The sequence below is a fragment of the Haliotis cracherodii genome, unplaced genomic scaffold (assembly GCF_022045235.1).
Source record: "Haliotis cracherodii isolate W230 unplaced genomic scaffold, xgHalCrac1.p SCAF_17, whole genome shotgun sequence".
Lineage (NCBI taxonomy): Eukaryota > Metazoa > Mollusca > Gastropoda > Lepetellida > Haliotidae > Haliotis > Haliotis cracherodii.
In genome coordinates, this window is record NW_027266272.1 from 16,365,338 (window position 1) to 16,437,426 (window position 72,089).

At 41.8% G+C, this 72,089-nt stretch overlaps 2 protein-coding genes across 2 annotated transcripts; one reads left to right on the forward strand and one right to left on the reverse strand.

The window, feature by feature from the left end:
* Positions 1–5,001: 5,001 nt before the first annotated feature.
* Positions 5,002–26,944, reverse strand: LOC139464919 (citrate synthase, mitochondrial-like). Its single transcript, XM_071246519.1, has 10 exons — positions 26,844–26,944; positions 23,750–23,800; positions 15,872–15,979; positions 12,935–13,153; positions 11,964–12,134; positions 10,579–10,778; positions 9,714–9,843; positions 9,044–9,145; positions 7,966–8,175; positions 5,002–7,231 (listed from the first exon to the last, which is right to left on the reverse strand). Exons 1-10 carry the CDS (start codon positions 26,889–26,891, stop codon positions 7,067–7,069), a joined length of 1,404 nt encoding a protein of 467 aa, XP_071102620.1. The 5' UTR covers positions 26,892–26,944; the 3' UTR covers positions 5,002–7,066.
* A 16,006-nt stretch (positions 26,945–42,950) lies between these two features.
* Positions 42,951–67,486, forward strand: LOC139464438 (WD repeat-containing protein 75-like). The gene is made up of 19 exons (XM_071245973.1): positions 42,951–43,060; positions 44,676–44,805; positions 45,300–45,365; positions 45,905–46,013; positions 47,655–47,767; positions 48,518–48,588; positions 50,059–50,154; positions 51,179–51,267; positions 51,413–51,568; positions 53,847–54,031; positions 55,253–55,440; positions 56,806–56,972; positions 57,398–57,584; positions 59,619–59,710; positions 61,945–62,031; positions 62,751–62,983; positions 64,980–65,117; positions 65,635–65,726; positions 67,230–67,486. Exons 1-19 carry the CDS (start codon positions 42,951–42,953, stop codon positions 67,465–67,467), a joined length of 2,547 nt encoding a protein of 848 aa, XP_071102074.1. The 3' UTR covers positions 67,468–67,486.
* Positions 67,487–72,089: the final 4,603 nt, after the last annotated feature.

Consider the following 72,089-nt stretch of genomic DNA (forward strand, 5'->3'; position numbering starts at 1 on the left):
CTTGGGGCGTCGAGTACACGTCCTGAACCCACTGGAGCATATGTGGATCCTCTTGGGGCGTCGAGTACACGTCCTGGACCCACTGGAGCATATGTGGGTCCTCCTGGGGCGTCGAGTATACGTCCTGGACCCACTGGAGCATATGTGGGTCCTCTTGGGGCGTCGAGTACACGTCCTGTACCCACTGGAGCATGTGTGGGTCCTCTTGGGGCGTCGAGTACACGTCCTGAACCCACTGGAGCATGTGTGGGTCCTTTTGGGGCGTTGAGTACACGTCCTGAACCCACTGGAGCATATGTGGATCCTCTTGGGGCGTCGAGTACACGTCCTGAACCCACTGGAGCATATGTGGGTCCTCTTGGGGCGTCGAGTACACGTCCTGAACCCAGTGGAGCCTATGTAGGTCCTTTTGGGGCGTCGAGTACACGTCCTGAACCCACAGGTGCATAAGTGGGACCTCTTGGGGCGTCGCGTACACGTCCTGTACCCACTGGAGCATATGTGGGTCCTCATGGGGCGTCGAGTACACGTCCTGAACCCACTGGAGCATATCTGGGTCCTCTTGGGGCGTCGAGTACACGTCCTGAACCCACTGGAGCCTATGTGGGTCCTTTTGGGGCGTCGAGTACACGTCCTGAACCCACTGGAGCATATGTGGGTCCTCTTGGGGCGTCGAGTACACGTCCTGAACCCACTGGAGCATATGTGGGTCCTCTTGGGGCATCGAGGACACGTCCTGGACCCACTGGAGCATATGTGGGTCCTCTTGGGCCGTCGAGGACACGTCCTGGACCCACTGGAGCATATGTGGGTCCTCTTGGGGCGTCGAGTACACGTCCTGTACCCACTGGAGCATATGTGGGTCCTCTTGGGGCGTCGAGTACACGTCCTGGACCCACTGGAGCATATGTGGGTCCTCTTGGGGCGTCGCGTACACGTCCTGTACCCACTGGAGCATATGTGGGTCCTCTTGGGGCGTCGAGTACACGTCCTGAACCCACTGGAACATATGTGGGTCCTCTTGGGGCGTCGAGTACACGTCCTGAACCCGCTGGAGCATATGTGGGTCCTCTTGGAGCGTCGAGTACACGTCCTGAACCCACTGGAGCATATGTGGGTCCTCTTGGAGCGTCGAGTACACGTCCTGAACCCACTGGAGCATATGTGGGTCCTCTTGGGCCGTCGAGGACACGTCCTGGACCCACTGGAGCATATGTGGGTCCTCTTGGGGCGTCGAGTACACGTCCTGTACCCACTGGAGCATATGTGGGTCCTCTTGGGGCGTCGAGGACACGTAAATCTCAAAATAGGATAAACTTTTTGTTTTCTTATTGTCAGAGGTGTCTTCTTGCAATCACATTCGTTTTTCCGAGGGGGCACGGGTGGCCTAGTTGTCTAAGGCGCCGCGATTCGCTGTGCAGAGTTGCGTCCCTTGGACACGCCAGAAACCTATGATTGTGGTTTCGAATCCCGGTTCGCCCCGATTATGTTTCTAGGTTTGTCAGCACCATACCCGTGCTCGTAGGCTTCACTGAAGTGGTAAACGTCTGAGACCTGCATTACTTCAGGCTTTCCTCCCACATTAAGCTGACACGCTGGGATATAACTGGAATACTGTTAAAGGCGGCGTTAAACCCAACTCACTCACACTCGTTTTTCCGAAGTTATGATAACAGGGTTTCATGCCAACGCTCGTCCAATGACAAGTCCTTGTAAAATATACAGAGGATGCTTATCTTTTCCTTTGTGTATAGTATTTATGGCGATACCGATTTTATTTGTTCATCTCCAGAGCACCTAAACATTAAAACGTCGAAACAAATATTTCAATACGTTCGCCAGCTTAAAAAAAACATCCTTGAAACTTGAAACTATTATACATAGCACTTGCAAATATCCTCCATCAATGTATGTTTCTTTGTTACGTTGAGGACTTCCTTGTGACATATGTTGTAAATTATCTCCTGTATTAAAATGTCACTATGAAGGCTCTAACAACTGACAAAAGGTAACATATCTATCAGGACAAGGAATACGTGCATAGTACCGGTGTGCCCACATGTAAAAAAACATATTCATAAATTCATAATAGGTAAATACAATGTCTGTGTGTGTCTTCTAGGACCTGTACGTTGTTAGTTGTTTTTATGAAGTGAAAGTGGAAATCACTCACAGTCTGCCTAATGTTTTCTACAGTATACCGTCTGTTGTCAGCCAGGTTGCTTGTTGTAAGCTCCTACGACAGGTCAGACCTGTCGTCAACCTAAGATATCTTAGCGCTAAGACAGCTTCATAAACTTCTTTTATACGCGTTTCATTACTCTCTTTTTTTATCCCAAACTGGCTTTCACAAGAGATCTTCCTTGAGAGAGATAAAGGGGATATTTTATATTATACTTCTGTGTGAAAGACTGAGTTTTCAGAAGTTGGGAAAAGTGATATTTTCCTTGCAGTGAACATAACGCTTAATATTTCACAGCTGTGAGCATAATACTTTGACGGAACAATTGTCATACAAGAGTTACCTCCCATCAAATTTTCTCGCTTTATCGTAAGTGCCTTTTTCAATCTCTATAAAATCAGATCTTAGTTCTCGCTACCGCTAAACAAAGATCTTTGTTTAGCGGTAGCGAGAACTAAGATCTGATTTTAATGAGATTGGTGCCTTTTTACGTTCCACATTGACAAGGCAAATGACAGATGGTCATTTATGGAGTTAATATTGCTTCATGCCGTTTGTTATTCTCTTGAAAATGTTTCGTTATAAATTGTAAATTTTGCAATGAACTCGTCAATCGAGACTCCACGTTTGTTACTTAATCAGCGTGTCTTCTTTCGCTTCCAACAGCAGTTTCGTAGATTTTAAAAATATTGTTTGTTAAAGTTGATTTTGTATATAATCATATCTATGTATGATACAGAATTCGTGACATTAAATATCCTTACTACTTTTGTTTATATTTTTCAAAGATTTTGAAAACACGAAACTACTTTTTTAGTCGCAAATACACGGTGTGGTGAACTGTCCCGCAGTGATAGGTAGGGAGAATTTACGTTTTAGGGTTTTAACAATTGTAAGGAAATAATTTCATTTTCCGGTAGACAACTACACAAAATGTATATGATAAATAGGATATTCCATGTGTCCAGTGAAATATCCTGTTTCTCTTTTTGCAGATCATTGTGACGTCACTATCAAATGACATCACTAATCACTGCCACTGAAGGTTGGTTAACTAAACATTTAAAACACAGGACACTGCTTACTTAGGAACTAAACGACGAGGGGGTGGGGTCATCATACAATAAAACGCCACAGGGAGAGACCAAGAGAGTGGCAGCCTCTTACCCCCACCTCCGAGTGGTTTATTTCCTCCACAGTTCTTTTTATTGTATGACAAATAATGACCAAGGTATTTCTTTTCTGAGATATCAACATTATTTACAGCCTCTTTAAGTGTGTTTATATAAAGTGCAAGCTTAAAATTTTTAACCGTATTTAAATGCTGACTTCCTGAATATTTGTAAAAATGTTTATGGCTACGATATATTCAGGGATTCCTTCCTGGCAACATGTTTTGAAATAATCGTACATTTCTGTGGCCAGGAGCCCACAGACTGGTGATGTCAATTTCCAGATGTCATGTATGTACCGGGACAAATGTCAGAAATCATAATGTGTCAACTTTCAGATTGTCATAATTTTTATCCTGGGAACATCTGGAGTTCGGCTTTATGCAACAAGTGTCCAAGACAAGTTTTATATGACAAGCCGTGTCAATTGTTGGCTGTAAATTGTGTGACGATTTCAGATGCAAAGTTCAACTTAAATTAGGATATAATTATTGTCATAGACAACATGTTATTTGATTGGTCACTTGTCTGTATGAACAGTTTGTATCCACAGGATACATCCTCCCAAAGCAAGGGAGTTAACTGACTATAAAGCCCAATTTCAACCCTTGCCGAACTAGGCTGCAACTATGGAGTAATAGTTTGGCTTGACTAACGAGTATATGCATAATCCAATCAAAATCACGTAACAAAATCGACAGCTTTCAAACAACTGCATGATTTGCAAAGCATACCCCTAACTCGTTAACAGACGTTACCCAAATATTTTCTAGTTTTTAATCAAGGTGCTCTACTGATTTGATGCACTTCCTGAAGTGAGACCCGTCTTATCAAAATATAGATCTTGATTATCAATCAGATCGTCTTGACTGGGCGCCGCCAATTTGTTTGAGGGAAATGTAAGTAATATAAGAAGTGGAAACTGATTGGTCTATAGGTGGGACACAGAAGGGACATAACTCGTAATAGCCACTGGTAGCGCTTCGAGCCCAGAAATTCCAGCACAGTTCGGCACGGGTGGAAACTGGACTAACATAGACAGTTAACACCCTTGCCTCACGAAGATGACATGATAGTGCATTGATGACACTTGTGATATTAACAGATCTAATAATTAAGCAAGGACCCAAGGGCCTGGACCATGGTAGAGCGTCCGCCCGGAGAGCAGAAGGTCCGGGGTTCGATCCCCGGCCGCGTCATCCCAAAAGACATTAAAAGATGGTACTTGTTGTTACCCTGTCTGGCGCTCGGCATTTAGGGGCTAAAACAAGGACTGGTCGGCTCGGAATCAGTATACTGTGTCTGAGTGGGGTATACATGTAAAACTGCGGCATGGTATCTCAGTGAGCTAGCACTATAAATCGGCATGAGTCCGGACTAGTACAAGCAGCCACAAAAACACACACACGTACATGAACGTCGCTATATAAGTGGAATAATCTTGGACGCGACGTTAACCCCCATTTCACCTCACCTCACCCAAGGGCCTGTGTATAGAGCGGACAAACTAATGTACATAATCAGAGTGATTACGAAAATGGTACATCTGAGGGAACCAACCCTGCTGTAGACCACATTCCACCTCGTTTTGGGAGCATATTAATCATTTTGGGGTTATTCAGGGAGCAAAAACAATAACGACACAAATAACACTTAACTTTGTTTTAATTCTTTCCATGACACATGTAATTGTCCAGTGATCATGAAAATGAATCTCACTGAAAACAATTACAAGTTCCAGATACATGAATTACTGACAACCGGCCACCCCAACAAGATCCTTCAAATCAAGACACCCTTTATAGGTATTCCACTACAGTAAGCATAATATTCTTGTGTATTATTGACAACAGGACAGACACAAAATAACATGTTTAAATAGATCCTATCCCCATAGTGGCCTAAATAATTGTAATAGGATTTTTTCAAGTTTATATATCTGAGCTACGGATACAATAAAGTGGCACAATAGTGGCATAAAGCTTCGTCAACAACCTTCCCAGCTGATATGTATGGGAAGAAATACAATGGAAACACTAAAATAAATTTGTTCATGAGGTACAATTAAATCAAATAACATTTGATTGTTATGTTCATAATGACACATAGTATGTACAACATCATTTTATTAATACAATTCCACGCACAGACATTGTAGGTAAAATGCAACTATCTCAAAGGTGTCTTAATCTGAATAACCAACCAGGGTCGACAGTGTTAAAACGTAGAACAATCTCATTAAAATCAAATCTTAGTTCTCACTACCGCTAAACAAAGATCTGAGGACATTCCCTTCGGTGTCACGTCAGAACGACCTTTCACCTGACCAATCAGAGCGCTGCTTACCAGATTATGAAAGTGACAGTCGGAATGTGATTTCTAATCATGCAGCCTCGAAAACTTTAAAACTGGGTATTCCGAACGATAGTTGCGGGCTTAACGACTGAATCTATTCAATCTAGACCATATAATAACTATTCGAGAAGGTTCTTTTGTTCAGGTTTTTAAATTTTTAATCGATTTGTCAAAATATGTTTCGAAGTGTAGTCGCCAATATGCAGTTAGTGCCGTAAAGTACGAGAAAGCTGCCTTCTGATTGGCTGATGTCGATTTCTTGTCAGTAATTCCATTGGTCGGTCAGAGTTTGCGAAAGGTCGGTCTGACATGACCCGTAATGGGATGTCCTCAGATCTTTGTTTATTGGCAACGAGAACTGAGATCTGATTTCAATGAGATTGCCCGTAGAATTGCCGTACAGATCAGCACCAATGCTACATAAGGTCCTCAGTGGATCTCTTGTGCAAACTCTCAGTCATCAACACATAGCACATATGATGCCTGGGTTCCTCAGTTTTGATTGTACTTGTAAATACATCCCACTGAAGAAAAACAGAATAATCACCTCTAACAATCATTCTCTCACACAAAAGCAAAAAACAAAACAAGTTTTAAAGGGAGACAACTCCATAGGCAACATTGGGCAGAAATTCTATTATTGTTAATACAATTTTCAAGATGGCTATCCACAAAATATTCTTACAGATTTCTCTGTATAAACAAAGGCAGACATTGGTGTTGAGTGAGACATCATAAGTTTATTTCAAGGGATTGTCAAAAATGTGACATTGACAGTAAAGTAGGTTTAATAAATTGCGAGTTGATCTCCATTTTTTTGAAAGTTGTCATTCAATCAGAGATTTCCCAATGACTGAAGAAAGTGCCCATCACTGAAATGGTACGACGAAAACTGTTACCATGGTAACTGTTAAACAATATATACAAATGTATCTGCATAACAACCATAATCAATGTGATGACTGAAACTTTGCACCATTGGTTTTGTTTGTTCAAAAATATCCACCGATGTATGAAGCATGTGCTATTTCTTGCTAACATTTCTCTCTGATTCTCAAATTTCCTACCAGAGTAAAATGTCAGTACCGTCAAGCATATATACAAAAATCTACCATGAATGCCTAAGGTCTAATAAGTATGCTTTGCAAAATGTCATGTGAAATTGAACTCATCCTAGGATTGTCGTACTCCTGCCTTGTGGGGTCAAACAAACCAAACCAATGTACTAATATACTTTCTTTTACTTTATTTTCGAAAAACGATTCAAACAAATGAAGAAATCAAAGATGTACAAAAGATACTCTGGGTTCCCTATAAAACGTGGCTTTTTTTAAAATTCCTATAGTAACCAAATCAATCACTTGGCTCCAACTAATTTCTTCAGGCCTGGTGTGTCAAAGGACTTTGGTCTCTCTATGGGAAGCCCCAGTGCTCGATCCCAGATGAGTGACGCCATGCATCCTAGCGCCCGTGATACCCCGAACAGCACTGTGTAGTAGTTCATCTGCGTCAGCTTGTAGTACTGAAGAGGAAGATACACAGCTCAATCAGCGATAGAATTGGCAATAGTTAGGGTATCATAAGGACCAGTAGAAATTAACCATTTGTAATGAGTAAGTATGGTTTTATGCTGCTTTTAGCAATATTCCAGCAATAACAAAGTGGGGGAACGCCAGAAATGGGCTTCACATATTGTATCCATGTGGGGAATCGATCCCAGGCCTTCGGTGTGACGATACACAACTCAATCAGTGATAGAACTGGCAGTAGTTAAGGTATCATAAGGACCAGTAGAAATTTACCATTTGTAATGAGTAAGTATGGTTTTACTCAGCCTATAGCAATATTCCAGCAATATTATCCTTGGGACTCCAGATTTGGGCTTCACACGTTGTAGCCATGTGGGGAATCGAACCATGGTCTTCAGCGTGATGAGTGAATGCCATTTTTAAGGGTCTTGCTATATGTTATCGTCATAAGGACTAGTGTAATTTTTTTCTGCGGTAGACAACATGACTTTATTGCAAATGCTGGGTCGGTGTATGTTTTTCCACACTCGCCAAGAGACAGGTATTTTCTAATGTTTTGTTGCATTTCCCAAATTTCACTCGCAGATGCAACCAATGCACTCGCAACTTGGAGCACTGGTTCACTCAAGACTCTAATTATGATAATTTCCTGATATGACAATACTCCTTGCCAAGTTCCTCACATCTGAGTTGATGGAACACCGTAACACTGACTAACTGCTCTCACCTGTAGAAGAACACCGCTGTGGGCGTCCACGTTCGGCCAGGGGTTCTTGGCCTTGCCTTGTTCGATGAGAATGTCAGGGACAACCTTGTAGATCTGAGACACCAGTTTGAAGAGGGGGTCGTTAGGCAAGTGCTTTAGGGCAAACTCTCTCTGACAGGTGTAGCGGGGGTCCGTCTTCCTCAACACAGCATGGCCATAGCCAGGTACCACCTAGAAGGGAAGGTCTACATAAGCACAGCACTGTGGCAGGTAGTAGCAGGAATGAAATCCCCATCTCTACATGCATCTGAAGTATAGGTATTGTCTCTTTTGATCATGGACACATAAAAATATCGGGGTACAATGACCAACAATCAACAATCAAAAACAACCTGATACATTGGTTGCCTATTATGACCCGCATAGGTAGCTGGTGACCTATCCTAACTCTGAATCTCCATATGGGAATATACGGTAATTGAGAGTGACTCTCTAAGTTGGAGTGAGTTAGTGAGTGAGTGAGTGAGTGAGTATGGTTTTACGTTGCTTTTAGCAACATTCCAGCAATATCACGGCTGGGGACACCAGAAATGGGCTTCACACATTGTACCCATGTCGGGAATCGAACCTGGGTCTTCAGCATGATGAGCGAACGCTTTAACCACTAGGCTAACCCACTTCCACCTTTAAGTAGGAGGAAAACGTGTCTATAATTAGTTTTCCTGTTTATCTGAGGGATCACAATTTTTGTAAAGAGCGAAAAGAAAGGTCAATACTTTTCAATATGTGTGTCTTACTTGAAGCCTACATCAAGCGATGACAAGACAGACTTAATCATAATGTGCCTGAGTCTCATAACTCACCCATGTACAATCTCTATCACTACAATCTAGCAATTTGCAACGAAGCAATATGTTAATGGACTGATATACTTTGTATATACAGTGTATGAGGAACAGGGCTCCGTTATACAAAGCGATCTAAGAGCTATGACTTTAGTAAGCCAATGGGAGTTACAATCATCTTAGCACCAAGATCGCCTTGTGGAACAGGCCCAGGGGTTATGGTGACTGATTTTAGTTTCATTAGAATCACCAACCTGTCCTGACTTCAGCGTGTTCCAGATAAAGTTGCGGAGCTGGTCATCTGACACTTCTCCTCCAAGCTCCTCCTGTAGCTTGGTCACCCAGCCAAGCACCTCCTGCAAACACCACATACAATACAATAATTGGTCACCCAGGCAAGCACCTCCTGCAAACACCACATACAATACAATAATTGGTCACCAAACCAAGCACCTCCTGCAAACACCACGTACAATACAATAATTGGTCACCCAGTTAAGCACCTCCAGCAAACACCACATACAATACACTAACTGGTCACCCAGCAAAGCACCTCCTGCAAACACCACGTACAATACAAAACCACTCCATAATCTTGAATTGCTTGACGAGCACTACAAAGCCCTCGTCACTCACACGCCCTGCACAGCAAACTGTTTGTTTGTCTGTCTGTAGTTTAATGCCGCACTTAGCATTATTCCAGCTATATGACAGCAGTCTGTAAATAATTGATTCTGGACCAGACAATCCAGTGACTGATATCATGAGTATCAGTCTAAACATTTGGGATACGATGACATGCATCCACCAAGTCAGCTAGCCTGACCACCCGATCCTGTTCGCCGCCTTTCATGGCAAGCATGGGTTGCTGAAGACCAATACTAACCCGGGTCTTCATGGGAAAGCAACATCTGCAGTCTTTACCTGATTAGCAAGGCCATGGAGGGGCCCGGCAAGGCCATTAATTCCTGCGGCAAAACTGAGGTAGGGATCCGACAGAGCACTGCCAACAAGATGCGTTGTGTGGGCGCTGACATTACCTCCCTCGTGGTCACTGAAGGAAAGATACGATTCCTCATTGAAAACACAAGAAATACTGAACAAACAGTGCAACATGCATGCCATGCAACAGTGAGTGAGTATGGTTTTACGCCGTTTTTAGCAATATTCCAGCAATATCAGGGCGGGGGACATGCCCCATGCCATGCAAGAAGACGAGATAAATAATTAATTTTATTTACACTCAGTTTTACGCTATGTTTTATGCTCAGCAAAATTCTAGCTATTGTGTTTGCTTTGTGTGCTCATTGCCCTTGTACATTGGGGAAACTGTATTACCAGTACTAGCAATACTGACAATTATTCTTAGCATGAAAGAAGCTGTTTAATAATGTCATTTGGTTGTGTTTTGTCTCCTTTCACTCAGTGTTTCTTTACGGCATTATTCAGATGTTATCTCTGGACTCAATCTCTGGGGTTAACTTTTAACACAAATACTATGTATTCAATTGGGCTTTTAGAGATATATTGGCACAAAGCACACACAATTTTGTTATGTTTTTTTGACACTGCAATCTGCAACATTCCAGTGCATATCAGTGATTGACATCGTGAGCATCAATCCAGGCAAAAGAGATACAGTGCATCAACCAAGTCGCTGAGACTGAACACCCGATCCACTTAGACACCTCTTATGACAAAAACAGGTTCTTCAGGCCCCAGAATCTCAATGGGCACATCGAAAGTATAATGCAGTTCAGGAATCCTCAAAGTGTGACTGTAGACTGACCTGTGGATGGTGAAGTATAGTCTCATTAGCTCCACAAATGCTGGATCTTCAAAGCCAATCATTTTGACAAAGTTAGCTGTCCAGTCTTTGTTGTTGTCAATGGCTGCAGGGGTGGCACCGTCACGGTACAGGTTGTTGTAGATGATGGCTGCAACGGTCGGTAGCTTGGCGATCATGTCCATGGAATCCTCGTATGTATACTGTCAACAACAAAAACAAAAATATCAAAATGAACAGTGAAAGAATGTTTTCAAATAGCATTAGGTATGGTCATAAATAGTCCATATATCACAGCTGCCTGAAAATATCTTGATCTGGTTTGTTTGTTTGTTTGTTTCTTTCTGAAATGCATACGCCACATTACAATGACACAGAGCCCGACAGCCAATGTTTTATCCCCTTAATGCAAAGTACCAGGCCGGAAAGAGCAACTACCATCTTTCGATGATGTCTATTTGTATGATGTGGCGACTAAAGACCTTCCACTCTCCAGCCGACACTCTATCCATGTTCAAAATGACACTCATCTTCCCGATCAAAGGAGTTAACTGACTGTAAAAGGCTGGAATTTCTGGGTTCAATCAGAGTGCCACCAGTGGCTAGAACAAATTATGTCCGTTCTATGTCCCTCCTATAGACCAATCAGATTCAACCTCTCATATCACTTGCATTTGCTTCGAACAAAATGATGGTGCCGAGTCAAGACGATCTGACCAATAATCAAGATCTACAGAGAAATAAACAGGCCTTACTTTGTGAAGTGCATCAAATCACGTGAGCACCTTGATTAGAAAGATTTGGAAAATATCTGTTGAAGCCAAGTTGCCGGTGCACATGCATTGCAAACTCTGCAATCGACCGAAATCTGCATGGCAGTTTACGAATCGGATGTTGATTTTGTTACACGATTTTGATTGGACTATGCATAGTCTCGTTAGTCCAGCCAAAGTATAACAAAGTATGGGTCGGCCTTAGTCTGTCAATATTTAGGCCTTAGTCTTTGTCACACTTATCTATCACTGTGATAAATCGCACTTAAAAACCTTAGGTACATATTTTTGTGTGCTTTTAATACTTTGATTAACAAGTATATGTCATTTTGTACAAATTCAAAGCTTTTCAAGCTCTTTTGGTGATTTTCAAGGCATTTCAAGGTTGACAAAAAAAACAGGGCATTTCAAGAGGGATCTTAAAATTCAAGGCTTTTTCAAGCCTGTATGAACACTGAAGGAAATGCATTATCTTATTCATACACTATCAATACTGTTGCTTGTCTTGTATGTATTGTAGATGGGAATCAGCTTATGATTTTATGATTAGAAACAAACAAAAGTGGATGATACTGCCATGTTTGAGATAAGCGACCAACACAGGAACTATCTTACCTCCCAGTACAGCTTCTTGTTGACACCTTCTGCGTATGCCTTGGCGAACTTACTCTCGGAGTTGAGAGCGGTGATGGCGGCCGAGAACTGGGACATGGGGTGGAGGTTGCTAGGGAAGTTGTTCAACATGGTGATCACGTGGTTTGGCAGCGCTGCACGGTTGTTCCATTCCTACACAACAAACACAGGGGTCGATTTAACTCCTGGCCCATTGGCCCATGGCCAGTGAAAATTACAAAAGACTTGCTGAAACACAGTAGATGGCCCATCTGGCTAGTCAAAATTTCACCCCTTCTCTGTGTATGTTTAATTTTCTTTTAATTAAACACTGCTCGTGAATCATGCAATTTTGATGAGAAAATATTTAGGGGGGGTGAGGATGTGTGAATGGTTGGCTCAAAGATCATCTCAGTAGAATGATACAACTGACAGCCATTTCGTAATGTTCTACAACAACATCTTTATTTGCTCATAAAATCACCGCGAACTGAGGCAAATGCAAGCCAAGATCTCAGACTGAAGGAGTTAGGGGTGAGGAGTGTTTCAGGTCCCCTGAGTAACGCAGTCATGGCTTGCAACATTTAGTTTTGGTCCATTTAGTTGGGCTAAGGGCCAGTAACTTTTAAATTGAACAAGGCCAGCTGGCTACATATGAATTTGTTGTTAAATCTACATCTGACATGCATTCATGCATATAGATTGCAATGCCTAATATGTGATTCCATACCATAAATATCAAACATCACACACAGAAATGTACGATCTTGTGAGCCTTTGGCAGGCATAATACAATTTCAGGGATGAGAATGTATATATTTATTCATTGCTAACAGACAGTTAGCCAGGGGTCTGGGGGCCTATTTATAAGGCTTTTGAGTACATTGTAATGGCATGTATCACATGACCCTTGACGTGACAAAATCCGTGGAATTCTGTGGATCCCCAGAAAATTAATGTTATGCCCCACCCACCTGTGTGATTGAGTCAGCTTGAGCTTGTGTGGGCACCTGCCCTGTCACCAGCAGCCAGAACAAGCCTTCAGGCAGGGGCTCCTCCCCCTTCCCTCCTGCTGTGGGCAGGATCTTCTGGCACTCGGGGATACTGTAGCCACGGAAACGGATGCCCTCATCAGGGTCAAGGACAGAGGTTTCTGTCACAAGACCTTTGATGCCTCTCATACCACCATACATCTGGAAGAAAATGAAAAAATAATCTGAAAACTTTGTATGACCATGCCATCCTAATTAATTTTCTACATTTTTATTCGCCTCTTGTGAACTTAAATAATTGACCCAGCAGACTTTCAGCAGAGTTGGGTTTTAACACAGCTTAGAAAACTGTTTCAGTTTCTCAGCGTGTCAGCTTGAAGTGGGAGTATTTGATTTATATCACAGCGTGTCAACTTGAGGTAGGAGTAATTCAGTTATAAGACAGCGTCTCTGCTTGAAGTGGGAGTATTTGATTTATATCACAGCGTGTCAACTTGAGGTAGGAATAATTCAGTTATAAGACAGCGTCTCTGCTTGATGTGGGAGTATTTCAGTTGTATCACAGCGTGTCAACTTGAGGTAGGAGTAATTCAGTTATAAGACAGCGTCTCTGCTTGATGTGGGAGTATTTCAGTTATATCACAGCGTGTCAGCTTGAGGTAGGAGTAATTCAGTTATAAGACAGCGTCTCTGCTTGATGTGGGAGTATTTCAGTTATATCACAGCGTGTCAGCTTGAGGTAGGAGTAATTCAGTTATAAGACAGCGTCTGCTTGATGTGGGAGTATTTCAGTTATATCACAGCGTGTCAGCTTGAGGCAGGATTAATTCAGTTATAAGACAGCGTCTCTGCTTGATGTGGGAGTATTTCAGTTATATCACAGCGTGTCAGCTTGAGGTAGGAGTAATTCAGTTATAAGACAGCGTCTCTGCTTGATGTGGGAGTATTTCAGTTATATCACAGCGTATCAGCTTGAGGTAGGAGTAATTCAGTTATAAGACAGCGTCTCTGCTTGAAGTGGGAGTATTTGAGTTATATCACAGCGTGTCAACTTGAGGTAGGAATAATTCAGTTATAAGACAGCATCTCTGCTTGATGTGGGAGTATTTCAGTTATATCACAGCGTGTCAGCTTGAGGTAGGAGTAATTCAGTTATAAGACAGCGTCTCTGCTTGATGTGGGAGTATTTCAGTTGTATCACAGCTTGTCAACTTGAGGTTGGAGTAATTCAGTTATAAGACAGCATCTCTGCTTGATGTGGGAGTATTTCAGTTGTATCACAGCGTGTCAACTTGAGGTAGGAGTAATTCAGTTATAAGACAGCGTCTCTGCTTGATGTGGGCGTATTTCAGTTGTATCACAGCGTGTCAACTTGAGGTAGGAGTAATTCAGTTATAAGACAGCGTCTCTGCTTGATGTGGGAGTATTTCAGTTATATCACAGCGTGTCAGCTTGAGGTAGGAGTAATTCAGTTACAGGACAGCATCTCTGCCTGATGTGGGAGTATTTCAGTTATATCACAGCGTGTCAACTTGCGGCAGGATTAATTCAGTTATAAGACAGCATCTCTGCTTGATGTGGGAGCATTTGGGTTATATCATGGTGTCTGCTTGATGTGGGAGTATTCAGTTATATCATGGTGTCGGCTTGATGTGGGAGTATTTCAGATAATTCACCGTTTTAGAAACTGGCACTAGTCCTATAGTCCTTGCCAAACTGCTTAATAGTTCAGGTATCCTAAGGACTAGTAGAAATTTGCCATTTTTAAGGTGTTTTCAATATGTTATCATTATAAGGACTAGTAGACTAAAACAGTTTTTTCTATCGCTGTTTCATGTGTCAGCTTGATGCAGTATTTCAGATATATCACAGGGTGTCAACTAAGAATAATGCCTCATGCTTTTCATGACGATGAGAAACATCAAATGACAATTTCCTAATATACAATATACAGGCCATATGGCTTTTACAATGTAGTTAGTAATACATTAATGTAAATACATATACATTACAATTGTTTGTCCTCCATGTGATTAGCATTGAGCAGGCATATAAATAACCATGTGGGATATCTGAGTAACAAAGCAATTCCAGATCTCATGTTTTCTTGGTGGAGACAAACTTTACCGATCCAGTTCTATAGGCTGTGTATTGACCTGGATTTTGTATTGCAATATATTGCCATACTCTAACCTCACACTACTCCCACCAGAATATACTGGTGTACCGGTAATACCGCACACCCTTACAGTTCTACATCTTATAACTCTCCTAATTGTACCTGGTTGAAAGGACTATGACAACAACAGGATTCCAACAGGAACCATAGCAGATTTATTTGGTTTTTAACCGATCCTTCACTCAGCGTATTCCAGCTGTTACGATCATGATGATAGCAGCCTGTCAATAATCAAGTCAGGACCAGACTATCCAGTGATAGATATTGTGAACAATGATCCACGCCATCGGGGTACGATGAAATGAAAACCTTGCGAATCAACCAAGTCACCGAGTCTGACAACCCGATTTATACAAGTCTCACACCAAATTGCCAAGGGAAATAAACATGCCAGACAATGTCATAATGCATATGATTCTGTTTGTTTGTTTGCTGCTTAACGCCACACTCAGCAATATTCAAGCTATATGTCGGTAGTCTGTAAGTAATCGAGTCTGGACCAGACAATCAAGTGATTAATATCATGAGCATCGGTTCACGCAATTGGGATACAATGACATGCATCAACCAAGTCAGCAAGCCTGACCACCCGATCCCGATAGTTGCCTCTTACGACAAGCATAGTCGCCTTTTACGGCAAGCATAGGTTGCTGAAGACCTATTCTACCCCGGATCTTCAGGGGCCGTCATTCATATGAATAATTATTAAAATTAAACAGCTTCATTGTTGTCACACTGACCATGTTCACGTTGACCTCTCCAACTTTGGTCTCTCCATACTTTTTCCGAAATTCGACAACTTCCTTTTGTTTTTGTGGAATTTCATTAGCTAGGAAATCTCTTAAATTCTGAAATGGAAATGCACACATATTAAACATACTTAAATACTGTCAAACAAATAAATGTAGAATCAAAGGATTAGCATTAACAGTGAATGAGGGCATATTGCAGTATCTATTCCTGTTACCATCTGCCCTTTGGGTATATGTAGGGGCCTCACATTACAAAAAGCAGGGTCACCCTTAAAAATAAAGGGCGATTTTCAAAGCGAGGCAAGTAAATAAGGACAACTTTCTTGGGAACAACAGTAAGGCCAAGAGGCTAAGGTCATCATGGCCTTCCCAAGTGTGACCGACATGCCATCTTTTTCTGTAATTTGATTTGAATTTAGAAACGGGTATCTTAAACAAGTTGAACCCTAGTGCTAATTTCCATCCCTGCCCTACGCTGTTTTCAATAACCTGACATAATGATAGAGGACTTAACTAAGTTAACCCTTGTTACCCCTGCTAACTATTTGGTTTCCTTAATATCCTGGCTCAGTCTGGTTGATAGTCTGGTTCATACAGGAAGCGGAAGTACTTCCAGAAATGTATGCTAATGACTGATGGATGGAATTAGAAAAGAGAAAGCACAGAAACATTAACATTATAACAATCGATTAACAACCTCATGTGTGTCAGTTAACCCTTGTTATCCATGTGTGTCATCCTGTCAAGTGCTGCAATCAGTACATCTAGTTCAAAGCCTTGGGTAGCCTATTGGCTAAAGCGTTCGCTCGTCACGCCGAAGATCCGGGTTCAATTCCCGACATGGGTACAATGTGTGAAGCCCATTTCTGGTGTCCCCCGCCGTGATATTGCTGAAAGCGGCGTAAAACCATACTCACTCACTGAAAGCCTCCTAACAGTGACAAATCATCCCTGCATTCTATACTGTGAGGTAAATTAAGGTGTCAGGCAATGCGGTGGAGCCTAATGCATACCACGTCATATGCTCAATGATCACTCTCAAAGTAGAAATACCCAAATATAAAGCTTCTTGACAAATGTTTGGTCTGAGCCGAAAACTAGGAGTTTACCAGACCAAACTCATATTTCACCATTTTTTTAAAGTGAATTTTAGTCTCAATATGGGCTATTAATAGTATTATTATGATAAGTAGTGGTAGGATGATGCTCCGATGCATCGGTGGGTCGCGATATTTTACTTCACGATACAAGTAGCGATTACAGTCACACACAAAGTAAAAAATACTGATTCATACCTCAAATGTTTACTTTAATGACTGTCACACCAAGCACTAATTAGTAGTGAAATTTAGAAGGGAAAAAGTACATATTTTCATCCATTGCACCGTACTTGACACTGCCAACTGTAAATCGTCAGTGTGCCAGGTATTTGACTGTCCTGCCTTTGAAAAATATGGCTTAGGGACCACAGATAAGAGCACATGCAAGTATCGTGATACGTATTGGATCATGACCAAGGTATCGTTGATACATATCAGATCGCACAGTTGCTATACCGACCCAGCCCTAATGATAAGCAGTTCTTTCCATGTTTACTAAACTTTAGTTAAAACCAGGGGAAATTTCACTTGACTTGGGCTTCAGACTAATGGCTAAAGTTCAGGATTACATCTATTCAACTATTTTCAAACTAAATTTCCAAACAAGTCCATGGCAAGTGAATCAGGCAAAATGCATCATCATCATCATCATCATCATCATCATCATCATCATCTACAAAATTGGTGGTTGGAAAAGTTATTTGCTTAAAAATATCAAATACAGGTTTTTCAAATACTGCATTAATGCAAAAGAAAAAATTCTTACTTGCAAAACACTTTTTTCTATATCATCATATATCATATATACAAGTCACCTTTGAAAAGCTAAATCATTTGGAAAACATTAAATTTTGGGAAATTTTGAATTTGAATTTGGGAAATTTAACAGTGTTTTACACACATGTTGAAGACAAAGGGCTGAAATACAGCTTACATATTAAAAAAATTATAAACTTGAACATTATGTGTGTCAAAATCACCAAAATAAACATGGACCATCTGTTTGTAGAGTTGGCTAATTATTATATGGTAAATCATTCAACTCAAGTATCATGTGTGAATAATCACATCAAGAGTCTGATCATTCTATATTCTAGACGGCAAAATGTATGGCCTAACACCATCTCTAAATACTAAGTCACAATGGTAAATCTTTGTCAGCATCGAATCTCATGCATAGCAAGGGTAAGGGAGGGAGAGAATGTCAGTGAATGTCAGAAACACATTGAGACTAAATGCTGAATATTTCACAAGGGCTCCAGATAATTCTTTGAGCCACTGAGTATAAGCACTTGGAGTGTTGACAGTTTTCTCAGGATATTCAATATGATTATACTACCTTGGGTCCAGTCTTTTTGGTACATTTACATCAATGAGAAAACTTTATTTAAACAATTTTGAGTAAATGCTGTTTCTGATGACTTCTCATCATTATCTCTTCTTGTTCTTTCACAAGTGTGTAACATATTGTAAAAGTTCAAAGTGCAATACACGTCTAATTAAAGTGAGACAAAGCGCCTTTATATGCATTATCAGGGAATTGTCTTGGCCAACAAAAAGGGGTCCAGGTAACCCCAAATAAATAAATTCAAGGGTCCTTTAAATTAATATAATGGTGCAGTGTACTGTACTATTAGAATTAACAATTACTTTAATAATTAAAGCCCTTATATTTGTCGTCAGGAATTTTGTATTTTGGGGGGTCCATTCTACATGTTCTATACATTTCTACGTCCTCGATGCACATTTATTAGGGCTGGTACGATACACCAACTGTGTAATCTGACACCTATCACGATACCTTACTCACGATCCGATATGTATCATAATACTTGCATGTGCTCTTACCTGTGGTGCGTAAGCCATCTTTTTCATAGACAGGATGGCCAAATACCTGGCATACTGATGATTTACAGTTGGCAGTGTGAAGTATAGCACAACAAATGAAAATATTTATGTTTTCACTATTAACTTGCACTTCTGATTAGTGTTTCCTTTTAAATCAAACATTTAACATGTTTAAGGTCAGAATCGATATTTTTTTACTTAGTGTGTGACTGTGATAGATACTTGTATCGATTGTATCGATTCTATTATCATGATTATATCGATTTTCCTATTAAATCAAACATTTAACATGTTTAAGGTCAGAATCGATATTTTTTTACTTAGTGTGTGACTGTGATAGATACTAGTATCGATTCTATTATATCGATTTTCCTATTAAATCAAACATTTAACATGTTTAAGGTCAGAATCGATATTTTTTTACTTAGTGTGTGACTGTGATAGATACTTGTATCGATTCTATTATATCGATTTTCCTATTAAATCAAACATTTATTATGTTTAAGGTCAGAATCGATATTTTTTTACTTAGTGTGTGACTGTGATAGATACTTGTATCGAGAAGTAAAAAATTGTGATCCACCAGTGCATCGGTGTAACGTCCCACCACTAACATTTATGCAACACAGCAGTTCACATATATGTGTGCAGCCTGTAAATAGTGATCTGAAAATATATTCAAACCCTGTAACACTATACAAGTATGCCATGCAGTCCTAGTAAGTCATTCTTCACAACTGCAAGCCATTAAATAAAAATATCGTATTCGACGTCATAAGCGCCCCGCTCTGATGGCGATATTTGCTAATAAATATGCAAGTGAAAAATCCCAATAAGCACCCCTATATATTCATTAGTGTACACAAAACTTACTTATTCGAGTATAAAACTCACTCGTGTGTTATGGTTATGCGCACCATTAATTACTGGCAAATAAATTCTGGATAAATATATCTCTCCTGTATAACATGCAGGCTTTTTCTTTGGTATCATTTCAGGCGGTTGTATTACTTTCATGATCCGTCATTGGACATAGAATATCAACAAATTCGCATTGAATTACGCAAGTTAACCCCTTTCTCACACTGTTTAAGTGTTCATTGTACATCTGGACTTATGTTTGTGATCTATTTTATTAATTTTATTCATGATTTCATTCAAGAATGTTTACATAATAATTTCGGCGAAATCGTGTCCCAACGATACTTCCAACTTCTGTTCACCCCGTTCCATAGAACCTGTTTTACCACATACCGAGACACTGTCAACTCATATTTATCAATGCAACAATGATCTTATAATCTTCTGTTTTATTTTTTTAAGATTTGTCATGGCTAACTTTCAGTGTGAAAATATCTCAAAACTCAAAGAACTATTTGAGTACAATGTAGTTTTTCATTTGTATACATCACATGCTGTCATCGAAGCCATATGGAGAGGTAGCAATACGGTCACAAAACATAGTCGTGCACCTCATAGTCATAGTTTTAATAACAAATAATTACTCAAAACAATATGTAAAGAGTCAGTCTGTTCTGATGTCAGCGTTTGTTTATAGAGAGAAAAGTCCGCTCACATGATATGAAAATTAGCCTTTGGCAGTGCTGTAATGGGCAGTTATGGTACTTCTGAAAACGGTGATTAATTAAAAACTAGATGTACGCTTTTGGATATTTGTATTTATAAACTAATCTTGGGTAGGTGGTTGTGGTATTTTTATTCACTAGCTGGATATCTCAATTGTTAAACTGGTGACTTGCCATGACCAGCACCATAGCCGACACAATAACAACAATTAACATGTTTGAGAAAAAAATATTCAAGCTTATTTTACAAAAAAAAGTTGCCGAAAAAGAAGCGGTTATGAACATTAAATTCCCCCCTCCTTTTCTCATTTCTACTCATTGTTAATGTGGAGCTAAGTTATCACAAATACATAGCTATGCAAGTTAATAGATAGGTAGCATAATCTGTAAGTGACATATATCTGAAGGTGTAAAATACTGAGAGCGGTTGTTTTCTGAGTTCTCCAAATAACAAAATTTATTATTTTTCAATTCTGTATTCTTTATTATCGAAATTATACTACAATTGGTGCCCCCTATTTCTAATTTTGAGAGAGCCCCGGGGCTTATTACGTCAAATACGGTAACCATAACTACTAACCAGATAAACATACAATGCCTGTCACATAATGAGAAAATTCCAATTACACAAGGCCGAAAGCACAACTAATATTTAATCATAATATATTGTCACATGGATAAACATATTACATTTTCTGGATCTGATATTAAAAATACTTTTTGTATATGTAGCCATTACATGGATAACATTAACCATCAACACTTCAGATTTATACTACCGGGTATAGTCATTATTCAAGAAAGAAAGATATGTAGACCTGAAATTGGAATGCTGGTTACACTTAAACAAGATTTTGACATTCATCTTCAAATTCTCCTGATGCAATCGGTATATACACCAATAACATCAATATCCTTAGATTTACAACACATATTTACACTGAAATTATTTAATGAAATTCTAAATTTACAAAGAGATTTTATCAATGATTTGTCTGGAAAGACACATAAATACATTTCAGTTTGAAGATGTGACCTTAAATTTACTATAATTGTTAAGATAATGTGAAAATTAAACAGTTTCATACCAGTTTTGTCAAATACATCTTTCACTCACTTAAATATTCCCATAAACACTTGAACATTACCAATACCCTGTGCCCATTTAACTCATGTTTGCCATTATCATCCAACTGCTTTAACATGTTTAACAATTTATAACATTGAAGAGGATATCTGCATTCTTCTATTCTAAGTTAATACTTTATCTAGTTTTTATCCAGAAATTAACTACTCTTACCTGGCTATGACATATCGCAGCATCAGTTTTTCCAAGAACTGCCTATTTGAGGCATATTTTTCAATACAAAAAAAATTTTGAAATATGTGGTATGCACATTTTCTCTTTTCACCACATACTTTTTTCCTCAATGTATTGGCAAGTGAACAATCCCAATTGGCTACCTTCCGATTGATCAATATACACAAGACTTATTTATTTGTGTATAATATGCACTCGTGTGTTATATGCACCCTTAATTCCGGGCAATTAAATTCTGGAAAAAATATATCTGCCGTATATAAACATTTCAGGCTGTCAGCATAAACCATGAAATTTACTATCTTTCAACTCTTTCACCAAAATTATATTCTAATAAGAGCCCCCTATTTCTAATTTTGAGAGCACCCTGGGCGCTTATTACGTCGAATACGGAAAAAGTGTTACCAATGTCATCTAAAAAAAGCATGTAACTAAAAATGTGGCAAGCCGTGAGCTGTGATTAGTGAGTGAGTGAGTATGGTTTTACGCCGCTTTTAGCAATATTCCAGCAATTACACGGCGGGGGACACCAGAAATGGGCTTCACACATTGTACCCATGTCGGGAATCGAACCCGGGTCTTCGGCGTGATGGGCTAACGCTTTAACCACTAGGCTACCCAACAGCCCCAGATGTGATTAGTAATTAGGTAATAATATACTGCTACCACCATCAGCAACAGGCCAGCTATATCACACTGGCATTTATACAAAGAGTGACAAGGCACATCACTGGCTGAATACATGGGAAGCCAGCCATACCATCATGGCACAATGACACAGTGTCAACCCAGTCACTGAGCACTTGATCCAATAGAGAGGTCTAGATGTTAGCTGCTACAAGCAATAGAGACATGAGGGGTGCAGCCCAAAGTGGTTTATTCTCCCTGCAGTGTTATATCAGATAAATGCCAAATTGTTATGATAAAGGAAGGCTTGGGCTGTAGTACTAGCAAATATGATTTAATGTATTCAATAGTGACCTGTACAAAAAGTTATTAGTAATATGAATCAAGAAGTTGATAACCCTAATTACTTGTGTTGGGAATTTACTCTTAATTCGTGATCAACAATACTGGGGTGAGGTGAAATGGTGTTTAACGTCGCGTCCAAGATTATTGCACTTATATAGCGACGTGCATGTATGTGTGTGTGTGTTTGTGTGGCTGCTTGTACTAGTCCGGACTGATGCCGATTTATAGTGCTAGCTCATTGAGATACCATGCCGCAGTTTAACATGAGTACCCCACTCAGACACAGTATACTGACTCCGAGCCAAGCAGTCCTTGTTTTAGCCCCTTAATGCCGAGCGTCAGACAGGGTAACAACAAGTACCATCTTTTAACGTCTTTTGGTATGACGCGGTCGGGGATCGAACCCCGGACCTTCCGCTCTCCGGGCGGATGCTCTACCACTAGACCACGGAGGCGGTCTCAACAATCCTGACATCAATCGATCAATAATCAATGCTTTATCGACAGTTAATCAGAAATTGAAGAGTTCATAGATCAATGACAATAGTGACATCCGTACACAGGTCTAGCAAAACTATTCAATGTGGGGGAGTATGGTTTTAAGCCGCTTTTAGCAAAATTTCCAGCTATATCAATGCGGGGGCTTCACACATTGCACCCATGTTGGTTGGTTGGTTTGTTGTTTAACGCTGAACTCAGCAATATTCCAGCTATATGACGGCGGTCTGTAAATAATCGAGTCTGGACCAGACAATCCAGTGATTAATGTCATGAGCATCGATCCACGCAATTGGGATCGATGACATGCATCAACCAAGTCAGCAAGCGTGACCACCCGATCCCGTTAGTCGCCTTTTACCCATGCAGGTACATGAAGAGCAAAAGGCTTTAACCACTAGGCTACCCTGTCTCCCCCATTCAATGTGAACTTCGTAACCAAGGATAACAAAACTGGTTTTTTTTGTAGTTGGCATTAAAAATATACATATTGAAGCTAATGAATCATTGAACGTGTTGAATGAAATACAACCATACTCACTGTTGTAGTAGTGGCATTGCGTGCACCCACAACAGCTGGCAGAACAAGGCTCTGAAACAAACACCGCAAGGTCATTGGTCAATTATGTTAATGCACATGTATTCTGACATTTTGTTAAACCTAATTATTACAATATGAAATACTAACATGCCCAGCCAAGTCTTGCCAGAGGGCAGCGACAGTAAATGAAAAGTCATTATCTGATGGTATTTGAATCCTGGGATCCCTAAAGGGGCCGTCACACCATGACATTCTAGTCAACGCTCTCCGAACATTTCAATCGTTCAATTTTTGAGCGTTCTAGAATGAGGATGACACATCTGGCGTGTGATTAAGGTGTGCCTAACGCATGACTAGCGTGTAACAGCGACCAAGTAAGATACCCCTGAAAACCATAAGCGTGTGCTAACGTGCCACTGGCGCGCGACGAACGATTTGTTAACGTTAGACGAGCGTGTTGAGCGTGTGACTTACGTGTGAATAACAACAGAATAGCGTCTTGCTGGCGTGTTATTTTAACGGTGCGCTAGGGGACCGTTCAGCAAAGAACACGATTAGTAACAACCAAGAAACGCTAGAGTAACGACTGACTAACGATAGCCGAACGCGTGCAACGCTCGGTGAACATTAGTAAAACGTTCCACGAACGTTCTTCAGCGTTTAAAATTAAACGTTGAAGAACGCTGGTCTCAGTGAGAACTTTTGTGCATGTTCAAAACTTTTTTTCCGGACCAGCGTTCTCCGCCGATTCCCGGCGATCACCGACGTTCACACAACGCTCTTCTGGCGCTATTCCAGCGACCATGGGCGGCTTCCAACGTTTCCTCAAACGTCATAGAACGCTGACCAGAACGTCATGGTGTGACAGCCCCATGAATAACTGGTAGGGTTGTGATGTTCTGACAAGGACTCCTTGACTTTCATTTTAATTTCAAACACTGTACATGCTTAATAATGGCTTCAAGTACCACCTAGTAATTGTTTTCACCAATAACGGATTGCTTCCCCTTACACACACACCCCTCCCCTCAAAGGACGTGTTATGATGGACAGAATTAATAATGCAACTATTCCCCAGGAAATATTAATTCTCTGAACATGGCTGAACAGGCAAATTACCATGATCACCTGGTGGATAACAAAATACATGCATGACTAGATAGACACCACAAGCAGTGATTAGTTGTTCAATCACTTACATGTGTTGTCAAACAGGACCAAAGAGCATAACACGACAGCGAAGCAACTTAGGGCAAAGGTCTGAGTTGGTGTGTCTGATGTTATAGATATCCTGGGGCGAGTAAATTGCAAAGCTTTTCCTGATGCCCCTTATATATTACAGGTTAAACTAAGGAGCCAAAATAATATCTTAAACAGATAGTGTCGCTAGTTATGTTTACATTTTGGTAGCCAAGCGCTGAGCAGTAGAACAATTTAGGTCGCCAATCACAGATATAAGTCACATTTGGCCACCAAAATGGTCGCTACCTAGAGGGCTGCATGGACTGAATTTTTATGTAACTTTCATGGTACCCTCCACCATTTGACCATGCCTGATCTTCTCAGTACGAGTAAGATAATCATTCTGAGAAAACATTCTGATATTGCATATACTGGAACCGAATGCATTTATATTGCGAACAGAAGAAACACTATCGCATTTGACAGCGGTTGTTAGCGGAATATGTGCACAGCCACGATGGGAAATTCGATCAAAAGCAGCAGAATAACTCCTGTTGCAACCGTCAAAAGCTGATCGTAGTTAACTGACAACACCCTTTCCGGAAAAACAGTGTGCGAGAAATGGCGGTGATAGACAAATAAGCGAGAAGCGAAGTAATTTCTTTTGGTACAGCTGACTCAATGTCTTCACTATAAAACATAAAATACATGGCATTGAGCAACTAGTATTCATATGCATCAGAATTTGTTATCAAAAGCAGGAGGCATGTTTTCTTGTATCAGTTATCTCAAAAATGGGCAGTAGTCAGGTATGTTTCCCGAACACGCTGAAGATGTCTGACATCTCGACCATCTGCCCACCAGATCCCAGCAATCTTGATAGCTGTATGGTAGACAAAACACACATATCGGGACTTGGTAATGGTATAGTTAATGGTAATTGTATATGTTAATAAAATACATACAAATTATACAATATTGTTTAAGCACCCCTCAGCCACAGACAAATACCTAACTGTTGTTACTGACTAACATTAGCTTCCATTTGCCCTGATGTATCAATAATTATCGGGCAAAGACTAGATCTAGGTCTCAGACGTAAACAGTAAATGAAATTATGGGTAAAGTATGACAGATAAATTTTCCATTTGACACCCATCAAAATACAGTGATACTGTCAGCCATGTTTTGTACGAAGTGGCAACAGAAAGTGTTGTTGGAGTTGGACCCAATGCATTCGTTAGCCGATGCTGTCAGCTCCAATAGCGGCTGTGAGGTGATTCCAATGAGAATCGCTGTTATGACGATAGTTAAAACTATTCCTTCACACAAGATAGCTAAACACATGATATTGCTTACATTAATTCCGATAATGCTTCTTTTCATTAGATAGGAGGGCCTGTAAGTAGGTAATATTTGATATAGGCTGAGTTTGCCCATCTTGAACTAGGGTTGGAATTAATGTGTCACAATGTAGTTACCCCCTGCAATACTGAACTATATTTATCAGAATGTATGTCATCGTGTCCTTCGTTAGCTACTTATTATCTAGGGTGTGTATGAAATGGGTCCCATTGATCATTTGACAGCTGATGAGAATTTGACCTTGACAAACATTATCTTTCACCTAGTTTGGGGAGGTTTTCGGACGCTAAATACCCCAACATACATTGAAATATTGCACAAACATATATGTGATGTGCAAGATGAATCAATGAATGTGACATGAGTGATTTCCGAACCAATCAAAGTAAGATGTGAGGTCTGTCGTCGTCACTATAGCCTACAGGTGAAGCTCAATATCGAACTCGCGGCTGAATCAACACTTCACACGCCGCGAGTGGCCAACATATGTGCTATGGACATAAAAATTACAGGCTAAACTGTTTCTGGTAGTGTTGTCCTCATTTACCTTGTTCTGCAGCAGAAGTCTGAGGGTAGCTGTACGAGAAAGTGACATTCTTCAGCTGAGTCAAGCCGGCACTGTGTGACTCCACGAGTTGGGGAGAGACCTCGTGACGTCACAAAATGTTACTAGGCATTATGGGCCGGTCACGTGATGCGGGGAATCACGACGCTTCAATCAGGAAGCATTCACCGATGCACAAAAGGTCGCAATTTAACCGGTTTTTTTTTGCGCTGTTAAAAAAATAATGTCTGTATCCGTCATGCGAGGCAATAACACAGATGCTGATATATAAAAAAAATAATTTATGTATTCCATATAATGATAAAACTTGTTTTTTTTATAAGGCAACTAATTCGTAGTGTTAATTAATTGTTGACATGCAGATTAATGCACAATGTGTGTGTGTGTATGTGTGCGTGTGTGTGTGCGTATGCGTGTGCGTGTGTGTGTGTGTGACAGTGTTTGACAGTGTTTGACAGTGTGTAATGTATGGGTGAAGATCTAATTGAAGACAACGGAAGCCATTTCAATTTCCAGAGACACCACTATCGAGATATTTTTTAGTTTACAGCAGAGACCATATAATCTATTATATGGTCTCTGGTTTACAGAGATATGTTTTTGTTTTGAACATTTACTAGCGAATAACAGAATAATAACACACGGGCCAATCGAGAATGGTAACTGTTCATCTTGTTTTCAGTTTGAATAGCATATGTCCGCCGTAACCCCAGAGCAGGTGAATGTATAGCGATGTCTCCATGCAGAAACAATATGTGTCCGAGCATGCATGACTGACGACAGGTTTTGCCCACAGGGGGAAAGTACTGTAGTCCACATGGTTTCCAGACCGTGAAATATACAACCCAAGGTCGTTATGAGGAAAATATATACATTTTGTTTACTTTCGGACACCCTAAAATTGGATCAAGATAAACACAAGCACTACTTCTTGACCCCGTAACATTTGTTTCAAAAACAATTGCAAAAAATGTTGATGTTAACCTAACCAACTGTAAAAAACGCATGTACTATGCTGGACTGACGCTTGTCTCTCCATGTTGCTCCTCAAATGATTACATGAACACTTAGCACGAAGTTTCACAGATTAGACCTGTGAAGGTCCGAGCTAGAACCCATGCTTGCCGTTAGAGGCGACTAGTGAGTGAGTGAGTATGGTTTTATGCCGCTTTTAGCAACAATCCAGCAATATCACGGCGGGGCACACCAGAAATGGGCTTCACACATTGTACCCATGTTGGGAATCGAACCGGGTCTTCGGCGTTACGAGCGAATGCTTTAACCGCCAGGCTACCCGACCAACCCCTTTGAGGCGACTAAAGGGATCGGGTGGCCTACCTCGCTGACATGGTTGATGCATGATATCGCTCTCTAATAAAATGTAAATTCATCGCATTATTTAAAACAATTGAAAAAAACACGAAAACTAAAACATTGTTTTTTAAAGGTTATAAAAGGTTGGTTTATTTAGGCATTCGAAACACACCAGAAACGAAGATGAATATGACTTGGATTTATTTATTGTTTAAATTAATTTCTAAACTAGGACTGCTTCCAGTGAAGATTTCATGCACCACACATAAGGTTCATATTGACCACGTAAAAATATTTTCATTGCTTCACAAAATATTTCACGTCAAGAGACGACTTCGTGTGTTCTGTAGTGGACGACCTTGGAAAGACGTTTTTATCAAACAGTACACAGTCGTGCCTCAAGAGGCAGTGCTACAAATCACACCTACTTGTATATGTATATAGAATTACAGGGCAGGATATGACCCACAGCTAGACTTGAAGAAGTATTCTCTCCAAAATAAATTGATAACGTTATTTTTATGTCCGATGAATATCTTTTTTTTTCTGGTTCCAAATACACTGAATACTTCTTATGTTTTGGAAACAACAATAGTTCCTTTTTTCTTGTTGCCGTTGTTTGATAAATTAAAGGGTATTATCTCTTATCATAACAAAACAGAGACCGTTCAAGTCTACATCGCAGCGTATCGTTTATGCATGTACATGTCTCTCTCTCTCTCTCTCTCTCTCTCTCTCTCTCTCTCACTATTCTCCGACGAATTGGCAGACCATGCCCATTTGATTCAAGTCGTTTAAACGTCACGTTATTTACCCGCTTAATCAAGTGTAGATATGAACAAAATCAAACAGAGAATGAAACCCAAACGAAAATGAGATATGATATCTCAGTTTCAATCATGGTACTATTTTATCTTTCCGGCGTTGACAAGAGCTAGCAAGTTCGAGTATGTGTCGTGTTGAACTAGCTCCATTGTTGTATTTATGCCTACTTATATGTAAGCCTTTTTTTTATTAGCTGTGTTACGGATTTTTTCCACTCATAATCTTTGGTAGTTTAGTTTAGTTGTTTTTTGTTGTGTGGTTTTTTTTTTTTATAAAACCCTAATATTTTCATTTGTTTGTAAAAATATTTGGTCGGTATAGGGTGAGATTTGTTTTTCAATTTATATATTTTCCATTTCGTATTTTTTTTTAAATGAAACATGGATGTTAAAATTCATTATTCGTTTTGATTTCGAAAAACCAATGACACAGCGCTAACACACAAAATTAACATTAAAACTAAGCTCATGAGCGAGAAAATTGTGTGCTATATTAGTGATAAGCCACATGGAGATGATTATGTCATGTCTGAAACGAGAGGGGGCACAGGTGGCAATTATTCGGGTCGGGCAGGGAAACCATTTGCAATTATTTATTCAAAAGCATAATATGTCATCATGCGTATCGTTAATTGAAAAGAAAAAACCTTTATACTGGATTTTATTTCTTGCCACATTATTGATGGTTCGCCGAATCCGTAAACCAAGCATTACAAAATAAAAACGCAAGGTTTGTATGTTTTGTTTGTCGTTTAACGCCGCACTCAGCAATATTCTAGCTACATGACGGCGGCCTGTAAATAATCGAGTCTGGACAAGACGATCCAGTGATTGATATCATGTACGTCGATCCACACAAGTGGGATACAATGACATGCATCAACCAAATCAGCGAGCCTGACCACCCGACCCCGTAATTTGCCTCTTCCGATGAACATAGTTGTCTTTTGCGTGTACGCAAGCATGGGTTGCAGAAGACCTATTCTAACACAGATCTTCAAGGTATAAACGCAAGGTATAAAGGTAAGTGTACATACTAACACTCGAAACGTCCCATTCCCGGGCCCTTGACCATTGTTGGACATGCATGGGTACCCACCCGTGCAACATAGTTTTTCTTGTAGTGCCTTGTCAATAAACTGTACAGGACAATGGGCACAAAGGGACACTGTCTCTGACGGAGGGCACTCAGAGGCCAGCCATTTGGTGAGTGAGTGAGCATATTAGTACTAGAGAGAGAGAGAGAGAGAGAGAGAGAGAGAGAGAGAGAGAGAGAGAGAGAGAGAGAGAGAGAGAGAGAGAGAGAGAGAGAGAGAGAGAGAGAGAGAGAGAGAGAGAGAGAGAGTATTGCTGAGTGCGGCGTTAAACATACAATCTAACTACATGTATTTCAATATGCCTGTTTTACATTCCTCCTGACCCGTGAAGATTCCGGGGTAGAATAGGTCTTCAGCAACCCATGCTTGCCGTAAAGGCGACTAACGGGATCGGGTGGTCAGGCTTGTTGACTTGGTTGATACATGTCATCGATCCCAATTGCGTGGATCGATGCTCATGATTCAATCACTGGATTGTTTGATCCAGACTCGATCATTTACAGACCGCCGTGATAAAGCTGGAATATTGCTGAGTGCGGCGTTAAACAACAAACCAACCAACCAACATTCCTCCTCATTTTATTTCTGAGACACTTTTATTTTTTCAGTATTGCAGCTTTAGAGAATTTATAGAGCGTAATAATAAATGGTCGATCCTTTGTAGAAAGGTGTCATGCGTTACAGGACACGCTACACTCTGCACAAGCTTTAACGATGCATGTACTCTGAACATTCGATGTGTATTGTACTTGTTCAACAGATTACCTATACCTGGATATAAGCCTCAAATTTGCATAAAGTCCCACTGCCCGAATGCACGAATCAAGGCACATAACAGGATCTGTTGTGTAGAGGGATACATGTTATGGTAACTTGTAGAGTATTATCCATTAAAGCCAGGATAATTCCTCCATAAGACCACGTGAGGAGATAAGCTTGTTTCGCATTACGGGTTGGAGACGGTAAACTAGTTGTAATGGCAGCCTACTTGTTATGGTTGTCAGATCGAAGTCCGAGTTAAAATCCCACCATGAGCACAATAGTGTGCCCTCGGCGTCATATTTCATACTCACTCACTCACTCACTCACTCCATGATTGTATTAGACAAATCTAATAACTTCTTTGATAGGCATTTAGAAGTTGGAGTTGGAGTTGAAATTGTTCATCATTATATTCTTATCCTTGCTTAAATCTAATGATGTTGTAAGTGTAAGTGTGGTATAGAGACATATCATTTATCATACAAGGTAGCAAGTTGTTTTACATTAAATCAGTTCATTATCTCTTGCCTTTTGTTGTTGATTTGGTCAATATTGTTATTCTCCAGCGTAATGTATTCTTCAGTCCTCATACTATCCTTTAAAGTTCTAATAGAATCATTAATACATTGATCTTTGCTTACTCTGCTATTGATATAAATATGTCTCCTAGCTGGCATCGGAAATTTAACGAGTAATATTTTCTTTTCTTGAAAGACAAAGTAGGAGGAGAACCCTTTTTGGTCCACTCAATCGTTTATAAGTTAAAATGTTCCGGGATGCAACTCGGCGCTATGAGTTATGGTTCCTTAGTGAGTATACTTTTACGCTGCTTTTAGGCCAATCTGAATGTATTCAAAGGAGAGTGGGTACTTCAGCCAATTAGATGTCAGTTTTATAAAACAATTCGGCTTCATTCCTCGATTCGGACATTTCGATCTCAGCAGGGGGCACGGGTGGCCCAGTCGTCTGACGCACCGCGATTCGCTGTGCAGAGTTGCGTCCCTTGGGCACGCCAGAAACCTATGACTGTTGGTTCGAATCCCGGTTCGCCCCGATTATGTTTCTAGGCTTGTCAGCACCATACCCGTGCTCGTGGGTTTCACCGAAGTGGTAAACGTCTGAGACCTGCATCACTTCGGGCTTTCCTCCCACATTAAGCTGACACGCCGCGATATAACTGGAATACTGTTAAAAGCGGCGTTAAACCCAACTCACTCACTCACTTCGATCTCAGCAAAAGAAAACCGCCATATCACATAAATATACCCTCGATAGTACACCCTTTTGGGTTTAGATGCCATGGCGCTCAGAAACGACAGGATGTATAAAATATCCACAACAATATAACAGCGCGGCTTTATCTTTGGCATTCGGAAGTCCCCGATTTTATTTCTTTTTGAGATGAAAATTACTAAATGCGTTCATATGGAAGAGAATAAGGCTGTGTTCTTTTCAATACCTGGATGTTCAGGACTTCTATCAGCACCAAATACTGTGTACAGGCTAGAACTAGGGTTGTAGGTAAAGATAGTACAGTACACTGCGGTTATAACGAACTCAAAGGGACCACTAATTTTAGTTCGCTATAACCGTAGTTCGTTATAAGCATATATATAGCATAACTACAGCAAATAGTCGGGACCAAAAAAGTAAGTTCGTTGTACCCGTCAGTTCGTTATAAGCGTGTTCGTTATAAACGTAGTTTACTGTACAAACTGATGCATGCATACGGATCTTCCTTGGACAAAACTGTTTTCTTGACGTTAAAAAACCCCAACCTTTTCTTACTCATTTATGCCTGTACATTTACTAGATCTTGTCATAGTTCAAATCATTCAAGTAAAAGAAAGAGGTGCACACTTGCCCCATCACCCACCTACCTGTGTACACCTGCACAGCTCCAAATGCACTTCGCTGATGACGTTGTACAGAAAATACAAAGGTGAAATTAATTTACCTTGTGTTTCTACAAACCACCAACTTCAAATGCCCATTGAGTTCAAAAGCAAGTCATGTATTGTATACATACAAAATTCTAGAGCCACAGATGATGAATAACCAAGGAACTGCTTCCCACGTGTGTATCCATAAACGAGGGTTCCGCCCCACTTTTGGTAATCCCGATGCCGCATTGTACCACCCTCACTATCTGTATAAAACACGTTCCAGAAAACCCTTGTTGCATCTGTCAGATTAAGATGTATAACGCAAGTTGGACAGAGTGCATCCACAAGAAAGACAAGGCGTAAATAAACGAAGAAATACAGCATGGCAGTGTGGCTAAAATGGTATCCCTGGCTTATAACATTGGGATACCTGTTCTTCAATCTCAACAAAGCAGAAAGTTGGGTCCACAACTATTTTATTCGAGATTTAGAACAAATACATAGTTGTAATAGTACATTAATGACCAGGCGCCATCTTGGAGGCGTTGGTCAGACAACCTGCCAAATGTTTGCCGAAGGTCAAGTCTCGACTAATCCGAAGCATTCTACATTTAACCCGAGGCAAATCTCTGTCAGACTGCCACGTATCGCACGTGCGATACCTGTGAGGTCAGGTCAGCCTGCAGCATCTCGAACCTCTGACATATTCATTGGCCAACCGACATTTTTCAAACTTCAATGACAGGCAGCTGACCCGCACATGACGCGAGTGCCGCTGTCCATGATAACTAACCAAGCAGTTGCTATCAAATTTATATATATGTATGTATTCTGAGAATACATCAAACCTCCCTATATATTCCCTGTTATGATCGACATTCCGCCAAACTGCCTGCTGTTGTTTTGTGTACGTGGGTTATTTTGATGATTTTCTGGGACACATCCAAAATCAGGTGCGTGCACTGAATTTGTTATTATTTGTATGTTAATATGTAAATAAAATGCGGCATGGTGAATCAGTGTCAAATGGGGGATCGCGAACAGGTGAGCGTATCCTGCCCCATCGGTTGCAACTGTCACAAACACATGCAAAGGCAAGTGAATTGTTCACATGAAAAAGTCAAAAATCAAAATAGGGAATTGCATCGGACTTCATTTTTTCACTGATGCGTTTAGAAATGTCCTCATTGTGTATACCATGAACCGTTTGAAAGCTTTGCTGAGGCATTAAATGTTATAATCTTGATCAAACAACTTTTTAAAGAAGACTTATAACACGCTCTTTGATATCTTCGGAGAAAGAGCATGCTCGATTGTAACATAAAAGTTGTGAAATGTAGACACCAAAATATGGAGCTGCTGGATTATTACTCGACATATATACGGAAACTTGATTTTGATTTTTGACAAACAATCACGAACCTCTGAAGATGGAGATGTACCAACAACGATGATCACAAATAGTGACAAATGCCCCATGGATCAAGGAATGAAGTTTGTCGTGTGGGATAGTGGGTACAAAGTTGAAAAATCAAACCTTCAATTGAACCAGATACGATGGTTAAACCCTGACTCGCTTGGGTGAGTGAGTGAATTGGGTTTCCCAGCTAAGGTATGTGTGTTGTTGTCGTCGGGCTAAGATCCTTTTGTGGAACCATACTCGATAAGAGTGAGTGAGTTGGGTTTAACGCCGCTTTTAACAGTATTCCAGTTATATCACGGCGTGTCAGCTTAATGTGGGAGGAAAGCCCGAAGTGATGCAGGTCTCAGACGTTTACCACTTTGGTGAAACCCACGAGCACGGGTATGGTGCTGACAAACCTAGAAACATAATCGGGGCAAACCGGGATTGAAACTCACAATCATAGGATTCTGGCGTGCCCAAGGGACGCACCTCTGCACAGTCAATCGCGGCGCCTTAGACGACTGGGCCACCTGTGCCCCCGGACTCGCTTGAGACAGTTTTAACGTAAAGATATGATTCAGGGAAGTGAATCAGGTACTCATTCCGTCCTGGTATCACCCCGAAAAGACAAGTTTGGGGAAAGCTGGCACCTACTTTGACCCAGAAAAACAACCCTGACTAAGAGTTTAAGGTACCAGGTAGTGTAAACCATTGCAGTTTTTATTCGCGAGGGTCACATCATACAAGAACGTGAACACGTGTTGTTTTCACCATAAGCTGACAGATTCAGGAACTGTCAAATTAAATCATATTGCGTTCAACTTTACCCTTGATATTTGGACGAGATGCAATGTTTATAAATGGAACCTTGGGCACACACATACGGATGCTAAATTTTCAAATTACAATAACATTGAATAAACATTTCTCAACTCAATCTCATCTGAACAGACGCACTACTTTGAATAAAACTAATGGTTTTGTCACGTTCAAGGTCAACCCATTTCCTCCATACACACTCAGTGTACCTCACTCCGTCCTTTTTTTTACGTGAAAAATGTTTGAAAGTAAGATGCTTACAATTCTTCTGTTAACTGATCATTTCATCTAGCTGATGTTTTCAAAGATCTTTGAAGTATTTCTTTGATAGCCATTGCGACTGTCCCTTCAAGGATATGATTGATAGCCATAGCGACTACACCGTCAAGGATGTCATAGATAGCCATAGCGACTACACCGTCAAGGATGTCATAGATAGCCATAGCGACTACACTGTCAAGGATGCCATAGATAGCCATAGCGACTACACTGTCAAGGATGTCATAGATAGCCATAGCGACTACACTGTCAAGGATGCCATAGATAGCCATAGCGACTACACCGTCAAGGATGTCATAGATAGCCATAGCGACTACACTGTCAAGGATGCCATAGATAGCCATAGCGACTACACTGTCAAGGATGCCATAGATAGCCATAGCAATTACACTGTCAAGGATGCCATAGATAGCCATAGCGACTACACCATCAAGGATGTCATAGATAGCCATAGCGACTACACTGTCAAGGATGCCATAGATAGCCATAGCGACTACACTGTCAAGGATGTGATTGATAGCCATAGCGACTACACCGTCAAGGATGCCATAGATAGCCATAGCGACTACACTGTCAAGGATGTGATTGATAGCCATTGCTAAATACACCACCAAGAATGTCATAGATAGCCATTGCTAAATACACCACCAAGGATGCCATTAATAGCCATTGCTACTGCCCCTACAAGGGTGTCATAGACATCCATTGCTACTGCCCCACCAAGGATGTCATAGACATCCATTGCTACTGCCCCTCCAAGGATGTCATTCATAGCCAGTGCTACTGCCCCTCCAAGGATGTCATAGATAGCCATTGCTAAATACACCATCAAGGATGCCATTGAAAGCCAATGCTACTGCCCCTCCAAGGATGTCATAGATAGCCATTGCGTCTGCCCCTCCAAGGATGTCATAGATAGCCATTGCTACTGCCCCTCTAAGCATGTCAAAGATAGCCATTGCTACTGCCCTTCTAAGGATGTCATAGACATCCATTGCTACTGCCCCTCCAAGGGTGCCATAGACATCCATTGCTACTGCCCCTCTAAGGATGTCATTCATAGCCAGTGCTACTGCCCCTCCAAGGATGTCATAGATAGCCATTGCTACTGCCCCTCTAAGCATGTCATAGATAGCCATTGCTACTGCCCCTCCAAGGGTGTCATAGACATCCATTGCTACTGCCCCTCCAAGGGTGCCATAGACATCCATTGCTACTGCCCCCCTAAGGATGTCATTCATAGCCAGTGCTACTGCCCCTCCAAGGATGTCATAGATAGCCATTGCTACTGCCCCTCTAAGCATGTCATAGATAGCCATTGCTACTGCCCCTCCAAGGGTGTCATAGACATCCATTGCTACTGCCCCTCCAAGGATGTCATAGATAGCCATTGCTAAATACACCATCAAGGATACCATTGATAGCCATTGCTAAATACACCACCAAGGATGTCTTAGACATCCATTGCTACTGCCCCACCAAGGATGTCATAGACATCCATTGCTACTGCCCCACCAAGGATGTCTTAGACATCCATTGCTACTGCCCCACCAAGGATGTCATAGACATCCATTGCTACTGCCCCTCCAAGGGTGTCATAGACATCCATTGCTACTGCCCCACCAAGGATGTCTTAGACATCCATTGCTACTGCCCCTCCAAGGGTGTCACAGACATCCATTGCTACTGCCCCACCAAGGATGTCATAGACATCCATTGCTACTGCCCCTCCAAGGGTGTCATAGACATCCATTGCTACTGCCCCACCAAGGATGTCATAGACATCCATTGCTACTGCCCCTCCAAGGATGCCATAGATAGCCATTGCTACTGCCGCTCCAAGGATGTCATAGATAGCCATTGCTAAATACACCATCACAGATGCCATTGATAGCCATTGCTACTGCCCTTCTAAGGGTGTCATAGACATCCATTGCTACAATCTCATTAACATCAGATCTTAGTTCTCGCTACCGTTCAGCAGTAGCAAGAACTGAGATCTGATCTTAATGAGATTGTGATATCACAGGCTGTTGACTTGATGTGTGAGGAATAGCCAAAAGTTCTGCGGTAGGTCAGAATTATTTTTTAAATGTATTGTGCATTATTTTTCATTTTAAAGTTTCTTTTGAATCACTAAGTCGATGAAAAGGAAAGGAAAATAAGTACAATTTATCTTCAGAAGAAATTCTGTAAGTCACATAAAAATGAAAAATCTTTTGGATTAATTTGGTCAAAGGGATCTTTATCATCAGAGTTATAAGAAAACAACCTGTCATTCTGGTTTTATTTCTTTTCTGAAGTTTTAACGTAAACAAAGCCAAAAAGCAAGCAAAAACATTCAAGGCCTTACCATCATGGGAATACAGAATTTTACCCTAGCTTAGCAATATATGGCTGGAGCCTGATCAAGTCAGTTGTACAATACCTGAAACTTGCTAGTATGTTGACTATTTGACCAGTTTTAACTTACAACCATGTCTTGCACATTGTGGAACCCACATATTGACTTGTGCCAAGCTTAGGTTGTGCTCGAGGTTGGAGGCAAAAGCACAATTCATCTAAAAACACCATTACGGTGCTGCCTGACCATTATCATCACCTAGACCAGTATCATCGAAATCAGATCTTTTACTCAGATTTGATCCTTTTCTTGAGTGATTTGTTTGTTTTGTTTGTTTGTTGTTTAACGCCACATTCAGCAATATTCCACCTACATGATGGCGGTCTGTATATAATCGAGTCTTGACCAGACAATAGAGTGATTGACATCATGGGCATCAATCCACACAATTGGGATACGATGACATGCATCAACCAAGACAGCGAGTCTGACCACCAGTTAGTCGCCCCTTACAACAAGCATGATTGCCTTTTAGAGAAAGCATGGGTTGCTGAAGACCTATTCTACCCGATCTTCAAGGTTTTGGGTGAGGAGATGTGGAATTAGAGTAAAAGATCTGATTTTTTCAAGATTGCTGTTTTAAGGCCACTTTGAACAGTATTTCAGTAATTTCACAGCCAATCAGCTGGATCTGGGAGGAAAGCAGGTGAAACAGGTGTTATCACTTTACAGAAAGTCATGGCTGCAGTGTCAACAAACCAAGAAACATATTCAGGAACTGTAATAATTCAAACCCACTATCATAAGTTCTGGCATGTAAAAGACACAACTCTGCACACTACATTGCAGCGCCTTAGAGGACTGTGCCACCTGTACCCCCAGAAAGTACCTGGATAAGTTTGGGAGTTGAATCACAATCAGTAGATCCTGGCATGGCTAAGGGACACAACTCTGCACATTAGTTGCACTGAGCCACAGTAACACAAAGGTATACAAGAACTATGACATGGGATCTTTTCCTACAGAAGATAACATACATACAAACAGTCGAGTCAGGAAATGGTTTTATTTCTGTATCTTCCACACAAGCATCTTGCACACATAGTTCAGGGTTCCATTGTCTATGAGCCACGAGTCTTCCAGCACAGCAGAAAGAACATGGTTGCTCCTTGAGACGTCAGTCTGATCACTGCCACAGCAAGCTGGGGAGACAAATACATCCAAGGTTACAACAGAGTCTTCTAGGGACACAATGAGGCTAGAACAATTGCCACAGTGCTTTATGTAAACACACCACTACGTAAGAGTGAGTGAGTGAGTATGGTTTTATGCCACTTTTAGCAATATTCCAGCAATATCACGGCGGGGGACATCAGAAATGGGCTTCACACATTGTACCCATGTTGGGAATCGAACCTGGGTCTTCGGCGTGACGAGCGAATGCTTTAACCACTAGGCTACCCGACCGACCTACACTACGTAAGAAATGGGTGCCAAGACAACACTACGTAAAGTATAGGCGTTAAATCAGTCAGGGCACAGTCTAAACCATGGGTGTCACAACAGTCGTAGAACTACATAAGGGATAGGTGTTACGACAGTCACAGCACTACATAAAGTATGTGTTTGTTTATTTGTTGTTTAATGACGCACTCAGCAATATTCAAGCTATATGACAGCTGTCTGTAAAAAATCGAGTCTGGACCAGATAATCCAGTGATTGAAAACATGAGCATTGATCCAAGCAGTTGGGATACGATGACATGCATCAACCAAGTCAGCGAGCCTGACCACCCTATTCTGTTAATTGCCTCTTTTGACAAGCATAGTCACCTTTGACGGCAAGCATGGGTTGCTGAAGACCTATTCTACCCCGGATCTTCACGGGTCCGTAAAGTATGTAAGCTAAGGCTTGATATCTATCACTGGGGCAACTGTTCAGGAGTTAACACTTATGTATATTTTCTTCTTGAATATAGAGCCGGGGCACTGTAGCTAATCTGGATAAGTAGTCAACTATCTAAAATGTCAAGAAAGACAGCCACTGTATCAATATTCATATTCAAATATTCAAACATATGTGTTGAATCATCCAACAAACTAAACAAATCCTACATTTGATTACATTTTGGAGACAAATGACCAAACAATGTCCATAATTTTTCAATATGGCTGGCATGGTGAGAAGGAGAATTTCATCTTCATTGATCATGTTGATTCCCTGGTTTCTGAGATGTCTACAACTGTCAATGCATGACTGGTGGACAAATTCATTTGTAACACTAATTTAATTGTCAGTCAGACTTGTGTAAATCATGCCATTATCATTCACTTGTATCAAACACTGTTACTTACCAATATGCGGCTACAACTCTTTAATCAGGGCTCGTATTACATGCGAAATCACTTCAAACATGACAACATAATACAGTGTTCCCTCGTTACTGCGCCCGAAGTGATGCCAGTCTCAGATGTTTATCACTTTCGGGAAACCCATGATAATGGGTATCGGACTGACAAACCTAGAAACGGGATTTAAACCCACAATCACAGGTTTCTGGTATGCCCAAGGGACCAAACTCTGCACAGTGAATTGCGGCGCCTTAGATGACTGGGCCGCCCGTGCCCCCCGTGTCATCAGGTGTTAACATATTTGTGCTCAGAGTGAGTGAGTGAGTTTGGTTCTACACCGCTTTAAGAAATATTCCAGCAATATCACGGTGGTGGACATCAGAAATTGGCTTCACACATTGTAACCATGTTGGGAATTGAACCTGGGTCTTCGGGGAGACGAACGAACGCTTTTACCGCTAGGCTACCCCACCGTCCCCTTGTGCTGAGATTATAGTAGATTACCTCAGTAGTGTCAAATCAGGTGTGCCTTCATCAGCCCCTTTTCTGAAACCTACAATTGAAACAAAGAAATTGAATAATTTCATTGATGAACACATTTAAAGATAAAATATTAAGCTATTCAAAAGTTGAGTGTTGTCTCTGTTTGTGGAAATTTCAAGATAATAATCCAAATATAGGTATGCGCTGACAATAATTTATATTAGGTTTTTGTTTTTACATATAGCCTTGCATAGATTTAAATTTGATAAGCTTAATGGACATAACAGAGATTTAGGAGTTTCCTTAAATTGGACCAGGGAGTTTTCTTTTACTAAATGATTCAAGTACAATCATGACAATTTGTAGGCCTACGTTTGTTTGTTTGTTTGTTGTTTAACGCCGCACTCAGCAATATTCCAGCTGTATGACGGAGGTCTGTAAAATAATCTAGTTTGGACCAGGCAATCAAGTGATTGACATCATGAGCATCAATCCACGCAATTGGGATCAATGACATGTATCAACCAAGTCAGCAAGCCTGACCACCCCATCACGTTAGTTGCCTTTTACGACGAGCTCTCAAATTACTGGGCATTTGTCATATATTGACCACTTATGTGTCATTATGGTTTGCCTTAGGCTTGGAACATAATCAGCATGTAACATCTTGTATATCTACAAAATACCACAAAGTTTTGTTTTCAGCAAATAATGCTTAAAAATTCATCGCAATGGGACATCAGAGGATCAACATAAACCAATCAAATCATTTCCATGATAGTGAATTAAATCTTTGACTGCCATATTCAGATCGATTTTTAAAATTTGAGCAATTTTAACACATGAGATAGCATTGGAGATGAATGTAGAACACTTTCCATTTTGGCACTCTTGAAGTTGCATTTAACATAGAAAATGTGTCTGAAAGTTTTCTAACGCTCATAATACAGCTACCATTTCTTTAAAATACACCATGGGTTACCTCCCTTGCATTGTGATTACAAAGTGTATAGTGATTTGTGTGTAACTTGTAATTTGAAGGCATCACTGAAATCTCAAGGCAAAGGTGCCAATAAAGAATTATGTCCCTTTGAAGAAGAGTTACCATTCTTTTCGCATATGTCAAATAAACCTCAATACACCCAGTAATCTGACTGCAGCATTGAAATTTGTGTACTCTTGAAATCTGGTATGACGTGTGACCTGATTACCAATAGCAGTTTCTAACATGTCTACTGGTCACCCACCAGTTATTGACATTTTTTCTTGTTACTTCTAAAATATTCTGTGTACAATATTGACTGTGCCAATAACTTTGAATTGTGTGAAACTATGAGCATATGCGAGTATGTCTGTCCATGGAAAAAGTTTCAGTAGATTTCAGTTGTAGGGAGACCGAGACGATAGGAAATCAAAACAGTGGAAATAGAATATCCCTTTGACCAACTGTACCAGTTATCTCCATCATCTGAACAGCACTTGCAACGTGATCATGCACACCCTGATTCAGTTATTCTAATTTAAGTTTCTATTTTCTCTGGCATCGCACTCAGTTTTTATATTCATTACAATTAATAAGAAATGCTTTTATCAATTTGTCGTCTGCAAACTGACACACATCAGTATACTATGGATTTCGTGATATATACAGGGTTATACATTTTGGAAAAATGGCTCCAACAGGTTTTAGAATTGTAATATGGGGAAGAAATAATAGACAGATAGTAAGCTATCTGTCTGAACTGAATGTACATCATCATTTTGTTTGATTTTTCTTTACACATGAATTAGTCTCTTCTAAAGTTGTATTTGAGCAATGGTTTCTTTTTGAATATTTCTTCACAAGAGTCAGTTTTGTTCATCATTTTTGTATAATACTTCGTTCTTCTAATGAAATCGAGCAAAAGTAAAATGAGCTGCAATCACATGTGCGCTATAACAGGGAATTGGCGATAATTGGTCCTTATGATAACTGGTCGCTCCCCAGTAGGCCTATAGCAAGACATGTGTAGGCCTATTAAGCAGGGCCAAATTAAGCATCTTGCCATGATGACTTAGACATGCATTTAGAAGTTGGAAGAACATGAAGTTTAATAGATAACATCATATTTGTTGTTTGTAAAGACGTTTCAGAGCTACATCAGGTAAATAAGTACGTGTACTGAGTTAATATACATATTCTGATATAGGCCCTATATGTTTACATGGAGGTCATATGAAATAGTATAGAACAAGTCAGTTACCTAAATAAAGAACAGTTGGGATGAATCCCCATTGAAAAACAACTCGTGTCACATTCAGCAACGATGTAACTCTTTGCTTGGCACCTGGGCTCAACTTCACCATGATTCTGTGTCGGTTTTCTCTGCACTTTTAGTCTTGTCGAAATATATTTCGTCAACCTTGGCAGGAACCGGAATTACTTGGTTTTAAGTAAAGATTTAGAGACGTGCGTCTTGATTGGCTTACTTCTGGGTCAAAACCAATCAAAACAGTCGTTTTAAACAGGTCACGGTAGACTGTAATGGCGACGACCATGCCGCACGTGGATATTGTTGACGACAAGCCTATCGTGTGTTTACGTGCTGGTGAAAGCATCGTTCAAACAAAACCTGTATTTTCTCATGATACAAAGTTAGTTATTCTTATGCACAACTTGTTTCTAGTGACATTGTGTAAATATGATTCGACATTGATATATTTTACGAATTTTAATCACAATCTACACTTTTCGCGCATGTGTTTTGCAAAATTGACATGATCCATTCCACATTATGGAGTCATTTCTGTAGGAAAAAGCTACTTTGATTCTTCTTTGAGACATAGCACCCCTTTACCCATGTTTACCGTAAAACGGGATTGGGTAGTCAAACTTAATTGCTGAATTGGTTGATGCATGTCATCGTAAGCCAATTGCATAGGTCGATGCTCAGGATGTAAATCACTAGATTGTCTGGTCTAGACTCGATTATTTACAGACCGTTGTCAAATAGCTCGAATATTCCTGAGTGCAACGTTAAACAAACAAATTAATGAGTCAGGCTGCGTTTGCTATCTCATATATAGAGAATCTCACCCGAGTGTCATTTGATATCAAATATATCAACATGAGTTGATAAAAGTGGCAAAAATTCCGAGGGCTTGCCGAGGATTTTTGCCACTTTTATCAACGAGCGTTGATATATTTGATATCAAAAGACACGAGGGTGAGATATTATTTATCATCCAACATCATTCTTTCAACTTTTTCAATTTATAGACAGTAATTAGCAGTGTCTTCAGAGTAAAAAGTACTGCAAACAGCTTCAGTAGCAGAGCCATTAGTGATGTCATTTGATTGTGACGTCATGGTTACCAGTGACGTCACAATGATCTGCAAAGCATTGTGATGTAATTTCATTGCAGCGATATCTACAGTGTAGATATCGCTTGATCTCATCCAAGTGATATCTCCTGTGGGAGCCAGTTTTGGATGATAAACATACATATTCGGAACCTGTGGTACCGCAGTCATTTATTGTATCACAGCATTTGTGATTTTCAGTAGTTCATGCGGGACACGCCCCTTAGTGGCTGTCTATTAATGCAAATCAGTAACCAGGAAGTACTCACTTCGTAAACAATTTCCATTTCCTTGGTGGCGCTATGATCGAGCCCAGGAATTCCAGCCCAGTTCCGCAAGGGTGGAAACTGGACTTTTAAAGTCAGTTAACTGCATTGCCATGGGAAGATGGCATTATACCAGCTACATTAAACCAAGCACAAACATGTTTCAGATTTATGTAACACAAAATGTGTACCAAGAACATCATCACACACTAATATTATAGAAATATTATCCAGATTAGTAGTTTTCTTGCATATTCTATCCATATTAGCTTGGGAATCACATCAACAAATGTACAGTGTTAATAAGAGAATAGACTTTGCGATACACATCCTGATTTGTGCAATCATTTTTACATGTTTTTGTTATGAAAGTTGAACATAGATCTAGTGCTTTGGGGGGTAAATTCTTTTTTAACATTAACACTTCAGCAGCCCCAGATCAGAATATGAGATTTTTTTGTTTTTTAAAACCACCCTGAACAATATTCCATCTATGTAACAGTGGCCTGTAGAATTAACTAGATAATCCTGTGGTTGATATTATTAGGAACAACCAGCATAGGTTGCTGGGACCTATTCTAATCTGAAATCCCCCAAAGGACAAAGCAGAATTGTGTACATTGAATGTTCTACATTGCAGATGTCTGTTCTGTGGGTCGGGCAGCGCAGTAAAGGTGTACAGCACGGAGAGTGGGGAGTGTGTCCGCGAGCTGCAGGCTCACACAGACAAAGTGACATGTCTGATGCTGAATCCAGCCAACAAGCTACAGGTAATAATAGGCCATTGATTCTGTGCATATTTCCACACCAGTCAGGGGCCTGCACAAAGCACTATTATTACCCTGGTCACTGGATCAGTGTGCACTCAAGAATCATTCTCTGTTGGAATATTGCTAAAAGCTGCGTAAAACAATACTCACTCACCAAATGCCTTTCAAAGGATTGAAGGTTATGTAACTTTTTACAAGATAGAATGATTTTTAAATGTTTTATGCACAAATTGTGAGTGATGAATATATAGCAAGTCAGTAGCCCTATCAATTTATCAAAAGTCCTTGTCTTTACCTTTTTAAAAAAATGTAAAATTTATTTTTGCTTTTGTTCAGCTAAATGACCCCTGATGACAATTTCTTCTGACTGTTTCACTTAGCTCTCCATTCAAAGCTCTCTAGCCATGCTGATTTCAGTATTTGTGTTTCTGTATTATCTACCATGTTAACATATCAGTCAGTTGGATTACTTATTGGTGCTGGTCATGTTTCAGCTGATCTCAAGTGGCCTTGATGCCCAGGTGTTCTTCTGGGACTACATTGATGGCGTCATGCTCAAGGTCAGTGTGTGTAGAATGTGTCCCCTACCCCATTGCTAGTTGTAAGAGGCAGTTAAGAGGAAACCCATGACACCAGGATAGAATGTGTCCCCCATCCCATGGCTAGTTGTAAGAGGCAGTTAAGAGAAAACCCATGAGACCAGCATGCAAGAGTGAGGATAAATGTCCAAGATTATTGCACTTAGAGAGTGCGGCGTTAAACAAACAAACAATCAAACTACTAGTATCCCAGATTATAGTTGGTGCATTTGCCACATTTGTATTCCAAGTGCATTAGATATTGTGATGAGTAAGTATGTTGTATAACTCAGCCATCAACAATATTCCAGTATATATGACTGCAGCTTGTGAACAATCTGTTCTGCACCAGGCAATCCAGTGTCTGAAAGGATGAGCAATCCTCATGCAAGTCACAGAGTTTGATCCATTTTGGTAGACTCTCATATGACAAGCATATCCTTTTGTGCATCTTATAAGTTTTCATGAGAACTAAAGAATATGTGATGGTCAGTCGTCCATGAAAACTGTTTTGTTTCCAGAGCTACACATTTCCGCAGCCATTGTTTGGTCTTGTGAGTGTGAAGATCAGCGGAGGCCAGTTTTATTTCCATGTTCTGCAGTCTAGTCCGAGAAAACAGTGTTTGAAAGGTAACATTTTATTATAAAATAAGGTTTCACAGTGTCTAAGGGGCTGCAGCTGTGAAGAGTTGTCTGGATTAGCTGTGCCAGGATCTGCTGCTTAAGGCATCAGTGGTATTTCAGGGTAGTGCACATACACCAGTGGTATACAGGGTGGGGCACATATGCCAGTAGTGTGACAGGGTAGGGCACATATACCAGTACTGTGACAGGGTAGGGCACATATGCCAGTGGTATACAGGGTAGACACATATACCAGTAGTGTGACAGGGTAGGGCACATATGCCAGTGGTATACAGGGTAGACACATATACCAGTAGTGTGACAGGGTAGGGCACATATGCCAGTACTGTGACAGGGTAGGGCACATATGCCAGTGGTATACAGGGTAGACACATATACCAGTAGTGTGACAGGGTAGGGCACATATGCCAGTAGTGTGACAGGGTAGGGCACATATGCCAGTAGTGTGACAGGGTAGGGCACATATGCCAGTGGTATACAGGGTAGGCACATATACCAGTAGTGTGACAGGGTAGTGCACATACGCCAGTAGTGTGACACAGTAGGGCACATACGCCAGTAGTGTGACAGGGTAGGGCACATACACCAGTAGTGTGACACAGTAGGGCACATACGCCAGTAGTGTGACAGGGTAGGGCACATACACCAGTAGTGTGACACAGTAGGGCACATACACCAGTAGTGTGACACAGTAGGGCACATACACCAGTAGTGTGACACAGTAGGGCACATACGCCAGTAGTGTGACACAGTAGGGCACATACGCCAGTAGTGTGACACAGTAGGGCACATATGCCAGTAGTGTGACAGGGTAGGGCACATATGCCAGTAGTGTGACAGGGTAGGGCACATACGCCAGTAGTGTGACAGGGTAGGGCACATACACCAGTAGTGTGACAGGGTAGGGCACATACACCAGTACTGTGACAGGGTAGGGCACTTATGCCAGTAGTGTGAAAGGGTAGGGCACATACGCCAGCAGTGTGAAAGGGAAGGGCACATACACCAGTACTGTGACAGGGTAGGGCACATACACCAGTAGTGTGACAGGGTAGGGCACATACGCCAGTAGTGTGACACAGTAGGGCACATATGCCAGTAGTGTGACAGGGAAGGGCACATACGCCAGTAGTGTGAAAGGGTAGGGCACATACACCAGTACTGTGACAGGGTAGGGCACTTACACCAGTAGTGTGACAGGGTAGGGCACATACGCCAGTAGTGTGACACAGTAGGGCACATACGCCAGTACTGTGACAGGGTAGGGTACATACACCAGTACTGTGACAGGGTAGGGCACATACGCCAGTACTGTGACAGGGTAGGGCACATATGCCAGTAGTCTGACAGGGTAGGGCACATACGCCAGCAGTGTGAAAGGGTAGGGCACATACACCAGTACTGTGACAGGGTAGGGCACTTATGCCAGTAGTGTGAAAGGGTAGGGCACATACGCCAGCAGTGTGAAAGGGAAGGGCACATACACCAGTACTGTGACAGGGTAGGGCACATACACCAGTAGTGTGACAGGGTAGGGCACATTACATCAGGTGGTATTACATACAGTGATGTTTAACATGTTGTCTGCTCTGAGATTAATGGTATATGTTATTGATTTCTTTGAAGAGGGTCAAGTTGTTGGGTACAAAGGAGTGTCGAAGGACCTGAAAGCCACAATACAAGGTGTCATCTTCGAGAGTTGTGCGCTTGACGCCAAGACCGTGGACATGGGACAGAAGGTGGGTGTTTGCTCGAGGTCCTCGAGGTATTAGGTATCGATGAATGTACATACAGGCTGAAACACTTCATAGCTGGTACGAAAACAAGTAAATAGATCTCCAAAATGGTCGCTAGTCTCTATTAAAAGACCTATGATAGGTTGTCAAATAGCATTGTGGTAAGGTAGAGTTATTAACTAAATCATCATACAATTATTTTCATGTCCATGCTGATTGAGCGGGAACATAAGGGGTTAACCAAATCAGGTGTTTATGTCACTGAAAATCAGTCAGACCTAATGGTTGCTCTCCATTGTCTTTTCTTTACTCAGTTGAGTAAAGGTCACCAGTTAGCTAGCAGTTTTTGGTTCAGTGTCTTTAAGTCTCTAGAACTTATGGGAGGCAGCTTTTGTGGTCAGGCATTGTGAATGAGTGAGTGCGTTTGGTTTATCGCCGCTTTTAACAGTATTCCAGTTATATCACGGCGTTTCAGCTTAATGTGGGAGGAATGCCCAAAGTGATGCAGGTCTTAGACGTTTACAACTTCTGTGAAACACACGAGCATGGGTATGGTGCTGACAAACCTAGAAACATAATCGGGGCAAACCAAGATTTGAACCCACAATCATAGGTGTCTGGCGTGCCCAAGGGACATAACTCTGCACAGCGAATCGCGGGGCCTTAGACGACTGTCAGGCCTTGTGCCTTGCCTCAATAAAACATATGTCCATGTCAAGTTCTCGTTCTAATGTTGTTTTTTGTTCCTTTCAGGATGACTATTTTGCTGGAGTATCAACAAACAGAAAAGAACTTTTAATTCACTACAATAAGAAATGTATCAAGTAAGCATTTTTTACCTTCTTTCAATGATATTTGTTTACAAGTTAAACTGCTTTCAGAAGTATCCTTTCATAGATGTATGATGTTTGTTTGTTTGTTTGTTTGTTTATTTATGGTTTAACGCTGCACTCAGCAATATTCCAACTATACGGTTTGTAAATAATCGAGTCTGGACCAGACAATCCAGTGATTGACATCATGATCATCGATCAACGCAATTGTGGTACAATGACATTCATCAACCAAGTCAGCGAGCCTGACCACCCGATCCTGTTAGTCCCTTTTTACGACAAGCATAGTCGCCTTTTATGACAAGCATGGGTTGTTGAAGACCTATTCTACCCCGGTTCTTCACAGGTTTCGAACACATTCGGTCATATCATATCTGTTATCACATTTCGCCTCATAGATGTGTGAGGGTGGTCGGGTAGCCTAGTGGTTAAAGCGTTAGCTCGTCATGCTGAAAACCCGGGTTCGATTCCGGACATGGGTACAGTGTGTGAAGCCTATTGCTGGTGTCCCTTATCACGATATTTGCTGGAATGTTGCTAAAAGTGGTGTAAAACCATATTTACTCAAGTACTCATAGATGGATGATGTTAGCATATTCAGATGGGGTTGGTATGTCTTTATTATGGCATACTAATGTGTCCGTTTCTGTGGAGGTTAATTTTAAGATTCTATTCACTTTTATTGGGCAAGTTTGTTTGGGCTGTAATTTAAAGTCTCAGTCTGCACTTTGGGGGCGATGGGGTTGGCTGTTGGTTAAAGTATTTGCTTGTCATGTTGAAGACCTGTGTTTGATTCCCCAAACTGGTACAATGTGAAACCCATTTCAGGCCTCAAAGTTGCGACTGAAATGGTCGCCTATGGCCACTATCTTTCAATTTGTCTACTGTCTAAAATTCAGAGGCAGCCAAATGACTACCTTGAAAAATATCTTGTGGCAAGTAAATTCTATTGCTACACATATGTAGACACTAAAATAAACATGTCTGCTACCAATTATCCACTCAAATAATTCCTCCTAAAGTCAACAATGAACCGAAATGCGTAAATATTAATGTAATTAGTATTTTATTTTAGTTGATAGTTCACTGGATAAGCAAGAATATACCTATATAATCTGGTAACATAAATTGCATCATTGTTCGAGTCACAAATAACAAAACTCAAGTGCAGTTTCTACTAATATACAGTTTCAAGGATAGTGCTCTGACTTGTACATATTACAATAGTTATTTGATAAAAGATAATTTCTAATGCTTTTGGCTACCTGCACTATTGGCTTGACTTCTTGATTTTATCACTGGCTACCTAAAAAAAATACTGGCTACTTTGTAAAAATTTAGACTTTGAGGCCTGTATTTCTGGTGATCCGTGCCTTGACATTGGTGGTATATTGCTGAAAGTGGCGTAAAACCACACTCAGTCTGTACTTGAGTATAGTGATGTTTGCCTTGTATTGACAGATACAAGATGCAGTATGTTGAGATCACTTGTGTGTCAGCCCACCCCACAGAGCTGTCCCTGGCTACTGGCTGCTCCGACGGCAAGATATACTACTGGTATGTTGCTCAGTGAGGCTGTCCGATAACCCCCATCATGACCATGATAACTGATGTTGAGGGTCCTTAATGTGAAGGTGCTGGTGACATTGGTTGCACTCAATCATTCTTACACTCACTAACTCACTCACTCACTCACTCACTCACTCACTCACCCACCCACACCCCCACTCACTCACTCACTCACCCACCCACCCACACCCCCACTCACTCACCCACCCACCCACTCACTCACCCACCCACCCACTCACTCACCCACCCACTCAGTCACCCACCCACCCACTCACTCACTCAGTCACCCACCCACCCACCCACTCACTCACTCACTCACCCACCCACACCCCCACTCACTGACTCACCCACCCACCCACCCACCCACTCACTCACTCACTCACACACCCCCACCCCCACTCACTCACCCACCCACTCAGTCACCCACCCACCCACTCACTCACTCACTCACTCACCCACCCACACCCCCACTCACTCACCCACCCACTCACTCACTCACTCACTCACCCACCCCCCACCCCCACTCACTCACTCACCCACCCACTCAGTCACCCACCCACCCACTCACTCACTCAGTCACCCACCAACCCACCCACTCACTCACTCACTCAAACACCCACACCCCCACCCACCCACTCAGTCACCCACCCACCCACTCACTCACTCACTCACTCCATGCTTCTAGCAACCACTAGTACTCCAACTCCAATACCAGTGACATATCTGGAATACTTGGATGGAGCTGGAATATTGCTAAAAGTGGCATAAAACCTCACTCACTCACTCACTCACTCACTCCATGCTTCTATCAACCACTGATATGCCGACTCCAATACCAGTGACATGTCTGGAGTACTTGGATGGTGCTGAAATATTGCTAAAAGTGGCATAAAACCTCACTCACTCACTCACTCACTCCATGCTTCTATCAACCACTGATATGCTGACTCCAATACCAGTGACATGTCTGGAGTACTTGGATGGTGTGACCCTCCTCTCGCTGTTGTTGCAGGTACAGTTTCACCAATGAGAGGCAGATGGTGAAGTCTGTCTACCACTGGCATGCCCTGGCTGTTCTGGACCTCACATTCTCACCTGAAGGTAATGGACGCTGGGAGGAACACTAAGATGAGGATGAGTGAAAACTGAAGATTCGCATTTGGGGACTGAACTTTACTAGACTGGGGTGGGGTTCGTTGGTTGTTCTCTGTGTATTTGTCTAATGAGTGGAGTGTATTTGTATCAGGCTCCTTCTTGCTGAGTGGAGGCCACGAGTGCACACTGGTCAAGTGGCAGTACGAGACTCACTACAAGGACTTCAAGCCCCGGCTGGGATCCCCCATCACCCACGTCACGTGTGCCCCTGACAACCTCCTGTATGCTGTGTCACATCAGGACAACGGTATGTGTGTGTGTCTCTCTCTCTCTCTCTCTCTCTCTCTCTCTCTCTCTCTCTCTCTCTCGCATGCGTGCTGTGTATGTGTGTGTGTGTCTCTCTCTCTCGCATACGTGCTGTGTATATGTGTGTGTGTCTCTCTCTCTCTCTCTTGCATGCGCGCTGTGTGTGTGGGTGTCTCTTTCTTTCTCTCTCGCATGCGCGCTGTGTATGTGTGTGTGTGTGTGTGTGTGTCTCTCTCTCTCGCATGCACGCTGTGTGTGTGTGTCTCTCTCTCTCGCATGCGCGCTGTGTGTGTGTGTCTCTCTCTCTCTCTCTCGCAAGCTCGCTGTGTATGTGTGTGTGTCTCTCTCGCATGCGCGCTGTGTATGTGTCTCTCTCTCTCGCATGCGCGCTGTTTGTGTGTGTGTGTGTTGCTTTCTCTCCATCGCATGCGCGCTGTTTGTGTGTGTGTGTGTTGCTTTCTCTCTATCGCATGCGCGCTGTGTATGTGTGTGTGTCTCTCTCTCTCGCATGCGTGCTGTGTATGTGTGTGTGTGTCTCTCTCTCTCTCTCTCTCTCTCTCTCTCTCTCTCTCGCATGCGCGCTGTGTATGTGTGTGTGTGTCTCTCTCATGCGCGCTGTGTATGTGTGTGTGTGTGTCTCTCTCTCTCTCTCTCTCTCTCGCATGCGCGCTGTGTAAGTGTGTGTTTGTGTGTGTGTGTCTCTCTCTCTCGCATGCGCGCTGTGTGTGTGTGTCTCTTTCTCGCATGCGCGCTGTGTATGTGTGTGTGTGTCTCTCTCTCTCGCATGCGCGCTGTGTGTGTGTCTCTCTCTCTCGCATGCGCGCTGTGTAAGTGTGTGTTTGTGTGTGTCTCTCTCTCTCTCTCTCTCTCTCGCATGCGCGCTGTGTGTGTGTGTCTCTTTCTCGCATGCGCGCTGTGTATGTGTGTGTGTGTCTCTCTCTCTCGCATGCGCGCTGTGTATGTGTGTGTTTGTGTCTCTCTCTCTCTCCCTCTGGCATGCACGCTGTGTATGTGTGTGTGTGTGTCTCTCTCTCTCTGTCTCGCATGCGCGCTGTATATGTGTGTGTGTGTCTCTCTCTTTCTGTCTCTCTCGCATGCGCGCTGTGTATGTTTGTGTCTCTCTCTCTCTCGCATGCGCGCTGTGTATGTGTGTTTGTGTCTCTCTCTCTCCCTCTCGCATGCGCGCTGTGTATGTGTGTGTGTGTGTGTGTTTGTGTCTCTCTCTCTCTCCCTCTCGCATGCGCGCTGTGTGTTTGTGTGTCTCTCTCTCTCCCTCTCGCATGCGCGCTGTGTATGTGTGTGTTTGTGTCTCTCTCTCTCTCCCTCTCGCATGCGCGCTGTGTATGTGTGTGTTTGTGTGTCTCTCTCTCTCCCTCTCGCATGCGCGCTGTATATGTGTGTGTGTGTCTCTCTCTTTCTGTCTCTCTCGCATGCGCGCTGTGTATGTTTGTGTCTCTCTCTCGCATGCGCGCTGTGTATGTGTGTTTGTGTCTCTCTCTCTCCCTCTCGCATGCGCGCTGTGTATGTGTGTGTGTGTGTGTGTGTGTCTCTCTCTCTCTCTCTCCCTCTCGCATGCGCGCTGTGTATGTGTGTGTTTGTGTCTCTCTCTCTCTCCCTCTCGCATGCGCGCTGTGTATGTGTGTGTTTGTGTCTCTCTCTCTCTCCCTCTCTCCCTCTCGCATGCGCGCGAGAACATTTCAACCAGACTGAAACGCTGAATTACCAGATTTCAGACAGTTTCATATGGAACATTAGTACAGGCGGGAGACCTTTCAGTACTAAACTGAAACACCGCAGTAGTTGGTGCTCAAAGTTTCATTTTAGTCTGGAACACAGATCAACTGCTTTAAGGCAGGCGAGTATGAAGGACATAGGCTGTAACCATATACCACAGTAGTGATGTATCACGATACTTGCATGGGAACAAGGTAGTGACTCCAGGTGTGACCAGGTTTACTTTCAAGTCACAACATGACAGTAATGTTGCCATACATCACCCATGCACCCACCCAACATCATCTGACTGCCTCAAACCTGTGGTTTTACCGGGTGAAAACATAGGTCATCAGCAACCCATGCTTGTCGTAAGAGGCGACTAAATGGATCAGATGGTCAGGCTCGCTGACTTGGTTATTCGCAAAGGGTAATCGAAGAGAGTAGCCAAGACCATCACTGAGACTCACCTCCACTAAAGCCTTATATGACCAATCATATAGCTGGAATATTGCTGAGTGTGGTGTTAAACAACGCACATAGCTCACTGTCCGACTGTTTCCCAGGTATCCATCTGTTGAGGAACACCCTGGATATCTGCCAGATCTACCAGGGGCTCACCAAGACAAGCTTCTCCCACGGAAACCCTGTTGGCCTGCTCTGTGACCCCAGGTCACGGGCTCTAGTGACCAATGGAAGACCAGGACACTTACAGTTCTACTGTCTCCATAACGACAGGCAACTGTTTAACGTGAGTTGAATGGATGTTAGAATAATATGATGTTATTAGCTCAACTGATATACGAGATGCTACTTCTTATATGATATTTGGTCTGTCAGCCTGTGTGCTAAGATCATTTGGTCCCCTCACTGAGCTAGCAGAGTTTGTTGTTTAAAGTTATGTCCCTTATTCATGCTAGGATATGCTGATCAAGGGTTTAGATCCAAGGCATATTTTGATTATTACCATCACTACAAGTGTGCTTGTGGGTTTCACTAAAGTGGAATATGACTCTATCACTTCACTTTCTCCTCCCATATTGTAGCTGAACATGCATGACATCATAAAAGCCAACTCACTATGCTCTTTTGGCCCGTGGAGATCCGGGGTGGAATAGGTCTTCAGCAACCCATGCTTGCCATGAAAGGCGACTATGCTTGTCGTAAGAGGCAACTAACGGGATCGGGTGATCAGGCTCGCTGACTTGGTTGATGCATGTCGTTGTATCCCAATTGTGTGGGACCGCCTCCATGGTCTAATGGTAGAGCGTCCGCCCGGAGAGCGGAAGGTCCGGGGTTCGATCCCCAGCCGCGTCATACCAAAAGACGTTAAAAGATGGTACTTGTTGTTACCCTGTCTGGCGCTCGGCATTATGGGGCTAAAACAAGGACTGGTCGGCTCGGAGTCAGTATACTGTGTCTGAGTGGGATATTCATGTTAAACTGCGGCATGGTATCTCAGTGGGCTAGCACTATAAATCGGCATCAGTCCGGACTAGTACAAGCAGCCACACACACACATACATGTGCATGCACGTCGCTATATAAGTGCAATAATCTTGGATGCGACGTTAAACCAAATTTCACCTCACCTCACCTCACCTCACCTCACCTCACCCAATTGTGTGGAATGATGTTCATGATATCAATCACTGGATCGTCTGGTAGACTCAATTATTTACAGACCTCTGTTGTGTAGCTAGAATATTGCTTAGTGCAGCGTTAAACGAGAAACAAAGCATACAAACCTTGCGACTATGCTTGTCATGAGAGGCGACTAACGGGATCGCGTGGTCAGGCCACTGACTTGGTTGATGCATATCATTGTATCCCAATTGCATATATCCATGCTCATGATGCCAATCACTGGATTGTCTGGTCCAGACTCGCCCTATTTACAGACCTCCATCATATACCTGGAATATTGTTAAGTGGACAACAAACAAACAAATACCATGCTTTTATGTTTCAGCTTGATATTGTTCGTCAAAATTACATCTCCTCGGAGAATCTGGAGCAGCCTCTGACAGTGACCCAGATCACCAAGGCCGCAATAGATGAGCGTGGTGACTGGCTGGCCACTTATGAACTGTGGGATGACGGGGAGATGTCGCCCGAGATGCAGCTCAAGTTCTGGCATTATGATGAGAAGAAGCAGAGGTGGGCAGCACATTTACTTGGTATAGATGTTTTTGTGTTAAAGTGCATGTGAAGTCAACATAGCAACTTTGAGAATTTAATACTTATGGGGATACCTAATCACAAATGTTTGACGGAAATTAAATTTGAAAAAGGGAAATACCGTAAAACAGACGATAAAAAACGACAGGCAAAGTCGTTTTCCAAACAAAAAATTCAGACAAGAATCAGTATCAGCAAATGTGCAGGTTGATTTACAGTTTATTCCCAATTCTGAGAGGGTTTGGTACCTTGGCACTATGGTTTTTGCCATATACAAGGATTTGACTTCTTATATCTGGGACAATTGTCAATCTCAAATGTTTTTTTCACTTTACTTGACCTTTAAGGGGTTGGTTAGTTAATAGTTTCTATAAACAAGTCAGCAAGTCTTACCACCTGATCCCCTTGTCTGTCAGTTTAGGCACTGAATCGATAGTTTTAGTGTGCATCCTTTATGTCATCTTACATAGGCCTTAGCATAGATATTCTGTCACAGATCTAGGCACACAGTCAAAATTTTTCTGATGATACCCAGCAATTCTGTATTTATGCAAGGGAGTTCACAGGGGTTTCCCTAGGAACATGGAAGTAGTTTGTCAGTGTTTACGTCATTCTAGAATACAGTCTCCTTACATACGTATGAAATGTTTAATACATAGACATGTGTGCATTGGTTTTATGGTCATGTGATTGTCCTCTCATCCAATATGAAATCCGTATATCATGTAAACATGACGGATCATATTTACTTTAGAATCAATTTTGTTTCATCAAGTACAAGATAAACACGATTTGCTTTGTTTCAGGGGCGATTGGGTAGCTTAGTGGTTAAAGCGTTTGGTCGTCATGCTGAAGACCCGGGTTTGATTCCCCACATGGGTTCAATGTTTGAAGCCCATTTCTGGTGTCCCCTGCTGTGACATTGCTGGAATATTGCTAAAAGCAGCGTAAAACCATACTCACTCACTCTACACATTGAATTGCTGCGTCATAGACGTTTGTTTCAGTTTTTCTCTATCTTTTGTTATATTGTACGTGACCTTCATCAAGTGACGACGGCCTCCGTGGACTAGTGGTAGAGCGTCTGCCTGGAGGGCTGAAGGTCCTGGGTTTGATCCCCGGCCGCGTCATACCAAAAGACGTTAACAGATGGTGCTTGTCTGGTGCTAGGCCTAATGAGGCTAAAACCAGGACTGGTCGGCTCGGATTCAGTATACTGTGTCTGAGTGGGTTATTCATGTTATCTCAGTGAACTCGCACTATAAATCGACATCAGACGTTAAACCCCACGTTGATCAAGTGACATTGTTTTTCATGTACTTTATTTCTGGTATTTGTTGTCAGCTACGAGATGAACACGGTCGTGGACCGACCCCACGATAAGGCGCTCTGCTCCCTGACATTCCGCCCCTATAACTCCTCCATCAGGTCTATGCTGCCACTAGTTGTGTCCGGGGGACAGGACCGCAGGTTCAAACTGTGGACGCTTGTAGACGACACCGATATCTACAGTAGGTTCAGTCCAGCATCTAAACATAGAGTGACATTCAGCCTTCAACAAATATTACAGATCATACCAAAATATAATTTCTCTCTCCAAATTCAAGTTGATATAAATATTTCTACTATTTATTTTTTTGTTACTTCTTGTGACGACCTTTCCTAAATCTCTGAGCTGGTTGCATGGATTGAAGGAGGGGCAAGATTACTGAAATCACCACTGGTATTTAACCAAGAAAAGAATCCAAATACTCATCTAAACCCTGCATCACTTTTTTATTCCCCCCCCCACACACACACACACACACATAAGCTGACACATCGTGATATAGCTGGAACAGAGTCCGAAGTGGCTTTAGACCCAACTCACGAACGAACGAACGAACGAACGAACGAACGAAATTAATATAACAAAAATATCCTATATTTGTGAAAGGGTTCAACAGCAAGTGGACGTGTGACTCGGTCGGCTTCTACCGTGACATGGATACAGGAGCGACAGCATTCGCAGAAGATGGGTCCCTCCTGGCCGTGGTGTTCGGCTCCGCCATCACACTGTGGGACCCGGATACTAACGTCCTCAGGACTACTTTCAGTAGCAGCTTTGACAAGAAGAATGTCAGGTGGGAGAAGATTGTTTTCTTTGACACAATGTGTTAATTGTCTATTGATTTGTATAATTTTTAGAATTTGATTCTACATTTCAGGTCTGCATTACATGAAAAGACTCTACTCTGTGTTATTTTTTTGCTTTCTATGTCGTTTTTGTTAAAATATTCAAAATGAATTACAGTCATCATGAATACTCACTACTCAAAAGAAGTTTAATATCACACACAATTGAAAGGCCCTGTGTTGCAACACCCATCAGCCGTGACAGTAGTCATATAAAACATTGGGTGTTCTTTAAATTCTTTATTAGCAGTGTACATACAAATGCATGTCTTTCTTTTGATGAGTTTTTGCTTCTTTGTCAAACACGGGATCACAATGCGTGATCAATTTGCTTGGGTGGTGACCATGGTGATGCTGGGATGTGTTCAGGTGAATTGTTTTTTGGAGGCTGGGAACTTTGTTCAAGCACGTTTCCACATAAGGATCGAAAGATGAAGGAAGAAATGCATAGTGTGAGATAGGATAAGTAATTTCAAGTAAAACTGACAATATTGCAGCAATATAATGACAGGGACTCCAGAAAAGGGCTTCATACATTGTACCCATACCTGAAATGAAACCCGGGTCTTTGGCATGAAGAGTGAATGGTTAAACCATTAGTCTACCCCACCTCCCCTGGTAGTAGAGAAGAATTTGCCATCAAAAGATAAAATCTTGAACATGTCCCCATGCCATTTGTCTCCAACAAAGTGGCCGTGTACATGGTTAGAACCAGGGTGTAGACCAGGTGTCCAGCATGATGTTGGTTGCAGCCATCTTCCCGAGGCAAGGGAGTTAACTGACCATGGAAGTCCAGTTTCCACCCTTGCTAAACTAGGCTGGAATTATGATGTCATGTTTTGGCATGAATAATGAGTTTATGCATAGTCCAAACAAAATTGCGTAACAAAATTGTAAACTGCCATGCAGATTTCAGTTGATTGCAGGATTTGCAAAGCATGTGTACTGTAAACTTGCCGTCATCTGACATTTTCCTGATCTTTTCATGTTTTGAATCAAGGTGCTGTGATTTGATGTTCTTTGCAAAGTGAGACCTGTTTTATTACAATATAGATCTTGATTATCCATTAGATCATCTTCACTGTGCATCACCACTTCATCCAGCCTAGTTCGGCAAGGGTAGAAACTGGACTTACATAGACAGTATTGCCCTTGCCTCAGGAAGATGGTTGCAGTGAGAGATGGCTAAATTGGATCAGGTGGTCAGGCTCTGTGACTTGGAAGCCTGCCTATTGTATCAACCATGGGTTTACCTTGCGCTGATTCAATTAGTTACAGATCGCCGCGATATAGCTTGAATATTGCTAACTGTGGCACAACAACAACCATATAAATCAGATGGCTTCCTGCTTGGTCTTTATGAATTGTGGTCCCAACCATTGTTTTCACCATTTCATGGAAGGAGTTTTGCGAAAACATCAAAGAATGGAAATTGGTGTTTTGGACAACAGTTGAACAGAGAATGTATGTGGTCTGCATGATTTCTGTCCTGAGAGCATACCTGTAAAGACCCGGGGTAGAATAGGTCTTCAGCAACCTGTGCTTGCCACAAAAGGTGACTATGCTTGTCGTAAGAGGCGACTAATGGGATCGGGTGGTCAGGCTCACTGACTTGGTTGATGCACATGATCGTATCCCAATGGTGTGGATTGATGCTCATGATATCAATCACTTGATTGTCTGGTCCAGACTCGAATATTTACAGACTGCAGTCATATAGCTGGAATATTGCTGAGTGCGGCGTTAAACAACAAACAAACCAACCAACCAACCTGATAGCATGCATCAATGCTCATGGTATCAACCACTGGTTTGCCTGACCCAGACCCAGGCCAGTATATGACTGGAATATTGCTAACTGTCAGGCAATACACATGATACATCATTAACTCTAAAGTGTGCATCAATTTGCTCATGCTGTCAACCACTCGTTTGCTGTTTGCCAAGTAAGTGGTGTTTCAGTCAATGCTGTTGTGTTTCAGGCAGGTGTTGTTTGGCCGCAAGTCCTGCTGTCACCTGCTGGTCGCCACCACCGCATGGCAGCTCACGGTGTGGAACCTTCTCACATGCTCAGGTAAGAGACAGTTGGAGGTAGAAGTCCTTTACTTAAGTGTAGGATAGAACACGTCGCAGGGTTTTTATAAGATTTAAAACCTGAATCTAAGGGATAGAAGTTTTGTGCCAAGGATAAGGGTTTTACATCTCATAAAAACCCAGGGTAAGTGTTTTATCTAACTTTTATAAACCTATTCATTGGGATCGCTATTATGTAAGAGACTTCTTTCTATAGGCATTAAAACCTATTGTGAGGTTTAACTTTCCAGTCGGGTTAAATCTCATAAACAGGGACGTTGTAATGTCCCAGGAATTTTATATAATGTCTTCGGTATTTTATTAATATAACTTCCGTTCAGATTGTAACATGAAATGTAAAATCAAATGACAAATGTTTTCTCTATATTCCCGAAGATCGAACTCGCAACCTTCATATCTGTAGCCCAGTGAGTGTACCACGAGGCTACAGAGGTGTTGATAAGCCTCACTAGTTTTTAGAATGTCCTTTTCAAGATCCGTACGCCAGCAACAGATATTTTACGCGCGTTTCCTAAGGTTCATGGAAAGTATGTTCGAAACATAAAAATGTTGATAAATGTTGTTTTAAGTTTCTTTTTTCGGTTTATAAGCATGGAAAAACACTTTCCCTCGGTTTTGGTAGATAGAGCATGTTTGCCCCCACAGTTTTTCCCTCTCCCCAGGTCATGCTCTGTCTACCAAAACCTCGTGAGCATGTTTTCTCCAATACTTAAACCAATAAAAGATTCTAAAAAGAACATTTGTCAAAATGATTATGTTTCGAACATACTTTCCAGGAACCTTAGGTAATGGCATAAAATATCTGTTGCTGGCGTACAGTTGCTTGAAAAAGACATTCTTAAAAGCATTGTGATTTATCGGTGCCTCTGTAGCCTAGCAGTACACTTACTGGGCTACAGATACAAAGGTTGCATGTTCGAAATATATAAAATCGTGGTGATATTATAACACATTAAGGAGGCACGGGTGGCCCAGTTGTCTAAGGTGCCGCGATTCACTGTGCAGAGTTACGTCCCTTGGTTACTCTAGAAACGTATGATGGTTGGTTCGAATCACGGTTCGCCCGGACTATGTTTCTAGGTTTGTCAGCACCATACCCGTGCTCGAGACCTGCATCACTTCGGGCTTTCCCCCCACATTAAGCTGACACGCCGCGATATAACTGGAATAATGTTAAAAGTGGCGTTAAACCCAACTCACTCAATCACTATAACACATTATTTTGAAAATTTCCCAGGGATATTATGACATTTAACCCTACTGGAGAACAATAGCATGATGTCACTGGAGGCTAAAATGTACACAATGTGGTTGGAAAGGTCTAGTGTTTTCAATTGTTGGCTTGTTTTCCCATTTACTGTACATCCTTTGTTAAAAGTTGGCCTCTATTTATCAGGATCTCTGGTAAGATTTTGAAATGAAAGGAAAGCCTTTTATAAAGGCCAGGTCGGCTACAACTAATGATTTCTCCCCATCACATTTTAATACAGCTGATGATTTCTCCCTAACATCTCTGCATACAGGCAATGTATTCTTCCCATCACGTTTACCTACAGCTAATGATTTCTCCCCATCACATATTAATACAGCTGATGATTTCTCCCTAACATCTCTGCATACAGGCAATGACTTCTCCCCATCATGTTTACCTACAGCTAATGATTTCTCCCCATCACATTTTAATACAGCTGATGATTTCTCCCAAACATCTCTGCATACAGGCAATGACTTCTCCCCATCATGTTTACCTACAGCTAATGATTTCTACCCATCACATTTTAATACAGCTGATGATTTCTCCCAAACATCTCTGCATACAGGCAATGATTTCTCCCCATCACATTTTCCTACAGCTGATGATTTCTCCCTTACATCTTTGCATACATGCAATGACTTCTCCCCATCACGTTTACCTACAGCTAATGATTTCTCCCCATCACATTTTAATACAGCTGATGATTTCTCCCTAACATCTCTACATACAGGCAAGGACTTCTTCCCATCACATTTTCCTACAGCTAATGATTTCTCCCTAATATCTTTGCATACAGGCAATGACTTCTCCCCATCACATTTACCTACAGCTAATGACTTCTCCCGTTCACATGAGGTACACTGAATAAACAAGAGCGGACTAAATCAGCTGTTGAATGAACCTTGTCACAGTACTGCAGTGTAGGGATAACTTGAGTGATATTCTGTTCTTTGTTTCAGTCCAGTGGAGTGTGTCTATAGGGGCGGTGGTGCTGGTTGACGACCCACTGACCAAGTATATGTCTGTGTTTACACACGCTGGGGATCGTAAGTATCACACCTTGCTGGTTGCAGTGTTTGAAACAGATGCTTGTCCGTTGACGCAAATCTTGTAAATTTTCTTAAGAACCACTGTAATGAATTAATTGATGGCCTGACCCATGAAGATCCGGGGTAGAATAGGTCCTTAGGAACCCAAGCAAGCAGTGAAAGGCGACTCACGGGATCGGATGGTCAGGCTCACTGACTTGGTTGATGCATCTCATCGTATTCCAGTATCAAGACTCGTTACTCATGATGTCAATCACTGGACTGTGCGGTCCTGACTTGATAATTTACAGACCGCCATCATATAGCTGGAATATTGCTGAGTGCGGAGAGAAACAAACAAAAGAAACAAATTGATGGCCTGGCTGTTTATTAGGGGCACTGTTGATTATTCGTCGGAGTGGAAACAGACAAAGCTTCAAAGTGTAATCATCAACCTCGCGTTGATGCTGTCCATTCTGTATTGATTACGAACACTTTTGGGTCTAGATATTGACAGATCTAGACTGTCTGGTCCAGACTCGATTATTTACATGAATATGTCACATAAATATATCACCAAAATAGTACATTTCGATGACTCAATTCACTTTGGGTTTTCTTGTTCTTGAAGCAGATATGTTGTGATATGATTGAAATATTGTTTAAAGTGGGCGTGAAAAGAACCCACCCCTTAACTCAAATGGCAGTTTCAGTATCATTCAATCTTCTCTTCCTAGTTCATGTGTTCGAGCCAGCCAATTCCCAGCCGGTCTTCACTCAGACTCAGGTTTCAAAGAACGACATTGTCAGTGCTGTTTTTATACCTCACAAAGAGGAAAGTCCATTCAGTGCCAAGGGGAGACTACTATGGCAGAGACAATCCCAGCTGTACTTCATGACAAAAGAGCAAGATCTCCTTACAGTGCAGTATGAAGCCACTGAGAACAGCACTGATGGGTATATAAAAAAGGTAGTCTGCAAGAGGCACAGTTTTGAGTTTGTGCACATAATTGAAATCGCAAAATAAGTGTTACTATTCCAAAGATCAGATTAATCTTCTTATTGTAAATAAACTGACCCTAAATTTTTAGAATAGTACAAAAAAACATGATGCTGAATATATGCATTGTCAGCATTCCTGTGTTAACATATACTTCATATTACCGTATTTGACGCAATAAGCGCCCCGCTCTAATAAGCGCACACGGCGATATTTGCTAATATATTGGCTAGTGAACAATCCCAATTAGCACCCCTTCAGATTGATCAATGTACACAAGACTTGTTTATTCGCGTATAATACGCACTCGTGTGTTACATGCACCCTTAATTATGGGCAATTAAATTCTGGAAAAATGTATCTGTCGTATATAAACATTTCAGGCTGTCAGCATAAACCATGAAATATATCTTTCAACTTATTATTCTAATAAGAGGCCCCTATTTCTAATTTGAGAGTCTCTGTGCGCTTATTTACGTCCAATAAGGTATTAAAGAAGTTAACCACAACAGCCTTATCTAGACTGATATTCCTGCTTTGAAATAAAGAATGACACTAATAGCACGACCAACATGAAAACAGCATTATCACTATGGACATATTAGAATTTTGTTTGTTCATATAGTAGTGAATAATAGGAAGTTAATGGTGAAAAGTATGGAGTAAGGGCCTCAACTAAGTTAGAAGGATATTTAGGAAATTGTGAACTCTGTCTTGGTAAGTATCTCTTAAATAACCTTGCAAAGTTTCATTCATGTAACCTCCGTAGTTTCTGAGAAAACATGTCCCCATTGCAGACATCCTGCACCTTGTAAAACAAGGAAACACGTTTTTTTTAAAAATACCAAGACATCAAAAGGCAGAAGTTCAGCATGTGTTTGATACATAGACAAAGTTTCATAATAAAATATTAAACCGTTTCCAAGTTATGCTTTGGAAACAAAACATGAGGGATAGACGGACGGCTTCCTAGCGGAGTATGATAAGGAGGTAGAGGCTTAAATTCTTTGTTCTGCTGTAAAAGATTGCATGCTGTGTTAAAATATCTCTGAATTGAAGAAAATAAGAATATATAAATCCTAATTTTGAACAAAATAATGATTTTTCAAAACCTTTGCCCACCAAGGGATTTTTGGGGGTATTCTAGAGACAATTCTAGCACAAATATATTTTTGGGTCAACATTTTATGTTTGATCAAAACTTTGCGTTTTGGGTATCATATACAAGGTGATAATGTTAGTAACCTGTGGGGTCTTCAGCAATCCATGCTGGTCCTAAAAGGCGACTATGCTTGTCATAAATGGTGACTATGCTTGTCGTAAAAGGCGACTATGCTTGTCATAAAAGGCGACTATTCTTGTCATGAAAGGTGACTATGCTTGTCATAAAAGGCGACTATGCTTGTCATGAAAGGTGTCTATGCTTGTCGTCAGAGGTGACTATGCATGTCAAAAGAGGTGTCTATGCTTGTAGTAAAAGGCGACTATGCTTGTCATAAATGGTGACTATGCTTGTCGTAAAAGGCGACTATGCTTGTCATAAAAGGCGACTTCTTGTCATGAATGGTGACTATGCTTGTCATAAAAGGCGACTATGCTTGTCATGAAAGGTGTCTATGCTTGTCGTCAGAGGTGACTATGCTTGTCGTAAAAGGTGACTGCTTGTCGTAAGAGGCAACTATGCTTGTCGTAAGAGGCAACCATGCTTGTTGTAAGAGGTGACTATGCTTGTCGTAAAAGGCGACTATGCTTGTCTAAAAGGCGACTGTGCTTGTCGTAACAGGTGACTAAGTGGATGAGATGGTCAGGCTCGGTGATTTGGTTGATGTATATCATCGTTTCCCAATTGCAAGGATGTGACATCAATCACTGCATTATCTAGTCATGTAGCTGGAATACTGCTGAGTGTAGCATTAAACAACAAATACGATGAGGTCATTTTGTAAGTGTTTCTTGTGGTTTTCAGACCCCAATAAAACAGAACCTGCCCCAGTCAGCTCTCAGCCTGCTCATGTCCAAACACAGGAAGTCTGGCACCAAGGATCGGAGACATGAGCTCATTGACATGTCTGTGGGCATCAAGGAGACACAGTTCATTCAACAGGTATTTGACAGTCATAGACTCTTTAAGTCTGCAGTAATACCACTCACCATGCTATTATGTGCCTCACTTTGAGAGTGTAGGTTGGAATCCCTAATGGGCCTCAACCCCCAAAAGTACTAGAATTTGTACTTTAGTAAGAAAGTGTAGTCCCAAATATAACATTTGTTCCATCAGTTCTATTTTTCTAGGGGCGGTCGGGTAGCCTAGTGGTTAAAGCGTTCGCTCGTCACGCCAAAGACCCGGGTTCGATTCCCGACATGGGTACAATGTGTAGAGCCCATTTCTGGTGTCCCCTGCCGTGATATTGCTGGAATATTGCTAAAAGCGACGTAAAACCATACTCACTCACTCTATTTTCCTAAGTTTCAGAAGTTATGCTTAAGAAAATACTTTTACTTGTTTTACTTGTCCCACAATTATGAATTTTTAATCAGCATACTTGTAAATGAATCAATTAAAATAAAAATGCCTAGAGGACAATAACTGAGGTTTGGGCCTGTGTTTCCCTCCACTCTAGATGTGCAGTATGTCAGCAACTGCCCAGCCTCCACTACCAGACTTCTGCCAGGCGTTCCTGGAGACTCGGCTGTCTAAAGGAACCGCACCCAGGTTAGTATAAACAGTAAATAGAGATGGCGTAATAATTATGTTTTTGAGCCTAAAATCACGCTATTATGCTTGTCCATTCCAAATTACGATTTTTGATATTTCTCACACCAATTACTTACATGCATGAAATATCATGGATATACAAGATGTATTTAATTTATAGTCTAATATTATTTATATATTTATTTTTTTCTAATGGGAATGGCTTAAATGGAAATGGTAATTAAATTTGAAAGTATCCCTTTAACTTTAGTGACAAGTTTACAAGTACACTGACCTTTGTCAAAGTTTGTTTTCTCCCACTCCCTTCAGCATGGAAGATATGCAGAGATTGCAATGTTTACTATGCTGAAAGACCCGTGAAGATTCCGGGGTGGAATAGGTCTTCAGCAACCCATACTTGCCGTAATAGGCGACTATGCATGTCGTAATAGGCGACTAAAGGGATCGGGTGGTCTTGCTCACAGACTTGGTTGATACATGTCATCGAATTGCATAGATCGATGATCATGATGTCAATCACTGGATTGTCTGGTCCAGACTTGATTATTTACAGACCGCCATCATATAGCTGGAATATTGCTGAGTGCGGCGTAAAACAACAAACAACAACAACAACTATGCTGAAAACCTAAAAAAGGCATATGCATGATACTCTAGACACATGGTCCTTGGTCTTTCTTCAAATTTGTCTTCAGCAACCTTTACTGGTTGTTCCAGTAGCAATCATTGGATTGTCTTGGTCCAGACTCGATTATTTACAGACCGCCATCATACAGCTGGAATAATGCTGAGTGCGGTGTTAAACAACAAAAAGCAAACAAAAGCAACAAATTTATGGCCTGGCCCTATAGGGGGGCACTGTTGATTATTTGTCTGATTTGAAACAGACATGTGACAAAGCTTCAAAGTATAATCAGCAACCTTGCACAGATGCTGCGTGTCCCCTCTCAAGATGTGCTGGCATCATCTCCCTCACTGGTGTGTGTGGGGGGTATCCATGTTAAACTGTGGTATGGTATCTCAGCCCACACCCACACCCACTCCCAGACCCACACCCACTCCCACACCCACACCCACACCCACTCCCACACCCACACCCACTCCCACACCCACTCCCACACACACACACACACCCACACCCACACCCACACCCACACCCACACCCACTCCCACACCCACACCCACACCCACTCCCACACCCACACCACACACAACACACCTACGCCCACACCCACACCCACACCAACACCAACACCCACACCGTCAGTCAGTTAGGAATCAGGAGTTATCCAACAAGGCAATGTATTTGTCGGGAAATAATACACTTGTGGGTGCCGTTGTACAAAGCGATCTTAGCGCTAAGGTGATTGTAACGCCCATACCTTAACATAGACTTACCACTGTCGTAGCTTTAGGTTGTTTTGTACAACAGCACCCTGGTCTGTAGTTTTTTCGTGACTTGTCATCTGTGTTATTATAAATGATGTTTGTCTGTTCAAGGGCTGAAGCGATGGTCATAGATGACGAAGATGATGATATTGATGATATTGACAGTGGACTACAGTTGAACATTAATGCTGATTCAGACTCGGACATGGAGGTCACAGAAAGGTCAAGGCCACCTCCCAGAAAAAAGGAATCTAGTGAAAATTTATCACATTCAGATGTGGACACGAAAAAATTGGATCTTGCTTTGGGTAAAGAATACCGATGGTTTGAAAGTTTAGTCAAGCCATGAAGAATATGAACATACAATATATGGACTATGGAGATATGAGAGTAAATATATGAATGAGTATTGTTGGTCTATCATTTGAGGGTGAGTTGGTGATCCAGTCGTCAAAGACACCGCAATTCTCTGTGCACAGTTGCGTCCCTAGGGCACGCTAGAAACCTATGAGGGTGGGCTCAAATCCCGGTTCACCCTGACGATGTTTCTAGATTTGTCAGCACTATACCTGTGCTAGTGGATTTCTAGAAAATGGTAAGCATCAGACATACATAGAACATTTAAGTTCTGCCTTACATTGCATGTCCGGGGGCACGGGTGGCCAAGTTGTCTAAGGCACCGCGATTCGCTGTGCAGAGTTGCCTCCCTTGGGCATGCCAGAAACCTATGATTGTAGGTTGGAATCCTGGTTCACCCCGATATTTGTAGGTTTGTCAGCACCACATCCATGCTCGTGGGTTTCACCGAAGTGGTAAACGTCTGAGACCTGCATCACTTCGGGCTTTCCTCCCACATTAAGCTGACACGTTGTGATATAACTGGAATAATGTTTAAAGCAGCATTAAACCCAACTCACTCACACATTGCATGTCCCCCCAAATTATACTGACAGAACTATTTAAAGTGTAGCTGCTCAAAGAAACCGGGATAATTTTATGTCCTTGAAAAGAAAGGATTGCTTTTGTTTGATTCTATAAGGACGGTAGATCAATGTAACGTAGTTTGAGTTGTTCTTCAACAACCCATGCTTGTCGTAAGAGGCAACTAACGGTATCATGTTGTCGGGCATGCTGACTTGATTGATGTATGTATTGTGTAGATCGATGCTCATGATGTCAATCACTGGATTGTCTGGTCCAGACTTCATTATTTACAGACCACGGTCATGTAGCTGGAATAATGCTGAGTGCGGCGTTAAAACACCTGATGACTCTTATCTAACTGTTGATCCTTCAGATTACTGAAAAGTTCTAGCCATTGTGAAAACCCGGGTTAGTATTCACTGTCAGGATAGGTTCCCAGAACTCCATACAGATTCAGGCACAATCTCCTGGGGGTGCTGTGCAAGCTGGTATCGACCAGAGATTTGTCTCACCCAACACTCATCAACAGGCCACTGTGTCTGTATCATGGCTGATTGCTTGGCATACCACAGTTCATACACTGAAAGTACAGGGATAAGACTCGGGTGGGTGGTCAGTAGGGCTGTGACAGGTAACTCAGGTACTCGGTTGGGTGGACAGTAGGGCTGTGACAGGTAACTTGGGTACTCTGGTGGGTGGTCAGTAGGGCTGTGACAGGTAACTCGGGTACTCGGGTGGGTGGTCAGTAGGGCTGGGACGGGTAACTCGGGTACTCGGGTGGGTGGGCAGTAGGGCTGGGACGGGTAACTCGGGTACTCGGGTGGGTGGTCAGTAGGGCTGGGACGGGTAACTCGAGTACTCGGGTGGGTGGACAGTAGGGCTGGGACGGGTAACTCGGGTACTCGGGTGGGTGGACAGTAGGGCTGTGACAGGTAACTCGGGTACTCGGGTGGGTGGACAGTAGGGCTGTGACAGGTAACTCGGGTACTCGGGTGGGTGGACAGTAGGGCTGGGACGGGTAACTCAGGTACTAGGGTGGGTGTTCAGTTGGGCTTGGATGGGTAACTTGGGTTGGGTTGGTACTGAGTAGGACCCTGGGTACCTATAGGACTCTCCGGGCCCATGGTTAGTCATGTGATATATTGTTTAATGATTAAAAATTTCTAGAACTCTATGGTCACTGTACAAGTCACTAATGTTCGCATTTCTTTTTTTGACTAATCACCATTGCTTCTGACCTTTATAGGTTTGAATAAACGTAACACTTCAGTCAACTTCAGTGTATGCATGACCAGATAATTTTATACATAAATTTAAATACATTTTACCAGGGCTGCGCTCAGACTATTTCCAATCGGACATTTTGTAACAAACTCTTGAGACCTGTAGCAGGTACTCGGGTAGGGTCGGGTAATAGCAGGGTGGGTACTTGGGTAGTAAGTTGGACTCGTCCCAGCCCTAGTGGTCAGGCTTGTGACTTGGTCACTGTCAGTCATCTTCTCCACAGAGAAGCCTATTGCCCCCACCAACTGTTCATCTTTGATTGTTTTGAGGGGTGGTGGGGTAGGCAAGTGGTTAAAGTGTTCGTCGTCACGCTGAAGACCTGGGATCTATTCGCACATGGGTACAATGTGTGAAGCCCATGTCTCGTGTCCCGCTGTGGTATTGCTGGAATATTGCTAAAAGCGGAGTAAAACCATACTCACTCACTCATTGTTTTGTGTGCATATGTATATTGTGTATATAATATGAAATATTCATGTACAGAATGAAGAAGAGAAAAGAAATATGAAAATAAATCTGTTATGTCAAAGGTTAGAGAGGTCTTTGTTATTGTGACCAATTGTGTCAGGATTCTGTCAGAATATGTCTGTATCCTGTTCTTGTTGAGAAGCGGATGGTGGACCACATGTTTCTGGTAGGAGATCCTATAATATACCAAGACCACTTGGTCTATTCTTGCTCACTCACTCACTCACAAACGAACGAACGAAACCATGAGGCCACTCATTCAACCACTCAACCACACACTCAACCACTCACTCAACCACGAGACGACTTAACCACGAGAACACTCATCTGGTCAATGTCTCATACATTCGCTCATCATGCTGAAGACCCGGGTTCGATTCCAACATGGATACAATGTGTGAAGCCCATTTCTGCTTTCCCGGTGATATTGCATGAATATTGCTAAAAGCGGCGTAAAACCATACTCACTCACTCACTCATTCATATAAGGCAAACCTGTTGCTCAATAGATGTATATTGTAATCCTTTTCCCTCATTCATAAATGAGCCTGTGGAAGGAAAGCCTGAAGAGATGCAGGTCTACGACGTTTACCACTTTGGTGAAACCCTCGAGCACGGGGTATGATATTGACAAACCTAGAAACATCCTCCATAAACTAGCCTGTCTCATTATGTCGTGTCACATGGAAGACCTGGGTTCGATGTCCCACATGAGCAAAATGTGTCAAGGCCTGTTTCTAGACAAGATATAAGTGGAATATTGCTAAAAGCGGAGTAAAACCATACTCACTCACTCATTGTTTTGTGTGCATATGTATATTGTGTATATAATATGAAATATTCATGTACAGAATGAAGAAGAGAAAAGAAATATGAAAATAAATCTGTTATGTCAAAGGTTAGAGAGGTCTTTGTTATTGTGACCAATTGTGTCAGGATTCTGTCAGAATATGTCTGTATCCTGTTCTTGTTGAGAAGCGGATGGTGGACCACATGTTTCTGGTAGGAGATCCTATAATATACCAAGACCACTTGGTCTATTCTTGCTCACTCACTCACTCACAAACGAACGAACGAAACCATGAGGCCACTCATTCAACCACTCAACCACACACTCAACCACTCACTCAACCACGAGACGACTTAACCACGAGAACACTCATCTGGTCAATGTCTCATACATTCGCTCATCATGCTGAAGACCCGGGTTCGATTCCAACATGGATACAATGTGTGAAGCCCATTTCTGCTTTCCCGGTGATATTGCATGAATATTGCTAAAAGCGGCGTAAAACCATACTCACTCACTCACTCATTCATATAAGGCAAACCTGTTGCTCAATAGATGTATATTGTAATCCTTTTCCCTCATTCATAAATGAGCCTGTGGAAGGAAAGCCTGAAGAGATGCAGGTCTACGACGTTTACCACTTTGGTGAAACCCTCGAGCACGGGGTATGATATTGACAAACCTAGAAACATCCTCCATAAACTAGCCTGTCTCATTATGTCGTGTCACATGGAAGACCTGGGTTCGATGTCCCACATGAGCAAAATGTGTCAAGGCCTGTTTCTAGACAAGATATAAGTGGAATATTGCTAAAATATGGCGTATCAAACTCTCCCATTCACTCTACTGTATAACCTCAGGATTAATTCTGCAGTCTTGCCATCGTCCTCTGGTGTGGTAAAACTCCTTCCGTTGTTATATTGTAATATTCTGTGCAGACTGACCTGTCTGATTGCTGTCATCTGCTCTCTGGCGTTGATTCCTTTCAGTTGTGGGCACGCGTGGCCCAGTCGTCTAAGGCGCAGTAATTCGCTGTGCAGAGTTGCGTCCCTTGGACACGCCAGAAACCTATCATCATGGGTTCGAATCCCGTTTCGCCCTGATATGATGTTTCTAGGTTTGTCAATATCATACCCCGTGCTCGTGGGTTTCACTAAAGTGGTAAACTTCGTAGACCTGCATCACTTCAGACTTTCCTCCCACATTAGGCTGACGAGCTGTGATATAACTGGAACACTGTTCAAAGCAGCCTTAAAACCAAATCACTTATTTCGTCCCAGAAGATCCGGGCCAGAATAGGTCTTCAGAAACCCATGGTAGTCCAGACTTTTTTATTGACCGCCGTCATATAGCTGGAATTTTGCTGTGTGTGGCGTTAGACAAAAAACAAACGCTCCTCTTTCAGTTAGTGTTATGACTGGTCTTGACTTAATTATTTACAGACCGTTGTATATTGCTGGTCGCGGCCTTAAACAACATTCAACCACTCATCGTGGGGATTCCGG

Bases quoted from the DNA above. Each gene is read 5' to 3' on its own strand.
- LOC139464919 (XM_071246519.1), bottom strand. From the start codon at position 26,891: ATGTCACTTTCTCGTACAGCTACCCTCAGACTTCTGCTGCAGAACAAG. The intron at 23,801-26,843 runs GTAAATGAGGAC...TGTTTGTTTCAG, and splicing joins GACTTCTGCTGCAGAACAAG to AGCCTTGTTCTGCCAGCTGT. The intron at 12,135-12,934 runs GTGGGTGGGGCA...TTTGTTGTGTAG, and splicing joins AAGCTGACTCAATCACACAG to GAATGGAACAACCGTGCAGC.
- LOC139464438 (XM_071245973.1), top strand. From the start codon at position 42,951: ATGGCGACGACCATGCCGCACGTGGATATTGTTGACGACAAGCCTATC. The intron at 51,569-53,846 runs GTATGTGTGTGT...ACTGTTTCCCAG, and splicing joins TGTGTCACATCAGGACAACG to GTATCCATCTGTTGAGGAAC. The intron at 55,441-56,805 runs GTGGGCAGCACA...ATTTGTTGTCAG, and splicing joins TATGATGAGAAGAAGCAGAG to CTACGAGATGAACACGGTCG.